Consider the following 72,089-nt stretch of genomic DNA (forward strand, 5'->3'; position numbering starts at 1 on the left):
CCTCTGGTCTTGGTACCCTCATCTGATGGCCCTTCCTTGTACCGTGGAGCTCCACACTTAGGGCACTTGTCCAAGTCTTTGTATTTTTCTCCACGGTACAATATGCAATCATTGGAACACGTGTGGATTTTATCAACCTCGAGGCCGATGGGGCAGATCATTTGCTTGGCCAAGTATGTCTTTTTCTGGCAACTCATTTTTTCTGGGAGCATTTTCCTTATTATACCTAACTATTGATCGAAGCCTTTATCGCTCAATCCATTTGTCGATTTGAAGTCTAACAGCATGATGTCAGCTTCCAATTTGCTCATTTGACAATCCCTATACAATGGTGTTTTGCCATCTTGTCTCATTTTCTCTAGCTTTCTCAGCTATCTTTCACTAAGACATCCGGTCTCTACATGACGTAGAAGCTAAGAAATGCCATCGTTATCCTCGGTATCGTCAGCTAGCGTGTTTCCTAAACACATTATTAACTGTGGGCATAGGTTCCGTGTTGACACTGGGTTCCTCATCACCATCGTGGATGGCTACGTCAGGCATGTCCACATCATCATTGTTTTCCTGCAGAACATTCACACCAACCTCGCCATGCATAGTCCATATCGTATAGTTTGGCATGAATCCCCTAGGTAATCAAGTGTGATCGTATAGACTCAATTTAACGAAAGTTCCTTTGATTCTTGCAATCTTTGCATGGGCAGAAGACAGGGTTCCTATTCCTAGCATGGGATTTGGCATCGGTGATAAACTGGCTGACGCCATGCATGTACCACTTATCTGTTCAGGACAGATGCATCCACTCTCGATCCATCTCTGCACAAAAAAATACTGAGACAGTAATTACAAAGAATTAATGAGAAATCGAGCTTCATGAACAACAATTGTAGCTCGAAAGTACCATTTTTGGAAAACATTATTGTACACTAATTATTGGAAAATTAAAATTGGTAGCCCCGGCCCTGTAAATTGAAAATCATAGTAAAAAACAATTATTGCACAATATTGAAGAACAACTATTCTACTCTACTTCTAAGAACTAATTATAGCATCACATACTAACAATGATGATCTTGACCACCATGGAATAATTAGCCATGAATTTAAATGTGTTCATAGACACCAATAGTTTGGATGATAGATTCACCACATTTTTTAGCCTTGCACAAATGTCCAATTGGAAAAGTGCTCTCTAGAATGGAGAAAGAACTAGAATGAGAATCAAGCAATGTAGTCATCAAAACGAAGCTAATTAAGCAACTAAATCAAAGGAGTGGATGTTTGTTACTAACCTTAAAGCAAAAAGATCAAGCCATTCTTCAAAGTCCAAGCGCTAGCTTCATGGTGAAGAGCAGCCGCAACAATGGAGGGAAGGCTCCAAATGCGCGCCTCTGTTCTCGGGATGGAAGAGAGGATGAAGAAGAGGACGGCTGCAGCCTTTTTGTGATGTAGGCTTATCACCGTCGGTTCTTGGCTAGAACCGACAGTGATAAAGCCCAATCACTGTCGGTTTGTGGCTTAAACCGGCAGTGATGAGTGGCCGCCAAAACACTGTCGGTTCAAGCCACAAACCGGCAGTGATGTGGTGCTTCACTGCCGGTTTTAACCCAGCCCCAATCATTTTCTCATTTTCGAGCTCATAACCGGCAGTGGAGGAACATCACCGTCGGTTCTCACAAATCCGGCAGTGATGAGGCCGGCAGTGATGTCCAAATCTAGCATAGTGTGTCATAATTCAAATTTCAAATTTATGAATTTTAAAATTTTTCAAAAAAATATTCACAATGGAGTTTGAATCATGCACAAGAATGTCAGGAGTTCAATGGTGAAAATTGTTTTTGAATTGGATGCTTCATTGAGGAATTATAATGAAAAAATGAAAGAGATTAGATTGGATGCGTGCATGCATGCATGCGTCAGCTTTGCCAGGTTGTGTCAGCTGGAAGTCCTGCTTGCACGAGAGGTTTCTATACGGTAACAAATTAATTTTAAATCATCCAACTACTGATTTCTATGCAACGTCGCGATAAAAACTTTCATGCGCAGCTTGACATGGGATTTTATGCATCAGAATCAGTTGGGTTCGCAGGGTCCCCCACCTGCACGTGCGCGTCAGCTCCGCGGACCTGAATAGTTAGGCTAGGTGGAGTGGCTGGCTAGGGCTCTCCATTAGCTATTGGAAGCCCGGGACTCCCAATATTCCAGCCCACACACACACACACACATTTTATGCATCAGAATATATATGGTGTATTCATGTGATGTCAACTTGAACTATGTTTGTGAGTGAAATGATCCACATTACAGTTTAGTCGTATTTAGTTTAGAGGTTCTTCATACACCAGTATAGAATGGGCTTTAGTCCCAGGTCCCGCAAATGGGACAAAAATAATTTGAATTCAAGGACCTCTAGCTCCGCACGTAGCTTCCTTACCAACTCAACTTGAACTATGTTTGCGATGCGTGGGATTCAAACCTAGGACCTCTAACCCCGCATGTAGCTTCCTTACCAACTCAACCACACAAGGCACGTGACCAAGTCCTAGGTGTTCTCCTTTAGAATTCATCCATGGGGGATCTTTAGTCGGTGAGATCAACCTAGTCCCGGTTGGTGTCACCACCAGGGACTAAAGGGTGACTTTTAGTCCTGGTTGGTGTTACCAACAGGGACAAAAGGGCCTCCGGTGCCCTTGAAATTTGGACTCGGGACTAATTCTCACATTAGTCTTGGACGCCAACACGACCAAGACTAATGGTGCGAGCCGGAGGTCATTATACTAGTGGAGACCTAAATCTTGTTTAGCATCTTGGTTACATTATACTAGTGGAGACTTTGTGATTTTATTCATGGACGATGCATAAAACTCAAAGAATTGTACACAATAATATTTGGCACTAGCGGTTGTTGGTGTTGTTTCTCAGAACTGGCATCCACTAGTAAGATATGTCCTTAGTAATGGCCAGGATAAAAATGAAAGAAAACATCTATTTGGAGATTTGGTTACTTTTAATTTGGAAGGCATATAATCACTAGGTCGTTGCCAGGTGTGAACCCAGCCATACACATATGCTTCAGGGCCTTTTGGCAGTTGTTTCCATTTTTTGTTTTTCCCGCCATGAGACAAAGTTGAAATTTTCACACACAAATTTTCCATGGTGCCCTTTCATACAAATCCGCCATTATTTATTATGTTACTAGTTAGTAATGCCAGGATAAAAATCAAAGAAAATTTAATGGACTAAAGTATCTATTTGGAAATCTAGTTACTTTTGGAAGGCATATAATAACCAGGTCATTGTCATGTGAACCCAGCCGTACTTGTGCTTCTGGCCTTTTGGCGGTTGTTTCCATTTTTTGTTTTTCCCGCCTTGAGACAATGTTCAAATTTCCACACATTTCGTATACAAATTTTCCATTGCACCCTCCACCATCATTTAATACACAAATCCACCATCATTTAATATGTTACTACTATATATGGCCCTGTTCGGTTGGCTGGAAAAACGGATACTGATGCTGATTTGTTGTGAGAGAAAAACACTGTTATTTCGCTGAAACGGTATGGCTGATAAGTTCAAGCGAACAGGGCCTATATCCCTAAGATCTCAGATCTAAATCCATTCCGTTTCTAGGAAAATAGAGAGAAAATTTCTTGAAAGGAGAAGGGCGGACTCTGAAATCTCAATCTGCCTCTCACTCCATCTCCGTCCATCCATCATCTGAGCAGCAGGTTGGTACCATGCAAATCCTATCTTACAGTTTGCTAGCTGGTGGATCCTATGTTTTTAATTTCTTCATTTCTTAGTAGCATGGATTGCACACTATTGCACTATATATTTTTGTAGGCGGTCAAAATTGGTTTCTGCAGTTGAACCCACCAACGAGCCCACTCCTAGCCCCGAGCCTGACCCGTCGCTCGGGGGATTGGGAAGTCGTGCCGCTACGCCGTATCCACCGCTCGGGGGTGGGCCAGGGGTGCTGCCACGCCAGATCCGTCGCTTGGGGGTGGGAAGAGGTTGATCCGCCGCTCACGGGGTGGAGAAGGGGTGTCGCCATTGCAGATCCGCCGCTCGAGGGTGGGGAAGGGGCATCGTCACCCCGGATTCGCTGCTCAGGGGTGGAGAAGGGGCGCCAGATCCGCCGGAGCCACTCGGCGGTGGGGAAGGGGCGCCAGATCCGCTCGGTGGTTGGGGTGCTCTAGCTCGGCAGTGAGGAAGGGGCGCCGAATCCACTCGGTGGTGGGTAAGGAGGAGAAGTAGCATTGGATCCGCTCGGTGGTCGGGGTGGGCAAGAGATGCTGAGGTCCGCCGACCCATTTCTGAGAGGGAGAGGGAGAGTAGTGGGTTAGGGTTTCTGTGTTTGTTTATATACTCGAGATGGTAGTGGGCTCCTGTGGTTTGTGGGCTAGGCCTGATTTTCAGAGACAGGCGCTTTATAAATGTCCGCCTGCATAAATAGATTTACAAAGGTGGGCCTCTTAATGCGTCCGCCTCCGAAATAGGCCCATTTTTAGAGGCGGGCACATTAAGAGGTCCACCTCTATAAATCTATGTTCGGAGGCGGACAGTTTTTACTGCCTCTATAAATAAAATGGCCGCCTCCATATACCAATTTTGTGAGACAGACATTTCTTGAACGCCTCCATAAATAAAATATCCGCCTCGGAAAATCCTCAGGTATTTTAGGAGACGGTTGAATTTTGTGACCGCCTGTTAATGGTTGGTAGTGCCTCGTGAAATCATTTATCTTGTAGTTACATTTTCAGTATGTGCGTAATCAATCTGCCTTTAGGTGTTGTTTGTTCACCATGGTTACTGTACTTTCGATACAGCCAGGTGGAGTAGCAATGGTCAGCCTGAAGGAGATGGCTCGGTCCGATGCGGAGCGCGCCCCACCAGCATGGCTCCGTACGCTGCTGGAGACCAGTTTCTTTGATGCATGCCCCGAGCACTCGGCAGGCAAGGGCCGTGCTAACAGGAGGACCATTGGCTGCAACTTCTTCTGCACTCATTGTGCCGGCCATGCCCTCTGCTCTGGCTGCCTTGGCACCCATGAAGGCCATGAACTCATCCAGGTACACAGGACCACTCTGTCGTGGCAAAGGTGGATTAGTTCTGGCTTTTGAAAGAGAAGTTGTCATGATGCTCGTTTTGTGTGAGGTGCAGATCCGGAGGTTATCTGGCCACAACATTGTGAAGGTAGACGATGTCCAGCATCTGCTGAGCGTGTCATTGGTGCAGACCTACCTCTACAACGGAGACCATGCCGTGTTCCTGAACAGACGGCCTATGTCGGGTCAGGGAAAGCATGGCGCGTCTCACTGTGAGGAATGCGAAAGGGGACTCCAGGATGAGGCCTGCCGCTTCTGCTCATTTGGGTGCAAGGTGAGACATCTATCTCGCTCAATTCATGCTGCAAGATTTTTTTGCATTGTAAAGTGTGGTGACTAGGACTTGCCAGATTTCAAGTTTTCAATTCAACTATCATGTTATAGAAATGAAATGGTGGTTGATGAGTTGAGGGGACTGAAACATAACCTATTGCACATTAGTCATAGGTAGGAAATATACTTAATTTGGTTACACGAAGACCCATGGGATTCTGTGACGACCTTCTACCAAATTTTCCCACTCCACTTATCGATTCCTAGTAAATATAGATGACTGCATGTGTAATAGTACAAGCTAGCCTTACAAACTTTTGGTTGAAGCTTATGACGGGGTATGCTAGCTAGCTATATATGTGCAACTTTCAGTGCCATACACATACATGCTGATGGTGCCTTGTTGCTTTCATTCTAATTTTCCACTGTTGTGTTATCAGGCTAAAGGAATAGAGGACCGACTTGATTTCAGCGTCTCATTCGCTGTTGATCCAAACAACGACAGAACTAGAGATGAGACTGAATCAGACGACAACGAAGACTCATCCAGCCCATCTTGAGTTTCAGAAGCTGGGTACCATATGAGCATCGTCTTGCACTCTAGGTGAAAGGGAATGTTTTCAATGCCAATTCAGCTCTATGATCACTCGTACGTCATCCGACAACTATTTAGATAATGCTTGCAAACTGTATGCATGGACCATGTGATTCGCACATGGATGAAATAATCTTGAAACTGAGAGTATGTAGACATGGTTTAAATTAATTATCATCCGAGGAATGTTTTAACTTTGTCAAGTTTGATGTTTTGATTGTTCTTGTGTTATACATCCAACTCATTTCTTGATATTTTGTTGTGAGTCTTTTTCTGGGAGCCAACATATGGTGATTATATCATATATAGAGAAAAGATCGAAAGCTGCATCAGTGTGGTGCAGCACATATTAAATGTTTTAACTTGTCTAGGAGCTAGAACAAAGTGAACAGACGGTAAGCAACTACATAAAATTATTTGCTTTCTCTCGTCTGGCGCATGGGCTAATAAGTCTGGTTGTTCTTCGTGCTACATCTATCCATGTTACTTTAATCATGTATATGTGGATGATCTTTAGTTTGTGCTATGTGGCAAACTATTTCTTTTTTAGCGTGGTTCACTATTATATTGTTGTATCTATATGTTTGCATGCCAACTTCAAGTAGTACACAATTCATCTCATTTGTTGCTCAAGGTTTGACTTGATCTCCAAGAGTAACAAATGCTTTTATGAGATCTTTGATTGCTACAAGTACTCAAGGTTTGGCTTGCTCTCTTTTGCTCACGATTTTGAATCTCACTCAACCCACCGGTTGGATGTTTCACTAAGCGCACAATCTTACAAAGAGAGGTGTAGGGAGGTTTCACACGGTTTAGACTAGCAACCACCAGAATTATCAGGCCCCAAAGAAGAGGGCCTGGGTTTATAAATACCCCCACTCAGAAACTAACTATTGGACTGTGTAAATTCATACCGGACTAGTCTGGTATGACCTGGCAGACAATATTATTTTAACCCACGAACAACATGGGAACTTCCAATGAACGTTGGAATTTTTTATAAAGATCCTAACTTCTTACGTGCACAAAACTTGAGAGACCAAGCAACTGTGCCCCTTATGACCCTTGCTCATACTGTACTGGTCTGATATGCATACTAGCTAGACCAGCCTTAGCTTCGCTCAGTTGCTACTGATGCATGTGTTCTTGGAAGTCGTTGAGATACGGTTGGTCTGCGCCGCTCTTGTTGAACAATCCATGCACACGCAGCGTCAAAACATCTGAGTGCTGATCCGGGGACACGGATTACTGCCAGTGACTGATTACTGAATATAAGTGACCCCTATCCTTGACCGTAGCAATTTCATCTCTGCTTCTCACGTTGACGTTTCCGCACTCAACCACCTGGTAGTCGTACGTACATCATTTCATGCTACGGACCTTCAGAGAAGTAAAAATTAAGTAAACCACACATTGCATGACACACAGGGCAGTGACTTGATGGTCAGTATGTACGCAGTACGTACGTATACTTGTCTTCCTTGGTCCGGCACAACGCTGATGGCGATTGAGGTTGTAGACCACCTGACTCATTGCTGGAGCACAGGAGCAGTGGAAGCTACTATGAAACTGTAATTTGTTGAACAGGTCCATCGACCTTTTTGTTGTTGGAAAGGACATGTTAACGCTGAATTGGATCTTGGATCACACACTTGTAAGGGCTAACATGCCCTAGGATGCAAACAATTTATCACAAGCAACAAACAACTTCAAGATCAGCAAAGCCAATTGAGAGATCGATTAGGCCGATTTAGAGCCCGTCCTTTGCTGCAAGAACTTGGGAACTCCTCCCGGGAAGATCTGTTGGGGGAGATGATGCATGCCTGAGGTTGTCTTGGGGTCAGCAAGGCTACCTAAAACGCCTCTGGATCTCGCGGAGAGATGCAATGAACAACAAGAGATTGAGAAAATAGGGTAAAAGTGTAGTAGATGTAAAAAGACTATTGGATGTTGGATCTCTCTCAATCGGTTGTGATGCTTTGATATATATAGAGGAGGTGGTCTTATCCCAGTAGGAAAAGTCCAAGTCGTAGCCTCCATGTTTTTTATGCCCCGAATAGATCAAAATCCGATTTGGAAACAAATCGGTTCGGACTAGGGCACAAACCCGGTTTAGCTGAGTCCCAAGCCGGCTTAGCCGGTTTTGTCGGGCTCAGCGCAGGCAGCCTAGCTGATTCACAGAGAAGCCAGCTTAGCCGGTTTAGGAAGCCGGCTAAGCCGGTTTTGGCAAGCTGGCGCCAAAAATGCAATGCTCAAAGATATTTTCCACGATCATCCAGTACCAGAAACATCGTCATCAAGCTATTCCAACCCTCGATCAATTTTAGTCGTCAACATGACCATTGACTTTTATTTATTTTTCTATTTCTCATGGAAACTACGTACAGACAAGACATGATGCATGTCGCATCTTTCATGGATCATGGTAAACAAATTGTACATAGAGCTCAAGCAGGAGTTACTTCGGCAATAACTTCCAAATTAGGGTTCTACTTTTGATTTGGGGCTCTCTCACTTTTGGGTGTCCTGTTTTCTTAGCTCAGTTCTAGCAATAACCCGAAAACCAACACACCTTACTTCTATAGGACTCATTTGTTGGTCACATATGTTCTTTTCTTTTTCTTTTTTTCTCCCATCTTCTACCCTACCCGTAGCCACTGGCACCAGTGTCGCCACCACATCCACCAACACCAGAGCTCAAGTAGTCCGGGGGGATGATGTGAGCTTGCAGTGAGGTCCACTTAAGAATGGTTAGCTCATGGGAATGAAGGTCGAATGCTTAGGCGGCCAGAGGGTGACCAAGCAGATTGGAGCTTGGGCAGCCAGGAGAACATGCTCATAGAAAGACAGCTGGCCTAGGATGGTGTGCATGCAGGGAGTGTGACTTCACAGTGAGGGGGGCGACAAGCTCCTCGGTGAATATGGCAAGCAAGGTTGGCGCACACATGGGGATAGACGTGAAAAGTTGCACACTGGGGGATGGCAGTTGGGGTGGGCATGCCCACGAGGAGGAAGGCTGAGGAGGGTGGAGCAGAGCTTGGTCGGCCAGTGGTTGGACCTAGGTTTTGGGTGCCCGAGCAGGGGGTTGTTAGAGTGTGTTTTTGTCCTCTGACATCTAATATTATGGTAGAGGCCAAGTAGAGGAATTGCTATAGATTTGCTTTTATTAATTTTGAATTTATACTAGGCCACATTTTTGGATTTGTTTCTTTCTTCATGTGCCCTTATTATACTGTCCTTGTGAGATAGTGCTAAATTATAACTAGGGATAGGGTTTTGGGATTCAATTCGAGTTGATAGAGAGTTTGGGGGGATTGCAGCGGTGAGGCCTGAGACAACATCATATGAGGACAAAAATTAATTCAGTCTAATTTTAAATAGTATAGTCTAGAGTTTAAATAAGCCCATAACCACAAGTACTTCTTCCATTAATATAGAAGTGCAAACCTATCAAGATTTGATCCATTCATTTCCTATTGTGCCTCTCAATCAAAATTTGGACAAAATTAAGTCAAACATCACCTAAACATGAAGATTTGACTAGCTAGTCAACACAACTGAGAGGGTAGGACATGGCTGCTACTAATGAGAGGCGTGTGAGAATGGGAGGCGGTGGTGGAAGGAGTAGGGGCACCACACTAGGGTGTCCTGGGCCAACAGGCGATTAAAATGGGCTAGTCATTTATTTTCACAGGCGATTTTCATATTGTACTGCCTCTGAAAATGCTTGTGGGCGAGTTGGTTGCTTTCATACACAGTGATGCCTATGGGCTGCCTCTGCAAAAAAGAGGAGTGTCTCTAAAAATCGATTTTGTATATGTGTCGGTGCGAAAAGTGACCAACTAGTAAATATTTATCGTTTTGCCGTATGTTGTGATCAGATGTGGCCTATCACTCAATGAAACAGGGTTTATACTAGTTTAGGCAACGTACCCTACGTCCAGTTTGGGTCGGTCGGTGACTTTATTCCTGAGTCCAGGTGCTCAAAGTTTGTTGTGGGGTTACAAACGAGTAGGAGCAAGATGGGGGGTATCAGAGGTCCGGTCGGACTCTGGACCAAAGGGCCGAGAGTAACGGGAGCTCCTACGTGCGCTAAGTATTGGAACGTATGCTCTATGTAGCTTTAGAATATTTAAAGCTAGCAGAGAGTGAGTCAGAATGATCCATGTGTTGTCTATTGTTCATCGAATCGATCCCCCTTTTAGGAGAGAGCGCTTCCCCTTTTATAGATGAAGGGGATGGCCTTACAAGTGAGAGAGAGAGAGTATGTGCTACCTAGTCTTGTTGCCCACGCTGTCGGGTACGAGGCGGTTTCTTGGTGCCTACAATACTGTTGATGCCTTGATGCATGTGGTTGGTTCCATTGTGTTCTTCTGGTATGGCAAATGTCGACGCCTACCATACTATAGGACAAATGTCAGCGCCCACAACGATGTTCGTGTCCGGCCATGTCTGGAAGGTTGCAAAGAACCCTTCTAACATGGCCTGACAGTACTGTCCTATAGGTGTGCAGGGTACAGTCCTTGGTATTGTGGTTGACTTGTGCGCCTTACCTTATCTGCTCCGCGTGATTTCTCAGGTCCTGACCGAGCGGGCGTCCTTGTTCGGTTGTTCCTAGTTGGCTCCGACCGCGCCGGTCGGAGAAGTGCCGTAGGCAGAGGTTTGGTGTGTTCTCAGTCAGAGACGTAGGTCGAAGTCAGAAGCGAGCGTCGTCCTTCCTTGGCCAGGCCTCTCGGTCGGAGACGCGGGTCGGAGTCGAAAGCGAGCGTCGTCCTTCCATGGTTAGGCCTCCCGGTCGGAGATGCGGGTCGGAGTCGGAAGCGAGCATCGTCCTTCCTTGGCCAGGCCTCCCAGTCAGAGAGGCAGGTCAGAGTCAGAAGCGAGTGTCGCCCCTCCTTGGCTAGGACTCCTGGTCAGAGAGAAGAGTCGGAGTCGGAAGCATTCCGGTTGGAGACTGGATCACTTACGGCCTATCGTTAGGTATCTGGGCCGAGCTTTTTGCTAGGAAGCAGGCACATTAGGGACCCTGGGTTTATGAACCCGACAATATGTTATTGATATGGGTATACCGCTAGTTCGTATATATGAAGAAGTTCATGTACTAACCATTCATAAAACCTGATTAATTTAATTAAGTTTTGGCTTTGTGGGACTTAAATAGTTGCCTCGATGGTTAACTTAAACATAAAGAAGTGATAGTGTAAATAAATGTACCAATATGAGTATTGCACTCATTAAAACTTTGTATGTTTCTCTATAAGAATGTTGATAATAATTTTATTAACAAAGGATGCATGTAATGTGGCTCAAGGTTGGCAGAAAGGGTTGATTGTTATCATGGAGTTCAATTTCATGCACAGCCTAGTTCAGCCTCCTAAAGCTAGGGCAAAATATGTTTCCTGAAAGACCTAGGCGATAGTGGACCAAACCGCCTTTGAGTGCTGGTTGCTAGACAGAACGCTTCTACTACAAAACTTGAGTATCCTGATATATCCATGATGCCGCACAAGTACATGGCATGCCCATAATGTGAACATCATGGAGGGGATTTCAAGTATAACTTTATCATGAACTATGTGAAGAGAAATATAAGATGCCACTCAAAATACAAGTATTAGACGATTTTGTCTACAAGATTTGTTTCCTGTTGACAAGAACTAGGAGGCCACACAATTTGTGAATTAGATATTTTATGATCAAGCTTACAATAATGTTTTATGTGTGAATTGGGATGAACTTTTGCTGCCTGTGATGCTTGTGAACTAAATCAATTTTTTATTGTTTGAATGAAGCTTGTTAAGAGTGAATTCGATTTGATTCAATTCATCATATGTATTACAGATAGCACAACCATAAAAGAAACTTGTTTGGATTTTAATTTAGATCAAATTTGATTCAAATAAATCAAATCTAACATGATGGGGTTTGCTTATACTAGTTACTATCATTTGGTGAATCCGACTGATGATACAAAAATGGAGTTTTATCCATCATTTGGTGCATAGAACCGATGACTCGAATAGCTTGTATACCATCAGATATTTGTAAGAACCGATGATTTATATGGCATTTTAATGATGATAAAAATATAGGGTATTTAAGGTAGGGCTTTAGATGTAACACCCAAAAAATTTGACCTAGTTTAAAAATCGCTAAAAATTTGAACTTTTTAAAACATGCATAGGAACTAGGATATATAATCAACATAGGTAACATTTAACATAGGAAAACAAAACTTGATGTGTGAAACTTTGTGTGTGAATGTTTGCTTGACTTGTTGAGCTTATGGTGGTACACTTTTGCATGCTCATGCATTCAAATTTGAATTCAAAATCATTTAAACATATGCATATATAATCTGGGAAATAGAAAAGAGAAAGGAAAATAGAAAAGCCACTTGGGCTCAATCTCTTCCCTCTCTCAAACTCGGCCCGCAGCAGCAACCCATCTCCCCTCCCCTCTCCCCTTTCCTTCTCCCACGTGGGACAGCCCAGCCAGCGCCGCAGCAGCCGCGGCCCAGCGCCCAGCCTAGCCTCGCCCACGCCCCTCTCTTCTCTCCCTCTCTCCAGCTGACGTTGGGTCCCGCTCGTCTGCTCCGTCGTCAACCTCACGACCAGCAGCCGTATGCGACACAGCTACGCGTCAACGCCCAACTAGCTCCACCTTGGTGCCAGCAGAGGTAAACGGTGACACGATGAGACCACGAGACCCCACGGCGCCCTCTTTTTTCCTCTTCTCCCCACTCCTCCCTCGCTGTGAACTCGTCAACGCCGATAACATGGTCGGCTCCGCGCCGAGCCACTTGAGTAGCCGTCAAGGCATTTCGCCGTGCAATGGGCAAGCACCAGCTGTGGCGAAGTGACTGTTGGTATATTTTAACGCACATAGATAAATCCGCAAGTACACGAATACCGCTGTAGCTTTCACCCAGAGGTATTCCAAGTATCGTATCCATAGGGAAACGTGTGAGGTTAACTATGGTCCAACTTAACCCAGAGTAGCAACAAGACTTAAGAAAGTCAGGAGTGTAGAGGAGATCGCTAAGGTCTTCCAGTTCAAATCTCGATAAGCTATGTCTTCTATTGTTCGACTGGGGATATTACTAAGAGAAACACAGACAGAGTATGTTTCCTATAATAACTAAATCTTGCTAGTCCTACAAATGGGAGGTGGACTATAGAGGATTCAACGAGGCTATAAGAGTCACCCTTGCGAGCTACCACCGATCCAGAATGTAGGGTACATCCACAAGTTACCTGAGTCTAAGCACCACGCTTACACTATGAATAATACTTTAACCTAAGGCCAATAGATTAAAGCACTCAAAAGAGACTCGCAACCAGAAGCACAATATAAACACGTTACTTACTTAAATCAGAAGTGGATTACCAAAGAAATCTTAGATGCAAGGTTGACTTCCACCAAGGTACAAGCCATAGAGAGAGCACCGACAGGCCGACATCTCTTCCAAACACTTCCCTCACTCTCCATCTCTCTATTTCTAAAGACTAGATCCTATGGAGATCTAATCTTCTCTTGATAGCTAGCTCTGATCCTCATCAGGAGAATATGAATTAGGGTTTCAGGATCTCTAAGGATCTCTACTGAGGGAGGCAGCAGGGGCTGGTATATATAGCCCTGAGGGTCCAACGTGAGCCCTTGGATCAAACTGACTTAAGTAGGATGACAGGTGGGGCCCACAGGGGACGAGCGGCCCCACCTATAGGCCGGTCGGCCCCACATGGCAGTGGGTTGAGCCCCGCTTTGGTGATTTGCCTTCTAGACCCTTCTAGAGTCTTCCCACATAGGTACCATGATGGAATTCTATAATTTCCTTCGACGATTAGCTCCTCCTTGACGGTTTTCTAGATAAAACCTGCCGAAAACACAGATTCATCAAACCTCATAGAATTTATTAATTTAAACCCCTAATAATTGATGGTTACATTTATGCCCTTATCCATGTTTAATTGATGGTTTATAATGGTTGTTAACTATCATCAACAGTGACCTGACGAGGTCAACCACGAGCGCGCGTGGTGGATAAGAGCGGCCGGGGAAAATATCTCGCCGCTAAGAACCAACCTAGCCGGCCTATAAATAGGCCTGGCCGGTGACACTCTTGCCTCACCCTCTCCACCATCCGCTCCGCTGAGGGTGGGAACACACCATCTGCCCTCCGTTCCACCTCTTCCCTCTTCCTCTCCACCCAATTCCGATTTCCCTAAATCAGGAGTTCACCGGCACCATTAGCGCCACCTCCCCTATTCTTCTTCTCTGTTGTGTCCTTGGCCGATTGGAGTGTCCGGTGAGTCCCAGAGCCCCTCCCCTATCTCTTTTGCAAGCTAGTTGGTCATCTCCCTATCTGTGTTGCGCAATCACCGCACGTCCTTCTCTACCGAGCCATCCCCGACAAGGTCGCCTAGGGAACCACACCACCTCCATCACACTCACCACTCACCTGCACTCACATACATGTTAACGGTTGCGACATTAGAGGCTCGTGTGGTTGGGTTCACTGCGCAACGCTGCCACGTCCCCTCCGGTGAGCCACCACCGCTGCCGCAGGCACCTGTTGCCGATGACAACCCCACCATCGGTCGTGGCATGACCCCGCGAGCACTGTGCACCCATCACCTATCACCACCGAGGGCCGCTGCCGCCAGCGTAACCAACTCCGGTGAGCCAGGCCTCCCTCTCCCCTGTTCCGGCATCACGACGATCACCCCATCCATCGTCGTCTCCCTCTCTCTCTATCTCTGACGTGTGGGCCAGGCACGTGATGACATTTCTGTTACCGTCGCCTCGTGTCCATCCCTTCCCCTCTCTTCCTCTTTCACTGATGTGTGGGCCCTTGGCCATAACGTTGTTGCTGCCGTCTTCACTGATGTGGCTGGATGGCCCACCTGTCATCCGCACACACACACACACACACCAAACACACAGCATGGGGTATGCTTTAGAAAATGCTAGGTACACCTGGCTAGTGTACACAGAGAGTTAAAAATACATCTTCCTAGCTTAGAAAAATTCCTAGGAAATTTGTAAATAAACTAGATGCATTAGGGAATTTATATATAACTTCCATACCCTAACTAGTTTTTACATGAAACCACCTCTAAAATTCATCTAAAATCTAACTCTATCATTTGCACCTAGTACTACCATATTGTTCTATGTTTGCTTTTGCCCTTTCTTCTGTGGTTAGCGGTAGTCTTATTTCGATCGATACGCCCGATAGACGATGATAATCGTCAGGAGGATGAGGATCCAAATTTCATAGACGTGCCGGAAGGTCACAACGATGAAGGCAAGTCCTAGCTCCCCTCCCTACCATTTTGCTTTAAACCACTGAAATGCTAAAACATGACTATAATATTATTATCCTAGAATATGAGCTTAGTTATTGTGATATGAATATTGTTGGATTAAGATAAATGGTTATGTTGTACTTTATGAGCTCCACGTTATGAATAGACTTAGGGATAATAATATAACTTAAAATTGTTAAACCTAAAACTAAACCCCGATAGGGGGCGAGTGGTGGTAAACTATGGAACTAGTTGACCATGGCAGGGATGCCTAGAGAGGATTCATGTGGGAGATCCTCGCCTCGGTCACATAAGGACCGGTTCGTAATCCCTCTCACCTAGTGAAATATTATATACATCCACATGTCTATATGGGTAGGCTTGATCTCACACTCTGTTAGATAGAAGTATAATTTCTACTAGGAGGCTGGTGTAGGCAACGGAAAATCAGGAGCTAACATGGGGGATAGGTTTTCTTCCATGGTCCGGTTGGCGTGGATGCTATGTGATCTTCCACATTAAGCTTTTGGTTTTTTGGCCACGTTCGAGCCCATGATTATTCTTGGCTGTGTTCGCGCCATGTTGTTTTTGTGATGATTAGGTATCATCACGTTGGGATGATTAGGTATCTTCTTGGTATTTGTGTTTCCAGCCCCTAAGAAGTCGTAGTTGAGTTATATGGACATCTAAGGTCTCCTACATTCGGGTACGAGGTCTCGTAAGGTCTATTTCATCCACTGATCATGGATGAGGTTGCACCTATTATGTGGGGAAAGTTGTTGTTGACACAAAAATGTGGCGATGTGATCAACACACAGCAAGCCGGATGATCTTGATAGAGTGAGCCCAAAGATCTGCTTAGCTTCAACACAAGAACGGTCGGTTTTGGGACCAAAGGCATGCTAGTTAATTTGACCCTACAATTGATAAAGAGAGAATAATCAGTAGTTTAAGGTGGAACGTGTCAGTGTTGCACCAGACAGTTCCAAATATGTGGCTCGATAGCCGATGTATAAGGCTATCGACTAAAGAGTCGATATCCATCATGTCCATGAATAAAAATATATTGAAATAGAAGCAATCAACTATTGTTGAATGATGATGGAATGAGGATAATGACCGATATTCATAGATCATGATGATTTAAAAAGGCTAATCAACCAAAACAAGTATAATTGTAAAAGCCTTTCGTAACCGATATTCATAGATCTAGCATGGAAGCATAATCTATCGGCTAAAATAGTCGATTCAGGTAGAAAAAGGATTATAGCATGTGAACAATCGACTGTTTAGTATAACTAGATTCACACAAAACCAGATCTAATATATTACCATTAACAATGAGGTTCCACCGGATCGATACAGCTATGATAATGATAATGAACTAAAGCCAAGAAGTATATAAATCTGTCTATATTTCAACAGAGTCATGAAAACAAACTATAGACGTGAAAGCATAGGCGATTGGCTAAAAATAGCCGATGCAGGCATAGTAAACAATTACAAGACGTGTCTTGATCATGAGTAAATATATCAACCAATAATCTCTGATTTAAAGCCCTACCATTGAGGTTCGACCAGATCGATGCAGCTATGGTAGTAACGATAGATCAGATCTTACTAACTAATAAATTTGCTCAAGATTAAAACATTCCTTTGAAAGCGTAGTATGTACAATTAAGACTGAGATGAAACAGCCGATCTAGCAAAAAGAGTCATCAAGACTAGGATCTAGGCATGACAGAGCTAGGAGACGACCAATTAAATATGATGTGATGCCGGTTCATCTCTATCCTAATCGGGTAAATTGTGATATTGTTATAATTAATAAACATTAATTATAACAAGATCGATAACTGGTGAATCAACCAAAAATAACAAGAAAGACTTGCTAATCCTGGCAGATTCGATAACTGGTGATATTGTATTAAATAACAAGTTATTTATTATAAGATCGATAACTTTGATTAATATCAGTATCTGCAAGAGATCAATCGGTTGATGCAGCCTTACAAATAATGATACAAATCGATAACCAACTTTTACTACAACTCATAAGAGATCAATTAGCTGATGTAGCCTTACAAGTAATAATAAATGTTGTGATGGTACTCACAGACAAGCCGGAGGTCGATCAGTCGATGCAACCCTGCTTGTTGAAGAACTCATCGAGTTTCTACACTACTCCTACTCCTAAGGGTTGGCGTGAAGCCAAAAAAGTAATTATATTGATTGATTGAGAGATGATCCCTTTACAATAGGCCATACCCCTTATATTTATTGGGACCTGCCTGGCTTTGCATACAAGAATAGTCTAACTGAAAAATCCTATGAAGTACAAGGATCCTTCGTTAATCCTAAACTGCCAAATAATATCCCCTTGACCGACGTGTGTGAGGACTCCCCCCAATGGTGGACTTTCTCATCGCCTGCATGCGTATCTTCCTTCTGGCCATATGCGGGTTTCCTTCCTTACTTTACATCTCAGCAAGCAAACGTGGTGTACTTAGAGTCGTATTATGTGATGCCTCACCATGCCTATGAATCTCCATCTATTTTGATCTCCTCGTTCGACGTGTCTTAAGTCTTTGTATGCAGACACGTTATTTTGCTGAGTATGTGTATGACACCTAGCCGACCTCATATACGCATATACAAGATACACATCCTTGCTTCTCATCGTTGATGTGCACCTGGACGTCCGTATATGTGTATGTTCCTTGATTTCTTTCTCTATTAGCTTGCAAGATCAAATTGATGATTTCTCTTGGACTGATCAATCCTGTATACATGTAACTTCTTTTGCTTGCAAGCAACCAGCGACCTATTTCCTTTCCTACTTTTTGCTCGCGTATAAATATCTAGGTCGGCAATAATACTTCTTTTGGACTTGTCCACGTAGGATCTCTGTAGTAGATTAATCAAACTGGACTTGTCTCCTTGCCGAGTATTTGGAATATCAAATAACCTTTGTCGATCTGGCAATACAGCATAAATGACTTAGCTTAACTAAACCTGTGTCTAGCTTGCAAATATGATTTTCATGTTTTTGATATCATCGATTGATACTTTCCTCTCCAGGGTAAGTTTACCAAATTTTGGTGTCAACAGTTGTACACCTCTGTAGAGTTACTTAAACCTTTTCAAATAGCCATGTCCTTGAAATGGGCAAATGCTAGGATGTGATACTATGATTAGATTTACTTTTATATGTAATGAAATTGGTATTGGAATTGATGCAAACTCAGGGACTAGTGGGAGTGGTAATACTCCGCTAGGACCCAACCATTAATTATAATCACCACTATACTTCTATTTTCACCCTATGGTTAGGGCTTGCTGAGTATGTATGTACTCACCCGTTGTTGACCTACAGACTTTAGCACGGAAGAAGACTATGACTTCAATGAGGAAACGTACCACGAGGATTAGGATTCCCGCAAGGAAATATGTTCGTAGGATTATGACATCGAGGCTAGGGTTTTGACCACGCTCAAGTTGCCTATGGAATAGGACACCGCTTCGCTGTATAATAATTCCGCTCTAGAGACCACCAATAATGCCATTTCATGGTCATAGTATTCCGCTAGATATGTAACCTATGACCATGCCCCTTTGGGCCACTGTTGTAAGACATTATTTCTAGATATCAATAAAGTTTGAAACCTTTTATTATATATCTATGTACCATTCTTGTGATTTTATGTGTATTTGTGTGTGATCCTGGTGCAAATACGAATGCACTTAGGACTCTCAAATTGAGGGGCCTATAGAGTGGTATTAGAGCCGAGCTTGACCGTAGGACGATGCACGAGGATTGGAACACGTTAGATAGTTTTATAGCGATATTAATAACCGCAAACCTAATAATAATATAATTGATGAACTTTTCTCATTGACATTTCTCATTGTGCCGCAAAAATATTTCCTACCCATGTGGTGAATTTTTGTAGCAATGGATGACATATGGGAGCGTTCGAACTGTTCGACCGTTGGAGGATTCCCACCGCTCCTTTGGGAGACACTTCAACGCTTGGGTTACACTGAGCCTCCCATGTACTACTATTGCGAGTGCGACGTGGAGGGTGTACTGAAGTGTGAGATGCACCTGCATATTACTGAGCATCCAATGAACACTGAGTTCAGGGTTAGATGCATCCCAACAATCAGAAGAGCATTAAGTGACACATGCCAGATTGTAGCACGTCGGGCTCTCATGGAGATTTGTTAGGATTATGAAGCGAAAGTCAACAACACCCATGCAAGATTCTTCCCAGTGATGGATCAGACTTCTCTTAGTTGGCATAAGAAGATTAAGGCAATGGAAAAGGTGAAGCCACAGGTGCCAGAATACACTCTAATGACTACAACCAAGTACCTACATGCCCTCAACACTCTACGAAAATTAGGAAATAGAGCTAAAGATAAGGAACACTAAACTCAAGGAAGCAGAAGCTGAAGTACAAGCACTAAGGATGGAGCTACTCATGCTAAACTCACAGCTATCAACCATGACAGAAGAAAAAGAGCAATGCAAGCAAGAGCTACAGAAGGCCCTTGAACGCCCAAAGGCGACAAAAAGGAGGAGAGCCTACTAAAGAATCAACCACCCACAACAGCAAGAAGACCGCTGGGGATGCAAATACCACCGTACCCTCTTGGGTTCTTTTTAGGACTTGGATGCTAAGGGATATGCATGTGGACCTCATGATGGGACCTTCGTGAGATAAAGTTCATGTAAAATAAATAATGGAATTGTAGTGACTAGTAGTAGTGTCTAGTATCCCAAGTAGTAGTAGTACGCCTAGTGTTGCTACGGTGTCATTAGAAGTATGAGTTGTTGCATAGTTGTATGATGCACCCTTGTATCGTATATGTAGGACTATTCATGTGATATATGTTGTGTGTTTGTTTATGCATGAGTGTCTTTGCTTGTTATTTTATTTTTCTTGCACCCAAATCCTAGAGGATGTCTTCTCATCCTTGCTGCTCCATGGCAATAGATGGAAAGGAGGTCTAATAGGATTCCAGATCGCCATGAAAGGGCCGCCGAAAGGCAGGTTCATGAGAAAGAAGAGCCAGTTGCACCACAACCTAGAGGTAGGCATAACAGAGGCAATCATGAACGTCATAATCATAGGCATGGGCATGAGCAACCACAAGAGGATAATAACCCAATTGTAGAAGAAGTACATGAAGAAGGTGAAGAAGTTGAACAAAATGTTAGAAATGGCCTAGTACAAGGGGAGGAACCCCCGCCACCCCCACCAACATTGGCAGAAGTGATGGATCGATAGACACGATTATTGGAAAATCTTGCAAGAAGATAGGATAATGGTAATGGACAAGGGAAAATGGCAGCATTCATGAGGCTTCACCCACCAACATTCGATAGTGCAGAAGATGACCCATTGTTAGCAGATGATTGGTTATGTACCATCACCAAGAAATTAAATGCATTACGAGCCACCGATGAAGAAAAGATTATCCTAGCCACCCACCAACTGGTAGGAGCCGCTGGTGAATGGTGGGAAAACTACCAAGATGCAGCTAATGAGCCAGAAGCTATCACATGGCAAGAATTTGTGAAGAATTTCCGTGAATATCACATCCTCGAAGGAATCATGGAGATAAAAGCAGAAGAATTTCGTTCCCTAAGACAAGGCCTAATGACAGTAAATCAGTACATCAGGAAGTTTATGAACCTAGCACGCTATGCACCAGAGGATGTTAACTCCGACAAGAAGAAACAGAAGTGTTTTAGGAGAGGACTCAATGCATCTCTAAGAGAACAAATGGTCACTCACATCTACCTTGATTTCAACACGCTGATGAACCACACTATCCTACTGGAAGAAGAACGTGTCAAACGTGAAGGCAAACGGAAGCACAAGTTCCTAATACATAGTGCTCACCAACAAGAAAGAACACAACAAGTCCGCACCAACAACACCGCAGCCACAAGGTCTTAGACGACCATGCAGTATAGGACATCGGGACCCAACACTTCGCAGACCATATCCAACAACAAGAACAACAACAACAACCAGCCCAAGAGTACCAATAATACAACAATGGAGACCTGTTTTGGATGTCGACAGCCAAGACACCGTGTGGCCCAATGCCCCCATAAAGCTACAAACTCTACCCCTGCTCAGTCTATAGCGAGCAATAAGATAGCTGCCTCAGGAGTCGAACGCACATTACCTCAGAACTCTGGACCACAAAGAAGGAATGCCCCGAATTTTGGGCAAGGCCATGTAAACCACGTAAATGTAGAGGAAGTAAAGGCAGCACCTAATGTCATGTACGGTGAGTTTCTAGTAAACTCCACTCTTGCAACCATGTTGTTTGATTCCGGTGCTTCGCATTCATTTGTTTCTTCTTGTTTTATGCTTAGAAATAGTTTAAGAACAATGTTACTCCCCACCCCTCTCTTGATTCAAACCCCTGGAGCTGTCCTCAAATGCACCCTCAAATGCCCTCGAGTGAAGATAATGATAGATGGAGTAGAATTTCAAGCAGATTTAGTACTACTGAAGAAAAAAGGTTTGGATATAATACTAGGAATGGATTGGTTAAAGAGACACCATGGCACTATATCCTGTAGCGACAGAGCAGTAACCCTGATAAATCACAATGGATTAAAGGTAGAATGTCACCCTCAAGCTCCTAAAGCAGAACCAATGGTTTGCAACATACAGGCAGCAAGCATTGAAGAAGTACCAGTCATATGTGAATACCCCAATGTGTTTCCTGAAGAGTTACCCAGAATGCCACCTGACAGAGACTTGGAGTTTATAATTGACCTAATCCCCAAAACCGCACCCATTGCAAAGAGACCCTACCAAATGGCAGCCAATGAGTTAGAACAATTGAAGAAGCAACTACGGGAGTTACAAGAGAAAGGATACATCAGACCAAGCTCATCACCTTAGGGATCACCAGTTTTGTTCGTAAAGAAGAAAGATGGTAGCCTCCAAATGTGTATTGATTATCGGTCCCTAAATGAAGTCACCATCAAGAACAAGTACCCTCTACCAAGAATTGATGACCTATTTGATCAACTAAAAGATGCCAATTATTTCTCCAAGATAGATCTGAGATTAGGATACTATCAACTGAAGATTGGACTCAGCAATATAGCAAAGACCGCGTTTGTGACCAACTATGGACAATATGAGTTCACCGTAATGCCATTTGAGTTAACCAATGCCTCGGCCTATTTCATGACTCCGATGAACAAAGTTTTTATGGAAGAATTGGATAAATTCATAGTAGTATTCATCGACGACATCCTCATCTATTCGAGAAGTGCTGAAGAACATGAACAACATCTGAGAATAATATTGAACAAGTTACGGACACATGAGTTATACGCCAAGTTCAGCAAATGTGGATTTTGGCTATAAGAAGTCACCTTCCTAGGACACATTATCACCATAGAAGGAGTAAAGGTAGACCCAGAGAAGGTCAAGGCCATATCGGAATGGAAGCAACCAATGAATGTGATAGAAATTCATAGTTTTCTGAGACTAGCAGGCAACTACCGAAGATTTATCGAAGATTGCAAGACCCATGACCGCTCTGACATAGAAAGGAAAGGAATTCAAGCGGATGGAAGCATGCGAGAAGAGTTTTCAAGAGTTGAAGACCCAGTTAACCATAGCCCCAATACTCACGCTACCAGACATACACATAAGTTTTATAGTATATTGTGATGCCTCACGACAAGGATTAGGATGTGTCCTAATGCAAGATGATAAAGTAGTTGCCTACGCCTCCAGACAACTGAAGAAACACGAGAAAAATTATCCAACACATGATTTGGAACTAGCAGCCATAGTACACGCACTGAAGATATGGAGACACTACCTCATTAGAAACAAATGTGAAATATTTATAGACCACAAGAGTTTGAAGTACATTTTCACTCATCCCGATTTGAACCTACGACAGAGAAGATGGTTGGAACTGATCAAGGACTACGATCTAAGCGTACAGTACCACCCAAGAAAAGCCATTGTAGTTGCAGACACATTAATTAGAAAAGGCATATTATCACTACATGACAACTCTAAAGCAAAGACTAGAGTTAGCACAAGAAGTTCGCCAACTGAATTTGCAAATTGTGCCACAAGGTTTCCTAAATGTCCTACACATACAACCAACCTTGGAAGATCGGATAAAACAAGCCCAGAACAAGGATGAAGAAATACAACATTTCAAGGAGCAAAGTAGTAAGAAGGAACTTCTAGGATTTAGGGTCGATGAGCAAGGGAAGTTATGGTATGAAGACTGGATATGCGTAACAAAGGATGAAGCACTCTGAAGGTTAATATTGGACGAAGCACACCATTCAGCCTACTCTATCCACCCAGGATCAACCAAGATGTACATGGACCTCAGACAAAGATACTGGTGGACTAGAATAATAAAAGGAGATATCATAGAATATATCGCCCGATGCGATACATGTAGACGAGTCAAGGCAGAACATCAACGACCGATAGGACTACTTCAGCCATTGCACATTCCAGTATGGAAATGGGATGAAATCAGCGTGGACTTTATAGTGGGATTGCCCAAGACACCAAATGGACATGACTCGATATGGGTTATCATAGATCGATTGACAAAAGTAGCACACTTTATTCCAGTAAGGACTGATTACAAGGGAAACAAGTTAGCACAACTATACATTGACAACATCCTTAGATTACACGGGGTACCAAGGTGAATAGTTTCAGACAGAGGAACTCAATTCACCGCCTGATTTTGGAAAAGCTTACATAAAGCTTTAGGAACACGCCTAGACTATAGCTTAGCCCATCATCCACAGACCAATGGACAGACAGAAAGAGTAAACCAGATATTAGAAGACATGTTATGAGCCTACATACTAACCTATGGAAAAGACTAGGAAAAGAGCCTATCATTCGTAGAATTCTCCTACAACAATAGTTACCAAGCAAGTTTGAAGATGGCACCATTCAAAGCCTTGTATAGAAGGAAATGCCAAACCCCATTAATGTCGTCCGAGGTCAGAGAAAGAAGCCTATTTGGCCTAGACATGATCAAGGAAGCCAAAGAACAAGTAGCCAAAGTCCAAGAGAATTTGAATGCAGCACAAAGTAGATAGAAGAGCTATGTGGATACCCGAAGAAGACTGTTAGAGTTACAACCCGAAGATTTCATCTATTTAAAGGTATCACCCATCAGGGGTACCCGAAGATTTCAAGTCAGAGGAAACTTAGCCCCATGGTATATTGGACCATATCAGATCATTGAAAAGATTGGAGCAGTGGCCTACCGCTTGGAGTTAGCTCCGGAAATGTCAGACATACATGATGTGTTTCACGTATCACAACTAAAGAAATGCCTGAGGGTACCAAAAGAACAAGCACCTATGAAAGCCATGGATTTACAACCAGATTTACAATATTAGGAAAGACCAATCAAGATATTGGATACTGTCACCCGACAAACTAGGAGTACAGCAGTAAGATTTTGTCGGGTACAATGGAGTAATCATACAGAGGCAGAAGCCAGATGGGAAAGAGAAGACAATCTTAAAAAGGAATTTCCCTATCTATTCGAGGATCAGCTCGAATCTCGAGGACGAGGTTCTTTTTAAGGGGGTAGGTTTGTACCACCCTAAAAATTTGACCTAGTTTAAAAATCACTAAAAATTTGAACTTTTTAAAACTTGCATAGGAACTAGGATATATAACCAACATAGGTAATATTTAACATAGGAAAACAAAACTTGATGTGTGAAACTTTGTGTGTGAATGTTTGCTTGACTCGTTGAACTTATGGTGGTACACTTTTGCATGCTCATGCATTCAAATTTGAATTCAAAATCATTTAAACATATGCATATATAATCTAGGAAATAGAAAAGAGAAAGGAAAATAGAAAAGCCACTTGGGCTCAATCTCTCCCCTCTCTCTCACTTGGCCTGTAGCAGTAGCCCATCTCCCCTCCCCTCTCCCCTTCCCTTCTCCCATGTGGGCCGGCCTAGCCAACGCTGCAGCAGCAATAGCCCAAACTTGCCTGCGCCCCTCTCTTCTCTCCCTCTCTCCCACTGATGTCAGGCCCCGCTTGTTAGCTCCATCGTCAACCTCACGGCCGGTAGTCGTACACGGCACAGCCGTGCGTCAACGCCCCGCCAGCTCCACCTAGCTGCTAGCAGAGGTAAATGGCGACATGATGAGACCACGGGACCCCACGACGTCCTCTTTTCTCCTCTTCTCCCCTCTCCCCCCTCACTGTGAACTCATCAATGTCGACGCCATGGTCGCCTCCGTGCCGAGCCACCGGAGTAGCCACCAAGGCCTTTCACCGTGCGCATGGGCAAGCACAAGCTATGGCGAAGTGACCTAACGAGGTCAACCACGAGCGCGCGTGGTGGATAAGAGCGGCCGAGGAAAATATCTCGCCGCCGAGAACCGACCTAGCTGGCCTATAAATAGGCCAGGCCAGCGACACTCTCGCCTCACCCTCTCCACCATCCGCTCCACCGTGTGTGGGAACACACCATCTCTCCCTCCGTTCCAGCTCTTCGATTTTGCTCTCCACCATCTGCCGATTTCCCCAAATGGAGAGTTCGCCAGTGCCATTAGCGCCACCTCCCCTCTTCTTCTTTTCTGCTGCGTCCTTGGCCTATTGGAGTGATCGGTGAGTCTCAAAGCCCCTCCCCTTTCTCTTTTGCTAGCTAGTTGGTCTTCTCCCTCTTTGTGTTGCGATGTCACCGTGTGCCCTACTCCGTCGAGCCGCCATGGCCGTTGGCGATCACTGGCAAGGTCGCCTAGGGCACCACACCACCTCCATCACACTCACCACTCACCCACACTCACGTACACATTAACGGTTGTGGCAGTAGATGCTTGGCTGGGTTCACTACGCAGCGCTGCCGTATCCCCTCTAGCGAGCCACCGTCGCCACCGCAAGAATCCATTACCAACAGGAACCCCGCCATCGGCCGCAGTGTGACCCCACATGCACCGTGCACCCATCATCTATCACCACCAAGGGCCACCACTGCCATCATAACCAACTCCGGCGAGCCGAGCCTCCCTCTCCCCTGTTCCAGTGTCATGGCAGTCACCCCATCCATCATCGTCTCCCTCTCCCCCTCTCTCTGTCTCTGACTTGTGGGCTAGGCACGTGACGGTGTTGCCATTACTATCGCCTCCCGTCCATCCCTTCCCCTCTCTTCCTCTTTCACTGATGCGTGGGCCCTTGGCCATAACGCCGCTGCTACTGTCTTCGCTAAATGGCTGGATGGCCCACCTATCATCCGCACACACACACCACACACACAGTGCGGGGTACGCTTTAGAAAACGCTTGGTACACCCGGCTAGTTACACACAAAGCTAAAAATACATCTTTCTAGCTTAGAAAAATTCCTAGAAAATTTGCAAATAAACTACATGCATTAGGGAATTTAATCATGTAGTTTGCACATATTTTCATGCACCAGAAAATACATATAAAATATTGCTTAGTTAAATAGCTATAGGATAAACTTCTAAAATATATAACTTTCATACCCTAACTCGTTTTTACATGAAACCACCTCTAAAATTCATCTAAAATCTAACTCTATCATTTGCACCTAGTACCACCATATTGTTCTATGTTTGCTTTTGCCCTTTCTTTAGTGGTTAGCGGTAGTCTTATTTTGATCGATATGCCCAACAGACGACGGTAATCTTCAGGAGGACGAGGACCCAAATTTCATAGATGTGCCAGAATGTGACAACGATGAAGGCAAGTCCTAGCTCCCCTCCCTACCATCTTGCTTTAAACCACTGAAATGCTAAAACATGACTATAAGATTATTATCCTAGAATATGAGCTCGGTTATTGTGATATGAATATTGTTGGATTAAGATAAATGGTTATGTTGTACTTTATGAGCTCCACGTTATGAATAGACTTAGGGATAATAATGGAACTTAAAATTGTAAAACCTGAAACTAAATCCCGATAGGGGGGTTGAAGGGTCGAGATGGCGACTAGAGGGGGGTGAATAGTCTTTTCTAAAACTTAATCGCGTCGGCTAACCGATACAAATGCGGAATTAAAACTATCGGTCTAGCCAAGACTACACCCCACTATATATGTTCACTAGCACCTTTCAAAGATAACAATTATGCAACAAAGGTGTCGGGCTAGCTAGAGCTCTCTTAACCAATGCTAGGAGCAAGGTCACACAAACCTATGCCTTTAGTACTTTTAAGCAACAAGGGAGCTCCTACACATGCTAGTAAGCAAAAGCACAAAGCCAACTAAGCTCACTAGCAATGCTCAATAACAAGGCAACCAATGCCAAATTAGAGAGCTCAATTACTTAGCTACACAAACTAAGCAATGTGACTAACAAGGTTATACAAACCAAATTAGCCACGCAAGGGAGCTACTTCTATGCTACACAAGCAAGAAGATAATTAGCAAGCTACACAAACTAACTAATTACTAAAGCAACAACACAAGCTCAATGTATATGAAAGTAATTGCAAGCTTGTGTAACGGGGATGCAAACCAACGGGAAGAACAAAGGTTGACACGATGATTTTTCTCTCGAGGTTCACGTGTTTGCCAACACGCTAGTCCCCGTTGTGTCGACCGCTCACTTGGTGGTTCGGCGGCTAATTAGCATCACCCGCTAAGCCCGCACGTCGAGCACCGCAAGAACCTACCCCTTGAGTGAGGGTAGCTCAATGACACGCTTTACTAAAGTTGCTCTTCGTGACTCCCGCGGGGTGAGCACAAGTGCCCCTCACAAGCACTTCTCCGGAGCACCGCACAAGCTTCTTGCGCGCTTCGACGGAGACCACCACCAAGCCGTCTAGGAGGTGGCAACCTCCAAGAGTAACAAGCATCACCGGCTTGCAACTCGATCACCTAGTGCCACTCGATGCAACCTCATGATGCAATCGCACTAGAATCGCTCACTCACATAATCGGATGATCGCTATCAAGTATGTGTGAGATGGAGGGCTCCTAAGCACTCTCAAGCATGGACACAAAGTCCCCCAAGGTGCTCCACACCAGCCATGGCTGAAGGCCACTTCTATTTATAGCCCCAAGGGCTAAACTAGCCGTTACCCCTTCACTGGGCAACGGTCGGGCCGACCGGACGCTCCGGTCGTGTTGACCGAATGCTGGACCTCAGCGTCCGGTCGCTCGCAGACGACCACGTGTCCCGATTCCAACGGTCACTTGACCTGACCGGATGCTCTAGCTTCAACTGACCGGACGCTGGACCCTCAGCGTCCGGTCGTTTCTAGTAAGCTCCCGAGCATGACCGGACGCGTCTGGTCGAACGCGATCGGACGCAGCACCAGTGTCCGGTCACTCTCCAGCTACTACTATACTCCATGTCAGCGCGACCGGACGCAGGCAGTCAGTGTCCGGTGCTTTTGGATCCAGCGTCCGGTCACTTGACCGACGCTGGCATCTCCTCCATTTTCTTCACCCTTGCTCAAGTGTGCTAACCACAAGAATTTGCATCCGGCGCAATAGAAAATAGACATTCCATTTTCCCAAAAGCGCCGAATCACCAAGTGTACACCACCGCCTTTGTAAATGTGCCAACACCACCAAGTGTACACCACCATGTGTATGTGTGTTAGCATTTTCACAATCATTTCCCAAAGGATGTTAGCCACTCAACTTGCCACGCCACTCGATCCTAGCGACAATGCAAAGTTAGATCACTCGAGTGGCACTAGATGACCAATATGCAAACAAGTTTGCCCCTCTTGATAGTACGGCCATCTATCCTAAACCCGGTCATAAACTTCTCTACACACCTATGACCGGTGAAATGAAATGCCCTAGGTTATACCTTTGCCTTGCGCATTCCATTCCATCTCCTTCAATGTTGATGCAACACATGCACCAACACGATCAACAATGATATGATCCACTTCATATCATCACATGATCATATTGGTTCATCGATCTTGACTTTACTTGCTCTTCACCGTTGCCATCGTCCATTGGCGCCAAGTCTTGCTCAAGCTTCACCGCCACGCGGTCCATCACTCCAAAGCCTTCGACTTGCCCTTCACGCTTGCAACCGGTCCATCAAGCCAAGTCTTGTCTTGATCTTCTCCACCTTGATCACATGACTCAATGTCATGTTTCATGTGCAATAAGCTCCTTCATCATCACATGTGTGAGCTTTGCAACATCTCCAAGCCATTTTCACCTTAATGGCATATGTTGCTCACACACATGTACCTGTGGACTAATCACCTGTGTATCTCACATAAACACAATTAGTCCACCTAGGTTGTCACTCAATTACCAAAACCAAACAAGGACCTTTCAGGGGCGAGTGGTGGTAAACTATGGAGGTAGTTTACCATGGCAGGGGTGCCTAAAGAGGATTCCTGTGGGAGATACTCGCCTCGGTCACATAAGGACCGGTTCGTAGTCCCTCTCGCCTAGTGAGATATTACGTACAGCCACATGTCTATATGGGTAGGCTTGATCTCACACCCCATTAGATAGAAGTATAATTTCTACTAGGAGGTCGGTGTATGCAGCGGAATATCAGGAGTCGATACGGGGGATAGGTTTTCTTCTATGGTCCGGTTGGCATGGATGTTATGTGATCTTCCACGTTAAGCTTTTGGTTTTTTGGCTGTGTTTGAGCCCATGATTATTCTTGGCCGTGTTCGAGCCATGTTGTTTTTGTGATGATTAGGTATCATCATGTTGGGACGATTAGGTATCTTCCCGGTATTTGTGTTTCCAACCCCTAAGAAGTTGTAGTAGAGTTATATGGACATCTAAGGTCACGTACATTCGGGTATGAGGTCTTGTTAGATCTATTTCGTCCACTGATCATGGATGTGGTTGCACCTATCATGTGGGGAAAGTTGTACACCTCTGCAGAGTTACTTAAACCTATTCGAATTGCCACATCCTTGGAATTGACAAATGCTAGGATGGGATACTATGATTAGATTTACTTTTATGTATAATGAAACTAGTATTGGAATTGATGCTAACTCAGGGACTAGTGGGAATGGTAATACTCCGCTAGGACCCATCCCTTAATTATAATAACCACTATACGTCTATTTCCACCCCATGGTTAGGGCTTGCTGAGTACGTATGTACTCACCCGTTGTTGACCTACAGACTTCGGCACGGAAGAAGACTATGACTTCGATGAGGAAACGTACCACGAGGATTAGGATTCCAACAAGGAAATACGTTCGTAGGAGTATGACATCGAGGCTAGGGTTTCGACCGCGCTCAAGTTGCCTGTGGAATAGGACACCGCTTCGCTGTATAATAATTCCGCTCTAGAGACAACCAATAATGTTGTTTCACGGTCGTAGTATTCCGCTAGATATGTAGCCTATGACCATGCCCCTTTGGGCCACTGTTGTAAAACCATATTTCTAGATATCAATAAAGCTCCGAACCTTTTATTATATATTTGTGTACCATTCTTGTGATTTTATGCGTATTTGTGCGTGATCCTGACGCAAATACGGATGCACTTAGGACTCTCTAATCGAGGGGCCGACATTAGACATATGTTAGAAGGAGTATCCAAATAGGTCACCTAATCAGATTACTACCGGTGCATCCTGATATGTTAGATGTGGTGGGATGGCACTATGATAGCAAAGGTTGCTTCTCGGTTAGATCGGCATATATAAAGTACATAAGGTAGCAGAGGATAGGAAGCAACAAAGGAATAGAACTAGGATGGCAAGATGTAGTAGGGGATGTGATGACTTTTGGCAGAAACTTTGGAAGATAGACTGTCCATCGAAAGTCAAGCTCTTCCTCTGGAGACTTAGCCACAACACTTTGGCATCGTACAAAGATGGGGAATGCAGCTAGACACAAGATGTTGCATATGCAGGAGGCATGACGAAGACAGGGGCGTCTCTTTCTGAAATGCATGGAAGTTAAAGGAGTTTCGAGGGAACTGAATCTGGAGGCCGTGAGGTGTGACCTGGAACAGGCCGACTCAGTTAGGTTCATGATGGAGAAAGTCCCGAAGCTGGAATCGAGAACACAACTGACGGTTTTGCTATTGTCGTGGCTCTGGTAGGGTGAGTGGAACAAATGGAGGGAAGAAGAAGGAAATCTGCTGTCAAAGTGGCGTATCTCACAGCTGCTTTGACGGATAGGTTTCAGAAGCAAGGAAATCCCCTATTGTCGGAAAGTTGTCAGACACGATGGTGGATCAAACCCTAGCAGGGATTTTTCAAAATTAATGCGGATGGTGCATACAAATGTAAAATAGGTGGAGGCAGATGGGGTTTCATTATCCGCAATGATGAGGGAATGGCAGTGAAGGCTGGAGCGGGTGATGAAAATTTCCTTCAGAGCGCCATTCATGCGGAACTGCTAGGGTTATTCTAGAGACGGATGCTTCGCTCATCAAGACGGCCTTGGAGGGCGACGAGTTTCGGCTTTCAGCCATGGGTGGGGGGTCATTACGGAGATTCCGCTTTTTATTGATGTCGGTTTGTTTCTTATAGTGTAAATGTGTGTCCTAGACTTTGTAATAAGGTTGTCGACGCTCTTGCGGCTTATGGGCATAGAGTTTCTTGTGGTACCCAATCACTTGGGATGATGTACCTCAAGTTGTTGAGGATTTTATGACCAACGATCTCGCTGAGTCTGATGAGTAATGAAGTTTGCTCTTAAAAAAAGAATTCTAGAATTGAAACATATGACTAGGTATACAGAGAAAGAGGGACAAAAAATCGGAGTTTTGTGGCATGAGTGTCACAATAAACGATTATGCAAAATAAACTACTATGTGAAAAAGCCCGTGGGAGTGAATTCAGGCTGGTTAAAAAAATCACCTCCGCTGCAAAGGCAGGATCAAGAGTTTCTCGGAATGCAAAACTGAGGCCTTCTACCTTAATATCAAAACCATATACCTCGGGCCGAAACGATTATATGCGGATAATGTCATTTGCAGTAACTGTTCTTTTCTGTTCTTTGTTTGTCAGAGAACTCTCTTTGTCATTGGTCAGTAGGTCAGTCCATCAGTCCTTGGCCCACATGCCCACACAAAGTTTGAATCATTCAAACTTCATTTTTGACCGTAAAAATTCTTCATTGTTGCACAGTGGTAGACAAAAGAGGAAAATTTACCAGCGGTCCACGAAGTTGGCACAAGGTGTCACTTAGGTCCCCGAACTTTCAAAGTGATATCTATAGGTCCCTAAAGTTGGCAGAGGGTGTCATCTAAGTCCCAAACTTTCAAAGTGATCATTGGAGGTCCCTAAACTTGGCAGAGGATGTCATCCAGGTCCCAAACTTTCAAAGTGATCACCGCAGGTCCCTAAACTTGACAGAGGGTGTCATCCAGGTCCCAAATACTGTAGCGATTCGGCACAGAATTTAAAAAAAAAATCTAAATTTCGGTAATGTTGCTACATTCTGCAGAAAATTCTAAAAATTGTATCTTTTTAATACGATCTCGCACGAAGATGATTTTTATATAAAAGTTGTAGCTCTCGACGGGATCTACAACTTTCTAGTTTTGAGTTTTTTAATTTGAGGTCACTAATACACTCAAAAAAATTAAATAAATTTTTAGCAGTATATTAATCGCGTACGAACGCTTGTCGCCTTGAAAAAAAAAACAAATCTTCTTTATATGTCATCTGATAGAGATAATTTCTATATAAAAATTGTAGCGCTCGATGAAACCTACAACTTTCTAATTATGAGTTTTTAATTTAAGGTCGGTAAGATGCTAAAAAAGTTAAAATGATGATTTCAGTTCATGTATAGTGGTTTTGCATTTTAAATTTTTTTGAACATCTTAAAGACTTCAAATTGAAAAACTCAAAATTAGAATGTTGTAGATCTCATCGAGCGCTACATCTTTCATATAAAAAGTATCTCCATTTGATAGCATATAAGAAAGATATGTTTTTTTTCAAGGCGACAAGCGTTCGTACACGATTAATATACTGCTGAAAATTTATTTAATTTTTTGAGTGTATTAGCGACCTCAAATTAAAAAACTCAAAACTAGAAAGTTGTAGATCCCGTCGAGAGCTACAACTTTTATATAAAAATCATCTTCGTGCGAGATCGTATTAAAAAGATACAATTTTTAGAATTTTCTGCAGAATGTAGCTACATTACCGAAATTTAGATTTCTTTTTTTAAAATTCTGTGCCGAATCGCTACAGTATTTGGGACCTGGATGACACCCTCTGCCAAGTTTAGGGACCTGCGGTGATCACTTTGAAAGTTCACCCTCTGCCAAGTTTAGGGACCTCCGGTGATCACTTTGAAAGTTTGGGACCTAGATGACACCCTCTGCCAACTTTAGGGACCTACAGATATCACTTTGAAAGTTCGGAGACCTAAGTGACACCTTGTGCCAACTTCGTGGACTGCTGGTGAATTTTCCTCTAGAAAAAACTACAAGACAGAAAATGGGGAATTGTACACCGAAACAAAAAAAAATAATCAACGAATCAGATTACTTACAAGGCTGGAATGTCATACATTTGTAGACATTTTCTACCCTATATTTTCTACATTTGTAGACATTTTCTATAACCAAATTAAGTTTCTGGAAAGAACAAAAGAATTTGAAATCGACCACAGCCTACTGTTGCTTCACTCGGCGTCTTCCTGAATGATGCTCAGCGCCCGCTTGAGCCTCGACGTCGCCGCGGCGGCTGCAAGCTTCTCGTCCTTCTTCGCTGGGCTCAGCAACATCCCGAACTCCCCAAGCGTCTGTTGGTTTAGCTTCTCGTTGAAGAAGACGTCCTCGCCGCCGTCGTCCATTTCCTCGCGCACGGGCATGACGCGAACTGCCTTCTTCTTGCCGCCACCATGGCCACGGCGCCGCCCGTGACGCCTCGGCTTGCTGTTGCTGCTGGATGCGAGCGCCGTGGTCGCCCGCACGGCCAGCGCGGCCATGTCGGCGGTCGACAGCGGCTTGTCGAGCATGGCCGCCGGGAGCACGAAGTACGTCTGCCCCGGCCGGAGCACCTCGCCGGGGCACAGCGCCGGCGGGCGCTCGTTGAAGTATAGCGCGTCGGAGTTGCACACGAAGAACGACGACGACGCTGCGCCGCCGCTCTGGCCGAGCACGTCCGAGACGATAGAGGGAGAGGAGGCCGGGAGTTCCTTCAGCGATCCGTCTGCTGCGATGACCCTGGCCGGTGCCGGCGAGGCCGGCAGGTCCACCTGCCGCGAGAGGCTGCCGTGGCGGATGCAAGAAAGCTTCAATCCCATGGAGTCTAAGAAGTCAGACAAATTTTGTTACTACACTGGGAATTTGGATGTGGAACTTACACGGGATGTGTGGCGCATATATAGACAGAGCTAAATGGCGAGGTGGGGAAAGTGCGAGACAAGCTTTTCCATTTGAACCCTTGGCTTCTTGTTCAATTGCGCAGATGAACATGCTCTGTTTGGTGAATAGCCCACGGACGCCCGTGTCCGCCCACGCTTTGCTCTGATCCGGTATAGCGCGCCCCGCCCGTTTGGATTCGCACGCTCCGTTTCCGCACGCATGCAGGGACCGCCCGCGCCGCTTAGACCACTCGCCCCACCCGCCCACATGCGGGGACCACCCACGCCCCTCCGTTTCATGAGCGCACGCGCGGGAATCCATGCACCGTGCCTGCCGATGCGCGCCGCATGACTCCAGCCGTCCCATTAAAGAGTATACGCTTGAAATATAAAACCCTTACAATATGAAATATTTGATACAATATGTGTATGAAAACAGTTAAAATATCAGGAACATACACTTACAATATATGTGTGCAACATATTTAATATTCAGATAAACACTTGCAACATATATCTAAAAACGTATGAAATATTTTGAACAGACGCTTGCAACATACGTATATAGCCATTGTAACATATGCAACATCCAAATCTACTTTTGCAACGTCCATATGAAATACTTGCAACATACCTCTGAAACAATTGAAACACTTGAAACTTGCGTTTACAACATGTGCTTTCAGTGCAACATCTCCTTGCTGAAGTCGCGCGTCACAACGGCCACAACTTCCTTGTGGGGAACTGCAATAGCAGCATCAAGCTCGGGTCGGTGGTGGTGCGGCTTCCTGCCGCGTGGTGTCTTTGGCCGACCGCGGGAGACGATGACCCGGCCAGCGACAACCCTTTCCTGGTGGCACCGGGTGGTGGTGACACGGTGCACGCTATGGCCGTGACGGGTGAAGCGCGGTGGAGTGCGGCGGTGGATGGGGGAGCGGCGACGGACGCGGCCCCGCGCGGCAGCGAACGCGGCATGATATAAGGGCGCGGTGGGGGATGGCAGCTAGGGATGGCAACGGGTGAGAAACCCGGTGGGGGGGGCAGAAGAACACACCCGCCCCCACCAGGGTTCAAACACCCCGTCACCTGTACCCGTCACCCGTGACGGGTCTCAAATTTACCCAGACCCATCACCCGCGTGGGTAACGGGTACCCATCGGGTGACCCATCCCCATTTAACAGTAACACAAGATCACAATTCACAAAGCTAGCATCATCAAAAATTCAGAATGATCATGCAAGTATGCGGCGCAGGAAGCGGATGCGAACAGACGCGGAGACGCCTGGGTTACGGTGCTGCTGAATGAGGAGGATTAATTGGAACGCTAGGGTTTTCTTCTCTATATACTATTTAATGACTGGATGGACCTATGTGTCATACTCAAACGGGGGACCCATCGGGTAACAAGTTTGGGATATACAAGAACGCACCCATACCCGCTTCACCCGATGGGTGAGGTAATCGCCCAGTAACGTACCCGTGGGGGGCAAAATCCCCCAAACCCGTACCCTAATAAGGTTTTTACCCGCGGGGTAAACGGGTCGCGGGTACCCGTTGCCATCCCTAATGGCAGCATCAGCGAGGCAGAGCAGGGGCAGGCGGACAGCGCGGTGAAGCTGCAACGAGCGAGGTGATGGGAAATTTGTGTCGTAGGGTGCTATCTTTTTTTTGGATACAGTTGTAGAGAGATGGGAGAGAGCGTAGAGGGGAGCAGACCGGTGCGCAGTCCAGGGAACACGATGTTCAGACAGACGGATGCCCTGAACATAGCATTATCGTTCTTTGTTTAGTAAGAGACCAATTAATATAACTTGTTTCTTTGCTATTAAAGGGTCCTATAGCTTAGATATATGTAAAAAAACATAAAAATTGTTGATGAAATGTACGCGGAGAAAGCATCCTAAACTGTCGTTGTTTCTAGTAGCTAGGAAACTTATACTACTACACATATGATTTTATTTTCCAGCTGCCTATAATTTTCCAGGAATGGTTTATATAGCAATCCATCTCTATAAATGCTGTGCCGCATTGTAGTAGCTTCTAAACCATCGATTTTTAGAAACTGACTTAGGCCCCGTTTAGTTCCCAAAAAATTTTGCATAGTAACCGTCACATCAAATCTTGCGACACATGCATGGAGTACTAAATGTAGACGAAAAAAAAACTAATTACACAGTTGGTCAAGAAATCGCGAGACGAAACTTTTGAACCTAATTAGTCCATAATTAGATACTAATTACCAAATACAAACGAAATGCTACAGTGAGCCAAAATCTAAAAAATTTTGGATCTAAACGCACCCTTAGTAAAACGGTATGCTTTGTGCAAAATAGCACACTCGTAGGGCTACGAGGGGGGTATTCAGCTTAAATCCAAAAGAGGAAGTAACGGTGTGAGCGCTGACGCAACACAGCACGTCGCTGTCCGCCTGTCCGGCGTCCCTATACTATAATTTTTGTTTGTGCACGAGAAGGACCTGCGGCTGTACTACGTTGCGGTCCCGGCACGAGCCTGCGAGTCGAGTCAACCGCGACTAAGAATCCTGTCGGGACCACCTGAAAGTCAGTGGCTTCCTTACCGCTTTCCGGGGAGGTGACCGCACTGCGTGCACACATCAGTGCATACGCATGCAGCAACAGGTATAGCCTTGCATCCCAAGGCGACCGGACCGCACTGCATGCAACGGACCGGGGGCACCGATCGACTTTTCAGCGCTTCCACGACCCAGCCCCAGCGCCGGCGCCGGCGACGTCGAGCGCCACCATCTCCGTATGGAACAAACAAGCCTTGACAGAACAGCCAAAGCTCCAGCCATTGTGCCATGTCTGTCTCTATCGGAGAGACATGGATCAAGCCAAAGATGCAAGGAACAAATGTACGGAGTAGAGTAGTACATTATTGCATTTCTGCCAGGCAGGCAAGCTTTTCCATCATGGCTGCATGAACTGATATTGTTATTCAGGCGAACACGTTACACGTGCATGTATGGATCCCTACACAAGATCGAGCACTGGCCTTCACCAAACCACCAATAATACAAGGAGATAAAGTCTGACTATTTTGGTTTTTCGGTTCGGTTTCGGTTTTTTTTCTGGAAACTACGGTTATCGGCTCGGTGTTCAGTTTGTACGTAACCGGAACCGAAGAACCAAGCAAACCGAACACTCCACGTATCAGCGACGGTGCCGCAACACACCTCTCGCCAAAGCATCTCGGCCCATCAGTTAACAGGCCACTCGGCCACTCCTCACGTTTCCACCCCCTCCTGACCCAATCCGCTCCGTCCCCCTTCCTACCCCACGCGAGGCACCTAGGGACGAGAGACAATCAGACAAGCCACTCGGCCTCGTCCCTCGCCTGGAGGTTTTCTCCAATATTCTCACTTGTCTCGCATGGATGTGACACAACTGTCATATCTCTCAGTCATGTATCATTAGATCTAGATATAGGTTGTAGATCTAGCTTGCCCTCTAGGGTGTGAGTGTGTTGTGTGTGCGTGTGTGTGGTGTGTGTTAGAGCGTGAGTTCAGATACTACAGCTTGTAGTCAAAGGTTGAGGCAATCCAAAAAAAAAACCCTATCCTCTACCCTAGCGGTGCAGGGCTTACTGTTTAGTCTGGGCGGAGGCGCGGAGCAGCGAGCGTCGGAGAGGGTGAGCCGGCGAGCTGCGCGGTGGCGCTACGAGCGTCGTGGCGCGTGAGCGGCGCGGCGGCGGCTGCCAGTCGCATCGGCTCATCGCGGAGGGCCGATGGTGGCGGGGCGGCGGCATGTCCAACCAATGAGCCGGCGATTCAACGGGACGAGGCATGCAGTCATGCATCGTGTGGCATCTAAGCATCTGTCAGATCGATTCATTTCCTCCTTCGTTTCTAATCTGAGATTCTGGGCACTTGAATCTGAAGCACAATCTCCTTGTTTCTCTGTGCTAACGTAGGCTTCGGTTTGTTCGGTGGAAACCGAAAACCCGAATTGGTCGGTTTCGGTTTTTTCAAGGAACCGATCGGTTGTTGATATTTAGAAACCGAAGTTTATGGAAACCGAAGAAACCGAACCGATTTGTCGGTTTAAACCGATTGCCTAGGCTAAATGGGCACCAAGCGGATCTTTCTTTCACACTCTCATCTCATCTAACAAGACTTTTAGTGCTCACAAACCCATTATATTGAACTTCACAAATATTTGTTTACGATGACATGCTATTTGAATAGGGAGACGCTAGGGCTCGGATGTCCGACCCCAAGAGATGTCCGGACGCAGCACCCACTCAGCCCTATAAAATTATCTGGTTCCACCCGTAACTCCCACCCAGCATGTAAAGTTATCTGGTTCCACCCGTAACAGGCAGGGACCGCACCCTGTTGCATGTACAGACGGGAACCGCCCGTGCCCCTGCCGCCATCCCCCTCCCCTTCCTACGCTCGCCGCTACGCTGGGTTCCATCCCTCCACTTCCCACGCGCATGCATGACGGCTGGTGTCGCAGAACCGACCAATTTATAAGAGTACAAGTACAATGGTAGCCCGTAAGCGGTCGCACTATCATACTTGAACCCATATAAACCCGGTAGTCCGTCGAGTACCACGACGAGTCTCGATAAACGATTTACAACAACCAAGATCGTACATGATTCAACATATATGTCACATATTACATAAAGTTCACAGATACATTTCCATCATCAGAGTATGAAACAAAGTTATTACAAACCGAGTTTGATAGATAAAAGCGGAAGCAAATTAAGTTTGAAAGTAAAGTTTCCAACATAGTTTAATACAGTGCCGAATTAGGATCACGATCCACAAAAGCATGTAGAGGGATTAATAAAGAAGCCTGCCCAAGGCTTACTCCTCATCCACAGCGGGATAGAAGCAACTCTTGCAATAACCATGATACACAGTGCCATCTGCAACAATGGGAAATAAAACCCTGAGTACGAGAAGGTACTCAGCTAGACTTACCCATCATAAACCAGAAATAAAATGACTCCAAGGATCATGCAAGGCTGTATGAGTGGAGATATCTTGACAACATTTTGCAGAAAAGCGATTAACTCAGTTATACAATTATGATTCAGTTATCAAGTTAATTATAACTATCCATCTCTAGATTAGCAACTAACCTGTGCCAAATATGTGGTATATCATTTTAAAAGCATACAATAGTAACCATAGCCGGTATTATAATTTTATATTCATTCGAACCATCATGTTCCATAACACAGTTACTACGATGTTGGGGCTAGCCAAGTTTCTCACTATCTGGGAGAGACGGCGATTCGAATCGATTTCAACCAGCTAGGAATTTATTCCTAACACAAACTCCGGCAGACTAGATCATTAGTCGCCTTAGGTCACCTTTGGTACAACTCAGGTACACATTTCGCGGGTTCGTACCACGCCGCACAATCGGGGACACCAAATGCCAGGACGTTCAGGACTACCCTGCCCTTGGGCTCAGTTTGACTCCCTACAAGGAGCGCACAACAGAACGGGGCCGGCCTGAGTTGAGCTACTCGACTTTGCGGTCGGAACGAGTTATCCGGCTATCTAAGTGATAGGCACGCGTTCAATCTTGTCAGAAGTGCCAACAACGGTACGGTCCTTAACCGGCACAGGCGGAATCACATGAGTCAACCTACACATAGACTCCGTCCGGCCTCGATTTACATCACCCCATGGTTCTGTTCCATGATAGCAAATATAGCCAACCGTGCTCCGGTATCCACCTATATCTCGCAGGTGACAGGAAATCACCCGACTTCTACCGGTCTAAGCAGGGCTAAGCATATATTCGATCCTGGACCTACACAGGGTTAACGGTGTATATATCTGGACAAGGAATTTATATGCATCAAATGGTTCCAATCAACTCTTGTAACCTAATGCAGCAATCATAAGAACTTAAGTAATCATTTGTAAAATACTAGGAGACTTAGAATGCTCCGGGGCTTGCCTTTCAGAAAGGACGTGGGGCGGTGATCAGGGCACTCCGGAAGCTCTTCTGGGTTCTGCTCCTTGCCTTCAGGAGCCATGGCTTGAGGATTCTCCTGCTGGTCCCCTTCCTCTGCTTCGTCGAACTCCAGCAACGTTATTTCTTCCCTCGGTCCTAGATGCATGAATACGGCATAAGGTATTGCGAATGCGTATATGTTGACAAGTATAGTTGAATGGTCAGTGAGGAATGCATTCTTGTAAGTATTCTTAACAACATGTTGTTTAAGGAATAACAAGTATATCATGTGTTACTGAGTATGTGCATATCTCTTCTTGATTATTCAATTAACTACTTCATCAATGCATCTACTATATTACCACACAGTAGCTACTCATTTTACTCATAACTGAAGTTCTACTTATCCAAATGCTGTGATCTTGGACTTTCTAGAAAGCTTATAAAATTGTCTACAACTCTTATTTAATCACCAAAAGCTAATTCATAATTTATCTTAACCAAAACAGACAAGCAATCCAGTGCTGTCCAGAAATTCTAGAGAGTAAGCAATTCGGAAATACTAACTTGAATAGCCATAACTCCTAAACCCTTTGGCCTATTGCTCTAAAATTTTAACACAAGATACATGAAGAAGTTTTCTACAACTTTGTTATTAACTATTTTTACAGCAAACACCATTTTTACCATGCAACATACCAAACTACCAAATCTGTCCGAAAACTCTTCCAATTCGCATTATAAAGCAACAATACTTTTACTTCATGTAAGCATTCAAAGTTTGACAACACAAAGCCTACCAACAGTTTACACATACCAAATACACCCAAGAAAACCTAATGGTGAAGCCCAAACTATTTATTTAAATGCCCTTATTATTTTATTTTGATACTTAGGTTAAATACTAAACATATACTAAATATGCATCATAAATTCTCAAAACTTTACAGTGCCTTACTAATGCTAGAAAAGACTACTGTAAAAGTTTCATACCATTTTACCATGTAGAACATTCTATACAAAAATAACAAGGCAGAAAGGCTTACAATAGCAAAAATAGAAAACCCTAGTGAAAAGTGTCAAACAACAGATTTTATATTTTTCCTAACATCCATATGGTACTAGGATAACCTCCAACAAATTTCATGAATGTTGGATTCATAAATAATATATAAAAATTCATACAAGGATTATCTAATTATAAAATAAAAATTTATAACTACAAATCTATACATGCACTAACCCTCAAACTTTTACCAGAGCTCATACATGACAAGAATAGCTTACCACAAAAATTTCATAATTTTTGGAGCACAGGAACTCTAGATATAAAATAAACAAGTTTACATACATTCAAAAACACATTCTAAGTTTTAATTTAAATCCTCCAAAAATTCTACTGCAAGTGTCAAGATTATATTTTTCCTAAATACTACACTTCCTAAGGAACACTACCAAATTTATTTCACAATTTTTGAAGCTACATAGCCCAACTTATCAAATTTCAAAGATTGTACAAAATCTGTAAACAAATGACCTATCTTTTGAAACTGTGCCGCTGACAGCAGGGTCCCACACGCCAGTTGGACCCACATGTCAGCGACGCGAGAACAGAGGAGGCGTCTGAGACGTCGCTATCTCATCGGCGGTGACCTCGTCGGCGACGAAACCTGGACTACCGTGACCTCCTTGACCTAGCGCACGTGTGGAGCTATCTAGGTGGGCGGATGACCAACGCGAAGGATGGCGGCGACGACCATGGCTGCTCGGCAGAGCTGGACGGCGGCGTTACGCCAGCGGTGACCACGGCGGCTCCAACTAAGGCTCGGACGAGCATCAACGAACTACGGTGCACCTATTGCGCGCTCTATCGTGGCACGCGGTGGTCGGAGTTGGTCGGACCACGATGACGGAGGGTAGCGGCGGAGCAATGGCGACGGCCGTGCGTGGCAAGGAAGCTTACCGTGCGGTTACGGCATGCAAAGCAGGGGCGGTGGGACGGTGCGAGCACGACGGGGCAGCTATGGTGATGGAGGAGCGGCGAGGGCGAGCTGGCGCCGGCAAGGGCGACGGCGGCGAGCGCTCGGTGCTGTGGCTGCTGCTGCGGGCGAGCGCAATGGCAACGACGGGGCAGAGAAACGAAATGGCAGCGCGGAATAGCTCAGGAGGACGCTGAGGGTGATAAAGGCCGGCTCTGGCCTGGCTTGGCCGCGCGGGACAGGGTGCCGGCGACGCGCAGCGTTCGCCACCTCCACGCGGCACACGGTCTCTGAAGCTGGTCGGCCATCAAGAACGGCGATTCAGTTAGTCAGTCGGGCGATGGTAATGCCTGACATCGTGTTTTCGTGAAGCCCAATCTCTCAAACCGTGTAGCCAAATAAAAAACAGTCAATAACAAACTTGTAGCTCTATGTACCAGTTCCATTTGTTCTTAAAGGATCATGCGCTAATTCACAACAGTTAGTGAGTAAAATCATCTCAAAAGTGAGCTTGTCAGCACTGTCAGCTCTTAGGACTTAGAAAAATTGCTAAGTGTTGAAAAGGTTGATTTGCTGATTTTTGTGAGCCTAAATCAAGCATGTTAGGAGCTAAACCAGTCAATGACCCAAAAACAAAAGTTGTTCCTCTTGCCAAACACTACAACTTTGCTTTAGTGACCACCTCCATGCAAGGTCTCTAGCATATAGTTCAAACTTGGTCAAACATGCTACATTCAAAAGATGGTATACATTCAAACTAGGACTTAGTGACCAAATTGCCCTTAATCATGAATACCAAAGTTGTTCATAATGATACTCTAAACATGTTTAAGCTATTGGCAAGGTCACACAATCATTTCATGTATTAGTCACACATAGGGCTATCCAGGTCAACACATGTAACATTACTTAAGTGCTTGATCATGAAAGGTGACATTCATGAACAATGTTCCATTTGCTAACCTAAGTGTTGCTAACATGTTTTTGTGACTCATATCAACCATCTACATGTATTCACTCATGATCATATGCATATACACATGGAACATGAAATAATAAGAAATGTTGCATAGGTTTCAATCAAATGTTTCAAGTGTAAATGCTTATATATGAATGCTTGATGCTCATGCTCATGCTATGCAAGTCAATTTATGCAAGGCTAACACAGTAACACCTAGGGTGTTACAGCTGGTGGGTCCCATTGCAACATGTGCAACACCATATCTACTTTTGCAACATCCAGATAAAACACTTGCAACATACGTCTGAAACAACTAAAACACTTGCAATATATATCTGAAATACCAGAAAAACATGTGTGTACCATTGCAAAATATATGCAACATCCAGATGAAACACTTGAAATATACGTTTGAAGCAACTTGAAACACTTAAAAACATACGCTTGCGACCATGCATATATATGCAACATCCAGATCTACTTTTACAACATCCGGATGAAACACTTACATCATATACATCCGAGATAGATGAAACAGTCGAAACATACACTTGAAACATATGTGTATAGCCATTGCGACATGTGCAACATCTTGATCTATTTTTGCAACACCAATATAAAACACCTGCAACATATCTCTGGAACATCTGAAACACTTGAAACATATGTTTGCAACACGCGCTTTCAGCGTAATATCTCCTTGTTGTTTGGGAATGGAGTCTCGTCGACGCGTGGAGTTCACCGGTGTAGAGCTCGTCGGTGGCGCGGAGCTCGCTGCTTTGATGGAGAAGGACGCGGCAAGTCCGATGGAGAAGGCCATGGCGGATCCACGCACTCTAGAAGGCTGCAATGGGCGAGAGGAGTGGTGGAGAGGGAGGAAGACAGGCTGCTGCGCTCTGGCGGGGTGGAGATGCCGGCTGGCAGAGTGAAGGGGCGATGGAGAGGGAGGCGTGGTGGAGAGTGCGGTTGCCAAGGCGGCGCGGGCGTGTGGCGGCGTTGCGTGAGGTGAGTCTTTTTCCTTTTTAACGCTGGGGGGCGAGTGCGACTGAATGAGCAGATTAGATTACCGTCAGGGGCGATCCTCGGGCTAGCATGGGCGGCCCACCAGAGAGCGTCCTACACCCAGAATTACCGTTTTGAATATAGTCTTCATCGCGATCGACCATGTATGCAAATTTCAAAGATTGATCACTAATATTTTACATATATATTATCTCCCAACTATAGAAGAAGTCGGTATCACAACTAGGTCCAAATTAAACCCGTTCACTTCTGAATGAAGGAGTAATTAAGCAAAAGATTGTAATGACATCCAACGTATCCTACCACTATCAGGTACAGGTAGCGATGATATTGTTTCTAGGAGTAAAAAAATGCTCTGAATTCCACCTAAAATCCAGATCGGAACCCACACTCACATTCCAGAAGCTGGCTCTTAAATTTAGACAACCAATGACAAACAAATTAAATTGCATAGCAGATTCAACAAACTACACAAAGAACTGCCCGCGGATTGGGTGAGAGAGATTGCTTAACGCGCGTGCGGAGACGAAGAGGTAGACAAGGTGCCTTGGCTGGCTGTGCCTGGTTGACTATACGACGGGTAGCCGCGCCCTTGCATGGTGTCTGCGGTCTGCCCAGATGAAGCCTTACCTTGCTTCTCTCAGTTGCTACTGATGTGTTCTAGCTTGGAAGTCGGGCAGATACGGTCAGCCTGCGCCGCTCTAGTTGAAGAATCCATGCACACGCAGCGTCAAAACAAGCATACATCTGAGTGCTAATCCGGGGACACGGATTACTGCCAGGGACTGATTACTGAATATAACTATATAAGTGACCTCCATGCTTGACCGTAGCAATTTCATCCCTGCTTCTCACGTTGACGTTTCCGCGCTCAAACCACCTGACAGTCGTACGTACATTTCCTGATATAAGTAAACCACATGCGTGTAAGGTATGACACACAGGACAGTGACTTGATGGCGATTGAGGCTGTGGTTAGACTACCTGACTCATTGCTGGAGCACAGGAGCAGGGGAAGCTACTATGAAACTCTGCAATTTGCTGAACAGGTCCATCGACCTTTCTTTTGTTGGGAAGGATCATCCATCGACTTTTATTTATTGTTCCTATGTTTCTCGTGCAAGCTACAGAGATCAGAGATGATGTATATATATACAGGAGCTCAAGCGGGAGTTACTACATTATCGACTATGGATTTCGATTATGGATTTATACTAGGCCACATTTTCGTTGCTTTCTTCATGTGCCATTTTTGCTATCCTTGTGAGGTAGCTAAGTAGAGATAGGGTTCTACGATTCGGTCGAAATTGACTAAATTTCAGCAAATTTAGGCCTGAATGTATAGTTGTACATGCAGCCTGGTGGCCTAGTCCAGCCCAATAACCAATGGGCCCGGCCAGCATGACCCAGGGGAGCAGGCCATGTCTGGCCCCTCCCTTGGACCGTCGGGTGGCCAGGCCCGCAATTTAGTGGGAAGGCCCGGTGCATTGCATGGCTTGCTAAAGGCCCACGCTCCCTATTCCGCAAAACCCTACCCCAGATCTCTCTCCTCGCGCCACGCGAGAGGAAAGAAACCCGTACCGCACTAGCTCCTCTACAGAGTCATGGGCTCGCGGCTGCATATGCCCTCGCCTCGCCTCCTTCCCTTCTCCTCTCGCACCTCGTGGTCGAGGTGTGCCCCAAACTCCACCCCCACTTCGTCGCTCCGCCCCACTGGCCTCTACATTCTTCGCTCACTAGCGGATGACACCGGGGCCCCCTTTCCTCCACATGGCCGTGCCTCGGGAGTGAGCGTGTGGGCCCCAGAGAGGCGGGGATGCCGGCCTTGGGAGCGAGATCGCCGGTGGTCGGATCCGCTCCACCCCGTTGCCTTCTCCGCTCCGCCTACAGATGCACCGGATCTAACTCACGCAGCTGCCTCCTGCCTCGCCTTCCTTGCCTTTCTTTGGTTGCCGGCATTTGGTGGGCCACAGGCTGGCCTGGCATGATGGATGTGGCAGGCTTATCGAGGCAGCCTAGCCCAAAAATCAACCTGTAGGACCATGCTTAGGCCGAAGGCCAGGCACGAAGCCCTCTTTGGCACGGCCCGGGCAGAACGACATGTCGTGACTGGCCCAGTCACTGCGGGTCATGCCTAGCCCCAGCCTGTGCTGGGCTAGGTGGCCTGTTTGGCCATCTATATCCGAATGTAACACCACAGAGGGACAAAATATTATGTCTAATAGATACTCCCTCCGTACCGGTAAAGTCATTTTGGATAGCGGCACGGTCTCCAAAGCATAACTTTGATTTCTTATTTTTATAAAAAAATTATTAAAAAGTGAATATATGTATGTATTTATGAAAGTACTTTTCAAAACAAACATATTCATATGGTTTTTACATTCCCAAACTCAATAACATAAAAAGTTATTCATAATTTATATTTCCAATGTTTGATTCAAGGCTTGTCCAAAATGACTTGAATTACCGATATAGAGGGAGTACTAGACTTCAGTCTAGTCTAGAGTTCAAACAAGCCCAATTTTTTTTTCTTCGATATAAAATACAAACCTACCAAGATCAAATCCACTTGTCTGACAAAGCCGAGGGCCATGTCTGACACACTCACCCAACCATAATTCTTCAGTAATCATTTCCACCATAAGAGGGAGTAGCCAACGATGGGCACGGAACTAAAAGGCAAATTAACCGCACACCATGAGTACAAATAGTACTCATAGGACTTGTTGATATGCTAATTTTTAGGTGTACGCATAGGGCTTCACCAATTTTAAAGTTAAGCTCATGACTAGCGAAAGAATTTGGCTGGGCAGGATGAATGATCATTATTGTCTGCTTCTGACTCCTTTCTTAGGCTAATGCAGTTTTCATCAATAGTGAACGACATGCTGAATTCAAGTTGGTCCTCTATTTCTTTAGCCTAATTAATGATAACAATATAAAATTAGACTAAAAGAAACAAGGCACCATTATTAGCAAGTATGTGTATGCCATTTGAAGTCACACAAATACAGCTTGCCAGCAAACTTAAGTACGTACTGATGAGAAGCTTTTTAAAAAATAATGTGTGAGGCCAACTATATTCAGTGATGTGGTAAATTTTGTTTGAAGAGCGGTCAATGGTGGCACACACTACTAGCTACGATCTTCACCGAATGTTGCAGTTCAATGAATTACAATGAAATGTGTCAGCTTAGCAAGAATCCCATGCTGACTTGTGCTCATTTGTGTGACTAAATTAAATTATATGAATGTTGCTACAATGCTACAGGCAGCGGAATTTCCGCCCGCACGCCTCTTGCCCCGTACGCCTTTTTCTTCCTCACCTTATCTTCTTCCTCACGCCCGCCGCCCCTCACCCCGCCTAGCTCCGGCGATGCCGTCCTCGGCTCCCTCTAGATCCGGCGATGCCGTGCTCGATTCCCTCTAGATCCGGCGACGATGCCCTAGCCTCCACTACCTAGCTCCCACCGCCCCGCCGCCCACCACCTTGCAACCATACCGCCAGCGGCGACCTCCTTCTTCCCCTCCCTCCCCTCCCCTCCCACGTGCAGCCACGGCGACCTTAGGTGAGCTCCGGCAATGGTGACCCCGCCCCGACCTGGCCTGGCTGCCTCCACCGCCGTCAGAGCCCCTAAACCGCCCACCGGCCATTTGTAAAGAAAATGGACCCTCGGCCCATTTAGTTTGGATTTTGGTGTTTGATGATCAATATGACCAAATTGTATTAATGAATTTGTAAGTGTTTATTTTATAGTGCAATAAGATGCAAATACGGATTGGACCAAGATTGGAACGTGAAGAATATGATCAACACTCAAAGGAAGACGCTAGAGGATGTGTGATCAACCTAAAAGTGAAGCTAGGAGTCCAAGATGCGAAGATGAAGAAGCCTAGAAGAAGGATCGGGAAGTAACGAACGAAGGGCAAACCTGCAGATCACACCGGACAGGACTGTGTGCACTGGACAAGGTGGCACCGGATGGCACTATGCACCGGACAGGGCACCGCTCTATTTTTTAGCGCGACACACTTTCGTATTCTGGGCATAACTTTTAGCCCCGAACTCCGATTTTGATGATCTTGGACTTTTTGGAAAGCCAATGAAAAGTTCTACAGCCTTGAACTAGTGGAAATCGAATTGGAGCAGCCCAGAGGGCACCGGACAGGGTGGCACTAGACAGCACTGTGCACTGAACAGGGCAGCCCTATTTTTCCAGAGAGCAGCGAATTCGGGACTGGTCACCGAATAGGTGGTCACCGGACCGTCCGGTGGCACACCACCATGTGAACAGTGCCCCCAACGGTCGGTGTGTCAGAGACACAACAGCTAGTCCACACGGCGGCCCCGGACTGTCTGGTGACCTTGCAGAAAAGTGCAGCTCGTCCACAATGGCTAGTTTTGGATTGGTGGCGATAAATACCACACCCAACCGACCATTTGAAGTGTGAGGGAGCAAGGAAAGGATAGCGGGGTGTTGCTACACCATATTTGTTCTCTCCACATGCATAGGGCTCAGGGATCACTTGGTGATTAGCGTAGGTGCTTTGGGAAGTGCTTAGGTTAGTGAGACCACACTCATATGCGCTTGCTCTAGGTTTAGGCCTAGTTTTTTATGAGGTTTGCACACCTCTTCTCGGTGCTTGCGTTCACCATTGTTGTATTCGGTGGGGCCTATGGTCTTGCGAGACCACACCAACTGCATTTGTGGTGTGGCTGCCACGTGTATGGAGGGAACAAGGCCCACGGCGTTTCGGCCGCAAGTTTGATAGTGAAGACGGCGGAGAGCGGTCCAGGAGAGGCACACCGGAGACCCACTTGCGCGTGGAAAGGCCTGAAATTATCCGACCGAGAGCTTGGCCTTTACAAGGGGATCCAATGAGAACTAGGGGGAAGCTTGAGCGCTTCTCGATACCTCGGTTAAAATACCAGAGTCGTCGACGAGAGTTTATGTCGGGTTCATAAACCCGGGGTCCCTCATGGACCTGCTTCCCAGCAAAAGCTCGGCCCAGCAGTTGACATTGCGAACGATGCACAACTCCTGGGCTGGCCTAAATACCTAACAAAAGGCCAGAAGGGCAATCCAATCTCCGACCAGAAGGCCTGGCCAAGAGGAACGACACCCGCTTTTGGCTCCGGCCTGCCTCTTTGACCAGAAGGCCTGGCCGAGAAGGAACAACGCTCGCTTCCGACTCCGGCCTGCCTCTCCGATCGGAAGGCATGGCCGAGGAGGAACGTCGCTCGCTTCCGACTCTGGCCCGTCTCTCCAACCGAAAGGCCTGGCCAAATGCCGCTTCCAACTCTGACCCGCCTCTCCGACCGGGGATGCACCGAACCTCTGCTTACAACTCTTCTCCAACTGGCATAGTCGATGCCGACTGGAACCAACCGACCGGGGACGCCTGCTCGGTGAGGACCCAGGAAGCGGACGGAGCAAGTAAGACAGGGCGCTCAAGTCAACCGCAATACCAAGGACCGTACCCTGTACACCTGCAGTACTGATAGGACATGTCAGAAGGATGCCCTGCAACCTTCCAGGCATATCAGAACCCAAGTAGTGTTGTGGGCACCGACGTTTTGCCCTACAATGTTATGGGCGCCATCAATCCCCATACCAGGCAAACACGGTAAGACCCCCCACATGCCTCTAGGCATCAACAGTGTTATGGGCGCCATCATTTGTCATACATGGTGAATGCGGTAAAAACCTCCCACATGCGTCTGACATAAACAGTATTATGGGCGCCTACCATCATCTCGTACTCGACAACGTGGGCAACAAGACTTAGTATCATATGTACTCTCTCTCTCACTTGTAAGGTCATCCCCTTCATCTATAAAAGGGGATGCGCTCTCTCCCAACAAAAGGATCAATCACATAGATACACAGACGACTCTCCAACGAACAACAGACATTCGAACACTTAGCGCAAGTAGGAGCTCCTATCTCTCTCGACCCTTCGATCCAAAGTCCAACCGGACCTCTTGGAACCCACATCTTTCTCCCTCTCATTTGTAACCCCACAGCAAACTTCGAGCACCTAGGCTCAGGAATAAAGTTATCGACCGACTCAAACTGGACGTAGGGCACATTGCCTGAACCAGTATAAACTCTGTGTCATTGAGTGCTGGGCCACATCTGATCACAACGTACGGTAAAACTACAAATATTTATGTGTTGGTCACTTTCTGCACCGACAGTTGGCGTCGTCCGTGGAGAAGACACCGTACGTTCACGCTTTTGGTCATCGGATGGCCCACCTTTCTACCATCTTTGCTATGGCAGGCTCAAGCGATACAACTCGCTTTGGCTCACTGGAGTTTCCCGCACTCCCACCTATTGGGATGTGGGTTCCACCCATCTTCGAGCCATCCCAGGCCTTCCTCTTTGGAAGCCTAGACTTCATGGTCGACTGGCTCGGCATACTACACCTCCGCGAGGAGACGCTCGTTTCGACGCCCGTCGGAGGAGGCGCGTCCTCCGTTGGCTCTAGGACTCTCGGCGACTTCAATGATGAGGCGCCTACACTTTGCTCTGAGCCAACGTAGGGCTCAAACCCAACTGTGAGCAACGTACACTTTGTTATTTACTTGCTCTTTACTGTCTTTCGCCGATTGTCCAGAGGGACCCTGTTGTCCCTGCCGCGACCACCATGCGACCGGTTCCCCTACGGCCTCGTGTCCCCCACGGACGTGTATGCCTAGGGGCTTCGAAGGATGCTGGCGCTGCCCCCTCTCACATCTGAATTTGTGGGGATGGCGAGCTACGCTCTTGCCTCTTTTCATGACCTCATAGATGACAATGTTGAGAGTGACGGCTCCAGCATCGACGATGTCGTGGCACCTAGCCACCCTCTATCCCGTGAGTGCGCTATGGCGGACGCTCGAAGACAGCCGCCGGTGGTGGCTGAGTCTCTACAAACCCACACCCCCACGGACCCTCACATAGATGCCCTCGCGTGTGCCTAGGCGCACGATGAGGAGCTATGACAAAAATGGTAGAACCAGCCATCACCTGCGTTGGCGCACTCGGCGCACCACGATGCGCCCTGTGCGCGTAACTCGATGAGCGGCGCCCGAGGTCACGCCCGCCAGGTTCAGCACAACATCATCGATGGGGGAAACGATCCCCCACAGTTTGCTCGGGCTGGCTAGAACATCGCTACGATGGCGATGCTCCTGCGCGGCCTTCCCGAGCCGGACAGCCCCCAGGAACAGGAGATCCACCGGAACCTCTAGGCACTAGTGAAAACTGTCATCGTTCAACAGGTGAAAGCTCTACGTCGTGCCACCAACTCGTGGCCTCTCTCCCCACCAGGGGAGCAGGGACGCACCAGACACATCGCTTTGTCCGCTCGCCTCTACAGCCTCTGGGCGCGGAGCATGAGGGAGCAGTTGCACCACAGCCTGACCCGGCACCCACTCCACACCGACTGCCTGTGCGCGAATGCCTCAGGCCGAACCAAGACGCTCATAGCATGATCAGCAACCGGCATCAGGCCTGGCATGATGATGACGTCCATCGGGCGGCGGTGAGAGTAGATGACATGGACTCCAGCTGGACCATCGAGGGGATTGGTGAAACGCACCTCAGGCGTGGTCACCGACCCAACAACCGGAGTCCCAGCCCGAATGGCCCGGGACCACGGTCCTTTGGCCGGTGCATCCAGAGTGCGTTGTTCCCACAGCGCTTCCGACCACCCACCAACATCACCAAATATACCGGGGAGACGAATCCCGGTATATGGCTTGAAGACTTCCGGCTCGCCAAACGAGCCGAGGGAGTGGATGATGATCACTTCATCATTTAGTACCTCCCCATCAGCGTGGGGGAACATGTTCGAGCATGGCTCGAATTTCTCCCGTATGACAGCATCTACGACTGGGCGGACCTCAAGAGGATCTTCGTCGAAAACTTCCAGGGGACATATGCCCGCCCTAGAAACTCCTGGGACCTCAAGAGCTGCTAGCAGGAGCCCAGCGAGTCCCTGTGGGATTGCATCCACAGGTTCTCAAATCGGTGCAACTCCCTACCTAATGTCGTTGATGCAGACATCATCAGCGCATTCCTCTTCGGGACAATCTGCGAGTCCCTAATCCACAAGCTTGGCTGCCTAAAGCCCCGTACCACCCACGACCTACTCAATATCGCCACAAACCACGCCTCCGGCGAGGAGACGATCAGAGCGGTCTTCAATGGAGGCCGGGAAGTGGTATGAAGCCATCTTTGGTGATATTTGTAGAGCGATCAGCTTGGGAAGTGGTACAATATCTTGACTCAGACCGATAGCCCAATGTACCCTCTTGTGCATCAAATAGTTGGTTCGGCTTTTGGAGCATCATGTACAAATTTTCTAGCTGCTTTAAAAAGCGTGCAGGGCATAGGACTTAGGTCTGGGTGCAGTCACCGCTAGGCCTGGCACGCTGCTGGCTTGCCAGCACACACCGCCGCGTTGGCCGCTCACACTACCATGCCGGCTGTGCTCCATCGCTGCTCCTGAGCTCGCGTACAGCCCTTGCGCTGCGCGCCAAGGCCGCCTGCCTCCACTGCTAGCCACGACCACCGCTGCTGCTCGCCTGCTGTCGCGGCTGGCTCGCTCAGCGCACCGAGGTGCAGGCCACGCCTTTATGTCGCTGGGGATGCAACGCAAGTAGGCCCTGTGCTGCTGCCTTGGCTGCTTGCTGCCCTCGCTGGCGTGTGGGTCACCTCGCCGGCTGATGCACTGTGCCTAGGACGTCGATCGTGCTCTGCCACGCCATGTCTGCCCTATTTTGGCCGAAGGCGCACCGGGCCACGTGCTTCACGACGCCAACGGCCAAGCTCAACACTGCTCCGTTGACTCTCCTTGGCTGCTCGTGTGGAGGACGATAGCCTGCTCTGCCATCCCTTCCACGTTGCATCACACTACCCCTTTGTCTGGCGCTGCCCACTGCGACGTCGTGCCAAGTCTCGTCGGCTTGTAGCCATGGCCGCGTGGATAGTGGCCTGGGGCACGTCCCGTTGTCCCCCATCATGGTACGCGTTGGCTTGTTGCGTTGATAGCTGTAGCCGCTCTGAGCCAAGCCATGCTAGGGCTCCCCTGCCTCCGCTGTCTCCATGGCCGTCGGGGCAGCTTCTTCAAATTCGCCATGGTGACATTACCGTACTTTGATTGGTCTCGCCCGCAGCTCCACTAGGCATCCAATCATCCAGCCTACCCCACCGCACTGCAGTTCTCACCGTCTTGTGCTCCAATTTCTACATGCCATGCCATCGGGTCCTTAAGACCAGACGGACGCCCCCCGACGGCAAGCCAGCCACTCTAAGCACCTTGTATCAATTTAGTGCACCCTCAGCTTAGCCGTACCCTCCTGAGCACCCCGCGCACCTTAGCCATAGCGTTACAGTAGGCCAGCCACCATGGATTTCATTGTGGGTTTACCCCGCACATCCATAGGCTATGATTCTATCTGGGTCATTATGGACCGTCTCATCAAGTCTGCTCACTTTACCCTAGTGGACACTAGATATACTGCTAAGATATATTTCAATCAGATTGTGATCCTACATAGAGTTCCTCTTACTATCATTTCTGATAGAGGATCCGTTTTTGTCTCTCGTTTCTAGGAGCAACTCCAGGGATGTTTGGGTACTCATCTTCTTAGAAGCTCAGCATACCACCCACAAACTGATGGTCAAACTGAAAGGGTGAACCAGGTACTCGAGGATATGTTGAGGGCTTGTACCATTTCTTTTCCTGAGAAGTGGGATAAGTGTTTAAAGTTAGCTAAATTTTTGTATAATAACAGCTACCAAGAGAGCATCCGCATGGCACCATTTGAAGCTTTATATGGGTAGAAGTGTAGAACGCCACTGAACTGGGTTGAAGTAGGAGACCGTGGGTACTTCCGGCCTAATTTCATAAAAGAGGCTCGAGAGAAAGTAAATATTATTCGTGACCACTTGAAGGCAGCTTAGAGCCGACAAAAGGCTTACGCAGACAAGCGAATGAGGCCTTTGGAGTTTGCTGCTGAGGATTATGTGTATCTCAAAGTATCTCCTATGAGAGGGGTGCACCAGTTTAGTGTCCATGGCAAGCTAGCTCCTCGGTATGTGGGTCCATACAAGGTGTTGCAGCCATGTGGCCTCGTTGCTTATCGTCTCTAGCTTCCTGAAATCCTATCAGCGGTTCATAATGTGTTTCACGTCTCGTAATTGAAGAAATGTCTGTGGGTTCCTGAAGAAGTAATGGAAATTGAAGGACTTCCGCTCCGACCTGATCTGTCTTATGTTGAGCATCCTGTGAAAGTCTTAGATGAGAAAGAAAGAGTAACCAGGAACAGTGTGATAAAATTTTACAAGGTGCAATGGCAAAATCATTCGAAAGATGAGGCCACGTGGGAATAGGAGAGCTACATAGTAAAGCATTACCCCCACCTTCTCTCTGGTTCTGAGAGTTAGTTGCGGCATCAAAATGTATTTCCCATCTCTTTCTCACACTAGGCACATGAAATCTCAGGTCGAGATTTTGTTTTAGGGGGTAGATTTGTAACACCCTCGGTGTTACATTGCACTGTTTTGCTAAAACATCGCATGAGCATTATGGTTATGTGCATATGTGTATAACATGAGTTGTAAAGCAATGTTCGGTCCTTGAAACATTTATATGAAACATGAAACAACGGTTACGTTTCACGTCACATAATGTTGCTGAGTATTCTAATCGAATTGTCGTCAAACAAAAATGTTAAAAAATGTTTTGTGAACGGCGATAAACATGTGCGGCCGAGGACATGGATAACTAACTAGTACATCCCATAGGTCAAAATGGGGATTCGACGTGAAATCGTTCGGAGTGACATCATTTCACGTAGGTTTACAAAGGGGTCGACGAAGCCATCTTTGGCGATATTTGTAGAGCGATCGGCTTGGGAAGTGGTATGATATCTTGACTCAGATCGACAGCCTAACGTACCCTCTTGTGCATCGAATAGTTGGTTCAGCTTTTGGAGAATCGTGTACAAATTTTCTAGCTGCTTTAAAAAGCGTGCAGGGCATGGGACTTAGGTCTAGGCACGATCACCGCTTGGCCTGGCACGCTGCTGGCTTGCCAGCGCGCACCGCCACATTGGCCGCTCATGCTTCCACGCCGGCTGCGCTCCACCGCCGCGCCTGAGCTCACGCACGGCCCTAGCGCTGCGTGCCAAGGCTGCCTGCCTCCACTACTAGCCGTGACCACCGCTGTCGCTCGCCTGGCACCGCAGCTGGCTCGCCCAGCGCGCTGAGGCACAGGCCACGCCTTCATGTCACCGGGGATGCGACGCGAGCAAGCCCTGTGCTACTGCCTTGGCTACTTGTTACCCTCGCTGGTGCACGGGTCACCTCACTGGCTGACGCGCTACGCCCAGGATGCCGGCCGTGCTCTGCCGCGCCATGTCTGCCCTGTTTTGGCCGAAGGCGCACCGGGCCACGCACTTCACGACGCCAACGGCCAAGCCCAGCACTGCTCCGTTGACTCTCCTTGGCTGCTCACGTGGAGGACGACAGCCTGCTCCGCCATCCCTTCCATGTCACATCGCACTGCCCCTTTGTCTGGCACTGCCCGCTGCGATGCCATGCCAAGTCTCATCGGCTTGCAGCTGTGGCCGCGTGGATAGTGGCCTAGGGCACGTCCCGCTGTCCCCCATCGTGGTACGCGTTGGCTTGTTGCGTTGACAGCCGCAACTGCTCCGAGCCAAGCCACGCCAGGGCTCCCCTGCCTCTGCTATCTCCATGGCCGCCGGGCTGGCTTCTTCAAATTCGCTGTGGTGACAGTACCGTACTTTGATTGGTCTCGCTCGTAGCTCCGCTAGGCATTCGGTCATCTAGCCTACCCCACCGCGCTGCAGTTCTCACCGTCTTGTGCTCCAATTTCTACATGCCATGCCATCGGGTCCTTAAGACTGGACGGACGCCCCCCGACGATAAGCCAGCCACTCTGAGCACCTTGTAGCAATTTAGTGCACCCTTAGCTTAGCCGTACCCTCCTGAGCACCCCACGCACCTTAGCAGTAGCGTTAGAGCAGGTCAGCCACCACCGTCGTGGCTATGCCATCACCGGGCGCTGTTGCCTCGTCGGTGCACACGTGTCCAGCTCAACTTGGGCCTTCTCTGGCCAGACCGTCACCTCTAGGGGCTCCATGGGTAGTACCTCAAGCTCGCTGGCTATTGGGTTTGCTTCGTTTGTGCTGTAGCTCATGGGAATGTATCCGCCATTGCAGGTCCGAGCTCACTGCCAGGGAGGGAACTTGGGACTTGCCCCGGCTCGCCGTATCACCCCCAATCGATGCGCGTTGTCTTCAAGGTAACCATCGGCCCCTTAGTTAGGCCTGGGAGACTCGGGTGGCACCGGCGTGGTCGCTCGGTGCCCGCGGCGTCGCGCCAGCGTGCGCACGGCTGTCGGGGACTTCACTGCGGTGAAGAATGTGAAAGGGGAGGGTGCAGTTGTAAAACCATAGACTGGTGAAATAGTGTCCTAGAGGTCGCTGTGAATTCATAGTAGTTCGGGGGTGTCCGTGCAATTCTGCCATCGCGCGCGGGCCTTCCCCCGTCGCAGGTTGTTGGTCGACTAGGCCATGCCCCCACGTGGGCTGCGTTGAGGCCTGTTGGCAAGCGCGGGTGGGAAGGCGGAGTGGGTCGAGCTAGAGCGAGTTGGGCCCGTGAGTAGAATTCAGCTTTCTTAATTCCGGTAAATAAGAAATGTTTATTTATTTTAGTTATGAATTGAACTTCAATAAATCATAGTAAATTGATTAGTTGTCCAAAAATAGTGAGACTAGTTTTGTTAGGTTCGCAAAAATACCATCTACTTGTTAGTACAATTAGAATGCAATTAGCTGTGGCGAGTATTGGATCATAAATTCAAAACTAGGGTACTAATATTAGGTAGATTAATACTTCTAAGAATATTTGTGGGTAATTGGTGATAGCTATGGACATGAAAATTTTCCAGTCGACTTGTTAGGTTATTAGGTACGTGCTATAAATTTTGTAGCCATAGAATGGGATGTTAAATAAAATAGCTATTACTCTTGTTTTATCGTATCTCGCTTAAATCGGTATCAGGAGTAGCAATACCTGTAGTTGCTATGAGACTGTAGGTTATGTTTCATACTTGTTAGTAGTGATGGTACGTAGCTTAGCCTTTAGTAGGTAGACCCCACTTAGTAGTTTAATAGATATACTTTTGGGTTAAGAATTGCTGTTGTCATATTGTTAAACATTGCATCATTATTTTATGTAGATCACGAACTGGTAGACTTCGTGCCCGTCGACGAGCCAGACTATGATGAGGTGATTGAGGAGTATGAGGAGGAGATCTTCACATAGGAGGAAGCCCAGGAGCCTATTGGTGCTGACCCTGCTGACCCGGCGCCTGCCCAAGGCAAGCCCCGGCGCATAACCCCTATTTTTAATAATCACTGAATATATATATATGATGTGCATTTATGTTACATGCATTTTATGGAAACTACATGCATAAATATATTTACCTATGAGTCCTACTAGTACAAGTCGAGTAGCTGCTATGCTCAGGATATCGGTAGCGTGAGTAACCTGCCGTTACTCGCACATAGGTGATAAAATATGATCTCATAATAAAATGATGGAAAGGTAAATGGTGACCAGGCAGGGAAATGGTTTGGGTATTGGTGGGTGTAAAGGGTTGTGTCCTGCGGCCAATAGGGCATAGCTCAGTTACACTTTGTCCCTGTCTGTGTCGATTAAGGACCGGTCGTTGCATATGACTCTAGGCAAGTCACAGATTTATTGTCCTGAGCGCATACTTGGGTATGGGCACATGGAAGACTTGTTGCTCTCTTGTCGCGGATCCGGCTCTTTCTGGACTGACTGATTGGAGGCAGGGATGGTGGAGGTCCTCACACCACACGGAGTCTGAGACTCAGGATGTGGGGGCTTGGAGTCCAAGTTTGGATGGGGACCTAGACACCCGGGACAGGAAAGTGACGAGTCAGTCCTGCTTGTGCCTGGGGTACAAGCGGGGCATGTGTTTTAGGTCACCCAGCTGGGCACATTGATTCGCGAATCACCAGGAAATCCGGTACGGCTTGTTTGTGGTTTAGCACCGTAGTAAGAACTAAAAGTGGAAAAGGAGAAGAAATAGAACTGATTGCTCAACCATTGCTTGAAAGTAGAACAAGTGCTTATATAGGTTAGCTAGATGAAACTTAATACGGCTAATGATAATAATACATAAATAAGGACTCACTATTAGTATTGCTTTCTGCTAAAGAAAACCAGCAAACCATAAAGCCTATCATATCCCTTGGAGTCAGGGAAAGTATCCCCACTAGTCGGGTAAGTCTTGTGAGTACATTGTGTACTCAGGGTTTATTTATCCCTATTGCAGGTAATGCTTGAAGAGTACCATTGTGTGGAGGATCCTTCTGGTGGGCTCAGACGGAATCCTCACCCCTATCGCTAGATGTTATTTTTAATTTTCATTGTTTATCATTCTGCACTCTGGTATTTGGTATTGTAATAATGTACTTTTTAAGAAACTTAGATGTATGAAATGGACTTATATTGTAACTCGTTCTCATTATTGGATCCTTGGGAAAAATGTGGATCTTTCGGGTTCTCCCTCGGGGTGTGCCCGACAGACATCGCTCGTTGTAGCTCGCTTTCGGGGTGCTTAGTGTCTGGTGGAAGACAAGTGCCTCCGTAAGTATGCTATTTTGGGCGGTTCTGCCACACGTCGGCGCACTCGGTGCACCACGATGCGCCCTGTGCATGTAACCCGGCGAGCGGTGCTTGGGGTCACGCCCGCCATGTTCAGCGCAACATCATCGACGAGGGGAACGATCCCCCACAGTTCGCTCGGGCTAGCCAGAACATCGCTGCGGCGGCGATGCTCCTGTGTGGCCTTCCCGAGCCATACAACCCCCAGGAACAGGAGATCCACCGGAACCTCTAGGCACTGGTGGAAACCGCCATCGTTCAATAGGCGGAAAGATCTATGTCGTGCCACCAACTCATGGCCTCTCTCCCCACCAGGGGAGTGGGGACGCACCAGACGCATCGCTCTGTCCGCTCACCTCTACAGCCGCCGGGCACAGAGCATGAGGGAGTAGTTGCACCACAGCTTGACCCGGCACCCACTCCACACCGACTGCCTGTGCGCAAATGCCTTGGGCCAAACCAAGATGCTCATAGCATGATCAGCAACCGGCATCGGGCTCGGCATGATGATGACGTCCATCGGGTGGCGGTGAGAGCAGATGACATGGACTCCGGCTAGACCATCGAGGGGATTGGTGAAACGCACCTCAGGTGTGGTCATTGACCCAACAACCAAAGTCCCAGCCCAAATGGCTTGGGACCACAGTCCTTTGGCGGGCGCATCTAGAGAGCGTCGTTCCCACAGGGCTTTCGACCGCCCACCAATATCGCCAAATATACCGGGGAGACGAATCCCGATATATGGCTCGAAGACTTCTGGCTCGCCTACTGAGCCGAGGGAGTGGATGATGATCACTTCATCATTTAGTACCTCCCCATCTGTGTGGGGGAACATGTTCGAGCATGGTTCGAATTTCTCCCATACGACAGCATCCGCGACTGGGCGGACCTCAAGAGGATCTTCGTCGAAAACTACCAGGGGACATATGTCTGCCCTAGAAACTCTTAGGACCTCAAGAGCTGCCAGTAGGAGCCCAGTGAGTCCCTATGGGATTACATCCATAGGTTCTCAAATCGGTGCAACTCCCTACCTAATGTCATTGATGCGGACGTCATCAGCGCATTCCTCTTCGGGATAATCTACGAGTCCCTAATCCACAAGCTTGGCTGCCTGAAGCCCCGTACCACCCATGACCTACTTGATGTCACCATGAACCACGCCTTTGGCGAGGAGATGGTCGGAGCGGTCTTCAATGGAGGCCGGGGCAAAGGCAAGGCCAAGCGTGAGGACCAAGACGAGGGCCCTTCCACGCATAGGGGCAAAATGAACAAGAAGGATCGACACCAACTGGCCAACTCCGCTTTGGTCACTGTAGCTGATCGCACGGGCAAGCAACCCTAGTAGGTCCTACCTAACCACTTCAACAAGCTCATGGATAGCCCCTACACCAACCACGCTTACCCTGTCAAGCACCTCTACAAGGACTATGAGCTCCTCAAGTGTTTCCTACGATAGGCCGGTGGGCCAAAAGAAGGAAAAGGCAAGGAGGCAGCAGCCAAGAGTGGAGGCATAGTGGGCAAGGATGGGGAAGGCTTCCCTGGCCCTGAGGAATGCATCATGATCTTTGGGGGTCCTATGCCGTCTACTCCAAGCGCCAGCACAAAGTGCGCTACCAAGAGGCGTGCGTCGCCGAAATGACCGTCCCCTCCTTCCTTTGCTGGTCGGAATCTCTGATCACTTTTGATCAGAGGGACCATCCATCCCACATCGCTAAACCGGGATGCTACCCGCTCGTCGTCAACCCCATTGTCTGCAAGAAGCGCCTCACCATGGTGCTGATGGATGGAGGCAGCGGCCTCAACATCCTCTACGTCAACACCCTCAATGTCATGCGCATCCCCGATCGAAGCTCCGCCCGGCGAGCTCTCCCTTCCATGGTGTGATCCCGGGAGCATAGGCATACCCGCTCAGGTAGATCGACCTGCCCATCACATTCGGAGACCGAGCCAACTTCCGCTCGAAGGTGCTCACCTTCGAGGTGGTAGACTTCCTGGGGTCTTACCACGCCATCTTAGGGCGGCCATGCTACGCCAAGTTCATGGCGGTCCCCAAGTACACCTACCTAAAGCTGAAGATGTCGGGACCAAACGACGTCATCACTGTGGGTAGCACCTTCTCACACGCCTTCATGTGCGACTGCGAGCATTTTGAGCTCGCCACTGTCGTCATCAACTCATCCGAGCTCCCACGACTCGAGGAGTTGTCGACCCTAGCAGTCCCAGACTACAACAAACCAACCCCCTTGATGGCCTTCTGCCCACTCAAGGAGACTAAGGCGATGGGGATCGACCCCACTGATCCAACCAAGACGGTACGGATCGGGACCCAGCTCCTGGCCAAATAGGAATGCGAGCTCATCGACTTCATACGCGCCAATTGCGATGTCTTCACATGGAAACCATCTAACATGCCAGGCATACCATGGGACGTCGCCGAACACACGCTACGCCTCATCCTAGGCTCAAAGCCCGCCAAGCAGCGTCTGCGTCGCTTCAACGACAAGAGACGCAGGGCCATAGACCAAGGAGAAGCACATACTCTCTCCGCCATGGGAAGGACCCTATATGGTGACCGAAGTGATCTGACCGGACGCCTACCGACTGAAGGATAACAACAGCGATGTTCTCACCAATACTTGGAACATCGAATAATTATGTCGTTTCTTCCCTTAAAAATTCGGTCTTACCGTTTTTTCATTCAACGTTCGCTCCTACATAGCACCTCGGCACGAACACTTTCAGCCCGGGTAGCTTGGGGGCTCCATGGAGGTGCGGTACCACCTCTCTTTTTTGTTTACTATCACATGGTAAATACCTTTCTACCCAAACGAAAGGGTAGTTCATTTAATTACCTTACATAACTTTGCTTTAAATATTCCGATCGATCGCACCCCGTCTCTACCTCCAGTTACGAGCAGCTGAGCCTCACGGGCCACGCCCAGGCTCTTAAGGTTGCAGCCTATGGGACGAATAGGCAGGTGCAAAAAAGACAGAATAATAAACAAAATTATGCTAAGGTAAAAATAAGGAATGAACGGGACAAGCTTCCCCGAACAAAGTGATTCATCACAAAACAAAATGGATGTATTCATGAATACAAACTATTCACATGGGGGCTCCCCCATGAACTTATCCCTTACACAAATTACTTGTTTCTACTTTTACATGATAATTATGGCTGCCCGGTGGCATCGGCTGTCGGCGCGACCGACAAAAGTAGGGGCTGCTTGTCCTCCGGTGGGACAATGTTCGGTTCCGAGCCAGGCTCCACGCCATCCGAAAGCTCAATGACGTCCTCCTGGTGTGCACCTTCGGCCGTGTTCGCACGGCAAGCATCCATCACCCACTACACGGAGACTTGCTCGGCCACCATTGTGCATGTGGTAGCAAGCTTTCCCCAACTGCATGGATGGCCGTTGGGCTCCAGCCGTCGGCGTACCCGTTGCAGATGGCATCGAAGTCTAGCTCTAGGTGGTGCGCCACCACCAATGTCAGCACTCCCGACATTCCGTAGAACATCCCGTTGGTGATGAGCGCCCGCACTTCATCCGGGACCTCCGCCAGTCAGATGGCGGGCGTGCTGGTGCTTGGCACCGACCCGAAAACCTCCGAGACGATGACCTGGGCGACGTTGCAAAGCTGCTCGAGCTCCCCCTTGAGAGCACATCGCTTTTCAAGGGACTTGGCCAGTGCCTCCGCATTCCGGCCAATTATCGCCCTGGCTATCTCTAGGTCCTGCTCCAGTGACCCAACCTTTCCGCCTAGGTCTACAAGAAGGATGACAAGCTCAGAAGTAGGCTAAAGGAAAAAACCAAGACATCAAAAGTAGAACGGATACATACCAAGGTGGGTGTTCTCAAGGATGGAGAGTCCCTCCTCCTGCCAAGTCACCTACTCGTGCAACCGGGCGTTCAACTCCTTAGTCCCAAGCACTCAGCCCCAGAGCGCGAGCACTTCCTGGTCGACCTCCGACCAGGCCTTCTGCTCCGTCTCTAGGGTCTCCAGGGTACTTTGGAGCACCACCTTGATCTCTGCCAGGGACTTCTGCAGCGCTGCCTTGGTCTCCGCCTGGTGGACCTTCGTCGCCTCAAGCCCCTGTAACAAAACCGACCAATTATATGAAATTAAGTAAGAAAATCACCCGCCAGAGCAGACGATTTAGCAAACTTAAGCCCGTATAACCTGGTAGTCCGTGAAATCATGAAGGATTTCAAACCAACTCACATATCAGCCAAGATCATAATAAGTTTAGCGGTCACCATCACATATTACATAAAAGTTCGCATCACAGGTACATCGGAGTTTAAACATAGTTATTACAAACCGAGTTCAAATAGAAGTAGCGGAAGCCATTTGTTCAAAACCACACACACTCACACGGAGTTCAAGTACAGTGCCAGCTGATGATCATCTCCAACAAAAGCATTAGATGAGACGTAAGGAATGACCATGCCCATGGTCCTAAGTATCACCCATCGCAGGATAAATGCAGTTGATACAGTAGCCGTAATACATCTGCCCATCTGCAACAAGTGGGAACAAAACCCTGAGTACGAGAAGGTACTCAGCTAGACTTACCCGACATAACTGAAAATAAAGTGACACCAAGGATTATGAAGGGCTTTATAGTAGGGTAGCTGACTCATTTGCAAAAAGGCATTTTTAGCATTTTAAGAACCTTTTCAAAAGCATTATTGTCAAGTTAATTATTATTAACCTGTCGACTACATTTGCACCTATACTAGAGCAAGCATGTGATTAAGTAAGTAATGATAACCAATGATCATTAACAACTTCCATAATGTCATATCCATTATAACTGTCCAAGTGTTCCATCAACATTACTACGATGAAGTAACTCAAGTCAAGTGTTCACTATCCAGTGAACGATGGCGATTCGAATCGATTATTAACCAGCTGGTAATTTATTCCTTACACAAACCTCACTCACCTGCTAAAGTGAGGTATCGGTCACCGAGTCAACTATCCAGGAAAAATAACCTCGAGTTTGCCAGGAACCACATGTACCCGGGGGCGACCGACTGCCTTTCGGTCTTATCATCGCGCCCCTGTGTCCTACCACACCTGCTCCGGTATAGTGCGCTATGGGTAATCCACTTGGCCCGAATAATCTCCCAGCTTCACGGTCGAAAGGTACGTTATTCGGCCAGCTAAATGTAAGGCATGCGTTCAACATGACCCGAGGCTCAATAACGGTCGGTCCTTAATCGACATAGACGGAAAGCACTACAGTCCAAAACCCTGTAAGTCTCCGTCCGATCTCAACTTCAGATTAACACTTAGTTATACCATGACTACATAGTTATCCGAGCATATCCAGGTAACCACCTATAGCTCGCAGGTGACAGGAAATCACCCGACTTCTACCGATCTAAGCCAGCTAAGCATTGACTCGACTGAGGATACCAGGGTAATAAGGATATAGTATAACAAAGGTAGACAAGGTATAATGCAGCAACAGTTGCAAACAACTCCTGAATGTAATGCATCAATTAAAGTAAAGCATTAATTAAAAATCGCAAATCGGGCGGTGATCGGGGCACTCCGGAAGTTCCTCAACGTCCTCCTCGTCTGCTTCGGTCACTTCTTGCGGCTACACCTTGAGATGCTCCTCGGGCTCCTTGGGTATGACGACCGGGCTCTCGGTTTGCGATCTTGTATGATGCAGGTGTGTAAGTGCTTATGCAAAAGGTGCATCGGATGAAATGAACACAATGAATATGCTTGCTTGCAAGGTAGTCAACATCATCCAAGAACATGTACTACTCATCTACTGCATTCTCTTCTACTACTAATATGCTAAGTCAACACATCTCATGAAATGCTTCAAAGATACACCAAAGCAAACATTATTAACTAATCATGCATTAAAGAAGATTAGTTTATTTCATTTTAAACTAGGGATACAACAACAACATATATTTCTAGTGCTCATAAAAATCTGAGAAAATTACAGTAGCATAGTACTACTCCAAGTAGTCTACCATAAAATTTTTAGGGCATTTGGATAAGTAAAATAGCCTACACAAAAATGACAAGCTATGGCATAATTATGATCATGAAAATACTTTGTACTGTGAAAAGTGTCAAACAGCAGATGTAATATTTTTCCTATGTTCTACACAGTAAATAATCACTGCACAAAAATTTTCACATGCATGTTTTATACAAATTTTGCTCTCTAGCAAAAATAACAAAAATCAGCCATTAAAGGCACTTGAACTACACCTCATAATTTTTCTACAGGACATGCATGGCATATATTTTTCCTAGAAAGTACATTACACAAGAAGAGTAACAAACTTGAAATCATATTTTTCTGATACATATAAGATTTACTAAACATTTTACAAGATATTAGCAATATCAAGAATTAAATAAAGCTCTACATTAAAGTATCTCAAAAATGACATGCAATATTTTTATCATGTAGATCTAGTGACAAGGAACCTAGAAAAATTTGTTTCAACAAATTTGGAGCTATTTTGAGCAAGTTATGACTTTTTGGAAACATTTAACATTTTCTAGAAAATCATTTCCTAAATCCTTTTTAAAATCAGCCGATGAAAACGCTGGGTGCACCCGGTGCTGTGCACCCAGACCCGAGTCAGGGCGTTGACGAGTGGGCCCCCACGGGTCAATGGCCCCCACCTGTCGGTCAGACTGAAACAGGGGCGGAGCTGACCGGCCGGCTCTCGCCGACGGTGAGCTAGCCGGCGGTGTGGTCACCACCAGCAGCTCACCCGCGATGAGGTGGACGCGGTGCACCAAGAGAAGGCACTAAAGGAGCTCAGAAGTGAGCTCAACGGCGCGCATGGTGGAGCGGTGGTGCGGCTCATCGGTGGTATGCCGACTCCGGCCACGGCAAGGCACAGGGAGGCGCGCCCGAGTTTCGCGAGGGCAAGGCGGTGCTCATGCGCGTGAAAGGAAGGTGGGAGAGGAAGTGGAGCGGGGCTGTCTGCACGGAGCCAAGCTCTGGCGAGGAAGAGCTTACTCCGGCGAGGAATTTCCAGCCAAAGAAGACTTACCACTATGAACTGACGCGAGCACTGGTTGCGAGAGGTGGAGGCGGTGCTGCTGGCGAGATGGAGCGGCCTACGGTGAGCAGTGGTGGCCGGGCGAGCCGATTCCGGTGAGGCAGCGTGGCGGTGGCAGAGGCGAGCGTGTGCTGCTGCCATTGCTGCTGCTGACCGAGCGAGGAAGCAACTGAGATGGATGAGGGGGAGGCAGACGTAGCTCGGCGGATGTAGGCACGACAGGAGGGGCGCGGGGTAGGCCGGCGGTGCCGCGCGGTGAACTCACCGGCGCATGGCCGCCACGCGGCGTGCGCGCTCTGTCGTGGTCGGGCGAGTGCGAGGCGAACGGGCACGGCGCGCGGGAGCAGGAGCGCAGCACGGAGGTAGGCCGGGCCGGCCTGTGCGGCTGGGCCGAAAGCGAGGCGCGAGGCCCATTCAAGGAAAAATGATCTTTTTCAAATTCTTTTCTCTCCCAAATTCATTCAAATGAATTTTTGAACTTTTTCAATGCAGTTTCAAACTTTGGCCCAAAAATAAAAGTTGCTCAAAAATTTATTCTCTACAACTTTGCTTTTATGACCAAAGTCAAATTCCAAATAGATTTTGAATTACCAAATTAAAATCAATATTAATTCAAAACCCTAATTTTGAATAATTATTTTTAAAAGCAAAATTTTGCAAAAATTTAAATATAAACTTTGCTCCAAATTGTATCGTAAATATTTCTAGATGATTTACAATTATAGCCAAACATGTTTTATTAGCCTAGCAAGCATAATTAGGGCAAAAATAACTCTAAACAAGTGTATGCAACATTCATGTTTCACGAGCATGTTTCATATGTTTCAAAGCATTGTTTCAGATATTATTTACATGATTAGGCATGTATGATTAGGATGCTTGATGATGCATAATATGCATGATTTGCAGTGCCTAAATGCTTGCATAACACCAGGGTGTTACACCCCCGCTCAGTGGCGGTCGCCCGCTCCGCCGCGAGCAGCTCCGCCGCCCGCGCCTCAGTCACCTCTACCAACTAGTCTTGGGACTCACGGCGGGTGAACTCTAGCTTGTTCTCAAGCTCGGTGACCCACTGCAACATCTCAGCCTCCTGAGTGTGCTCCATCTAGAGGAAACAAGACTTGTGGCTCGACATCTCCTCCAGACCCTGCAAAACGAGAAGCAAGCATGCTAAGGCCACCGACAAAAGACCAAGGAGTCAAGGACGAACGCAGAAAACTCACCTCTATGACATGGGGTAGGTCGACCGTGACCGCCTCCTGGACGGACTTGACCCTCTCTAGGGCCTCCTCCAGCTTCACCCTAGTTTGGGCAAGATCAGACTCCATTGCAAGTCCTCTCCCCCCCAAGCACATCCTAGAGCTGATCCTCTTGCTCATCCCGAAGGATGAACCGAGCCTTCCTCGAGTCCTTGGGGTAGGGCCACACCAGGTCGGTCACCCCCAGCCCACTGGAAGGCCCAGTCGATGATTGGACCACCACCAGCTCCTACGATGGCGCCGACAGCTCCACCCTGTCACCTGCTTCACCATCGGAGGAGACCTCCACTACCTCGATTTCATGGCCCGCCGACAGACGTTCTGCCTTCGGTCTGGCCATGTCCCCCGCCCCAACACCTCTGGCTCTGACCGGGCGGGTGAGCCGTGCGGACCTCCACTAGGTGAGGCAGGAAGCCCGGTCGCCCTCCCCTCTTGTGTCGCAGCCGGTGTAGGAGGGGTCGCAAGGGTCACCTCCGACACGGCCTCCGCTGTCAACACCGGGATCGCCACCAACACCATCGCTGTCGCTGTACTAGCGACTGACCCAGGGGGTGCCACCCCTGGAAGGGAAGGTCACACCATCGCCACCCTAGTCTCCCCGCCGCTCGCTATGACATGATGCAAGGTGGGCCTCCACTCATCCCGCACAGGAGGCGGGGCAATGCTCAACCCCGACAGCATCTGGCCACTATCGAAAAAGAACAGGTCAGTCACACTCCAAAAAACTCAAACTATGAAATAAAATAGTGCATACCAGGACGTAACCGATAGGACTCTGAAGCCCTGACCCGCTGGCAGCCCACCGGGCGAGGACCGCTCACGGGCCATGACCCACGCCCCCTCACCTCAACCGGGGGGGACTCGACCCGGTCGACACCCGCTCAACTCACGCGTCGCCACGATCGATGACCCAAGGCGCGCTGACTGGAGCAACTAGCGGGGCATCTCCCCCTTGTGGGTCGCACGCCGACGCTGGCCCCGATGATGCGCTGGCACCTGGAGCAGGCGGGGACATGGCCGGCGACACCTCCGGAGAGCACGGCGACCGCGTCCGCTTTGCCTCCCGCTCGCCGATGGCATCCGTGATGGCGGCACACTTCCTTGGCATGGGAACATCGCTGCACCTCTCCACATCTTGCCCGCCGCTGGTAGACATGGCCGCAAGCTCACGGCGCTCCACCGAGGTCACGATGACCTCTTGGTCCCCCTCACCCTCGGAAGAGATCATGTTGTCACCCATCTCTATGGGATCCTCCGACTCGAGCTTTGCCTCAACATCACTCATGTTCTCTCTAGCCCACACATGCTGAGCGATATCCTGCTCCTTCTGGTACCACCTCTGAGCCTTCTCAACTCTCTTCTTCTTCTTCTCGACTACTGCCTCCTTTAGGGTGGCTTGCCGGGCCACGCCCTCCGGCCCCTTCAGAAGATGCGGCCGGGACTTGTAAACTCTGAGTCCCTACGAAACGGATGACTCGAAGTCAAGATACAGGAGAGCAAAAGGGGAAAAGAGCACGGAGGAGAGGGGAGCATACTAGTTTGGACAGCTTCACGGTGTGAAGCGATCTGGGCTTTCCATCAAGGGTCTCTTTGGCCCTCAGCTGTAGCACCTGGTCGAGACAACTCTAGACCTCGTTATTCGGTAGCTCCTCCGGCGACGCACGATCAGGGTCCATCGGGCCAGTGTACATCCACATCGGTTGCGTCCTCTCAGCCAGCAGGGCGACCCAACGATAGAAGAAGGTATGGAACACCTGCACCCTATCGAGTCCCTACCGCACCAGCTTCTGAAGCTCCACCCCGATAATATCTAGCTTCTTGTTCTATCGGCTGGCGGGGCCCCACGACTAGCTCTCCTGTCTCTCTGGCCTCCTGGTGGTAAAAGGTAGGAATGGCGCCTCCATTGGGTTCCTGATGTAGAACCATTCCCTGTGCCACCCCTGATTGGAATCGTAGGGGGTGTACGCGGGGTACGAACCTGACGCGCTCAAATTCTTCTACAGTGCGAAGCCCCCCACCGGCGCGATCCTGAGTGGCTTTCCCTCCGATAAAGCTCTCCTAGAGAAGATCCGCCAAAAGAAGTCCACGTGTGGCTCCATCCCGAGGAAGGCCTCGCACACGGTGACGAAGCCAGCGATGTGCAGCACCCCAGTCGGATTGAGGTGTTGTAGCTCTAGGCCCCACTCATTGAGGAGCCCATGCTAGAACCAGTGCACGGGGTATCCTAACCCACGCTCATGGAAGGCAAGGAAGGAGACAACCTCACCGTCCCGAGGTCACGGGAAATCCTCCCCCGTAGGAGCCCTCTAGTGCGCCACCTCCTTCGGCGGTAGCACCCCCTTCTCGGTGAAGGCGGCCAGCACCGACTTGCTCACAACGGATGACCTCTAGCTCGACATTGCGCTCTAGATTCGCGAATGGATCTAGAGTTTTCTCCTCTCCCTCGCTCTCCCTTTTTTCTCCTAGGAACCGCCGCGGCACTCAAACGCTCTTGGCGAAAAGGAAGAAGGAGAAGAGGCGGTAGATGAGGAATAGGCGAAGGAACAGGACGAAAGCCCTCTCCCTTCCCCTATTTAAGGAGAAGGCGTAGCAATTAGGGAAAGGTGAGGGATTGGGGAGAAAAAACCTCTCCCTTCCCCCATTCAATACGGATGGGATACAACGAACGTGCCCTGACCGATGGGATGCACCCTGCCCGACGAGACGACGCCTAGTCAGACGAGACGTGGCCTAGGTATGGCCCACCACTACCGCACGCCGGGCGCGAGAAACAAGGCGCAACTATGCGCAGGCGGCTCTCCACCTTCCCAGGCAAGACTTGGAAGGGCCCAACGACGGGATCTCCGTCCAGGAGAGACCAACGGGCTTCCTGAGTCGATCGGACGGCTTAGGCGAACACCGAGAGACAAGTAAGGAGTAGAGGGACGCCCCATGTGGGCCATGCTGACTCCATCACGAACGACGAGTGTGGATCCCGGTTGGACATATCTGATAGGAGCTCCTCAAACCCCGTCACTCGAGTCATCAAGGTAACATTACCAAACCCCCACTATTTCTTTATATGATCATTCATTCATCTGTTGTCATTCATACATTCATGCACGCATTCACATTCATTCATCCCATACATCTAAAGCATCGCATATGCAGTTAAATGCATCACAACGCTCCGTGTTGCGTCATGAAGCGGCAGTTGCCTCATTCAACATGAGCAACGACCGACCGGGGTTCGAAGGCTGGCCCACAAAGGGCTCGAGGCCGACTCGCGTCAAACAGAGCCAGGGGAGAAAACGCAGATGTGCCCCGAGCGGCCCCCGCCCAGTCTGCTCCAAAGCAGCAGACTGGGTCATCTCAACCTTCTCGTTCGATCCTAACCTCGAACAATGCCCACAGAATCTCCATCGAGGGGAAGCCAGCGGGCCACCCGGGTCGATCTCCGGAACGACCCAGGCATCTGCCGGGACGCGGGTTAAGGAGCAGTGGAATGCCACATGAGGGCTATGCCGACCGCGTCACGAATGACCCAAGGTACATAATATAAATGCTTTTCCGAGATTATATTCCTACTTTGTACAGAGGATGCAAAAGTTATGTTTATGTCCACTCAAATCATCAACAACCATTATTTGTTACAACATCTTAGCCAAATGGAGAACTTGAAATCTTGCAAGTCCCAACACAATTTACACTCACGAAAAAACTTGCTACATAAAGATAGTGAGATGTGGTCTCACCTTGCATCTGAGCAAGTAGAAGCGGCAAGCCTCATACTAGAATCCTGGTTTGCATTCCTCGCATCAGGACGTGCCAAGCTTCCCATACCACTACATTGGCGGCCTGTTACAGAACGTTGTCTCTGTTGATGAGTTAAGATGAGTTAGGTTTGCACCATTGACATGCTCAACAGGTGCTTCATATATCATCTACCTCCTTCACCACATTGGACTTGTGTGCTCTGTGTCGAGACGAGCCATCTCCTTTGGGTTGACCGTTGTTGTTCACCACCTTGTAAGATAGAGCATATAGTTACCATAACGGACAAACACATAGATCCCGTTTATGTACTAAATATACAGTCTATGCTGGCTAGAAGTGAAGAAAAATGTATGATCCACAAGGTAGAATTGGGACCTTCTTTCTAATGTGTAGTTATATCCAAATCAAGGTGTGGAGCACATAGATATCTTGTGCCTCTCTATTTTTGGACACTATCCAACTAAGTCAACGTACAATGGCTTTTGTGGAGAATACCATATTAATTCTACTAAATTACTCTATCAACCAATTTATCAACTCGGTTTAATCAAATCAAACCTAGTAGTTCTTGGGATGCACCAGGTATACAGCCTCTTAGCATAATTTATCAGGATATATTTGTTATGAAAGATCAACAACCTTGAGTTTGAAAATACTTTGCAGAATACATGTCATCTGAGCACTGTCATCATTTGAAGGTTGTTCATGTTACCATGAGGCCATGTCTGACATACTCATCCAACGCTTGGCATGCTTT

The 72,089-nt window shown here is 47.4% G+C and overlaps 3 protein-coding genes across 3 annotated transcripts; 2 read left to right on the forward strand and 1 right to left on the reverse strand.

Moving 5' to 3' along the window:
- Positions 1–4,847: 4,847 nt before the first annotated feature.
- On the forward strand, positions 4,848–5,944 carry LOC136468689 (protein RGF1 INDUCIBLE TRANSCRIPTION FACTOR 1-like). The gene is made up of 3 exons (XM_066467171.1): positions 4,848–5,075; positions 5,167–5,385; positions 5,825–5,944. The coding sequence occupies exons 1-3, from the start codon at positions 4,848–4,850 to the stop codon at positions 5,942–5,944; spliced, it is 567 nt and encodes a 188-aa protein (XP_066323268.1).
- Positions 5,945–20,644: 14,700 nt separating this feature from the next.
- LOC136468690 (uncharacterized) lies at positions 20,645–21,262 on the forward strand. The gene has a single exon (XM_066467172.1). The coding sequence runs from the start codon at positions 20,645–20,647 to the stop codon at positions 21,260–21,262; it is 618 nt and encodes a 205-aa protein (XP_066323269.1).
- Positions 21,263–33,579: 12,317 nt separating this feature from the next.
- Positions 33,580–34,685, reverse strand: LOC136471331 (uncharacterized). Its single transcript, XM_066469058.1, has one exon. It carries the CDS (start codon positions 34,559–34,561, stop codon positions 33,938–33,940), a length of 624 nt encoding a protein of 207 aa, XP_066325155.1. The 5' UTR covers positions 34,562–34,685; the 3' UTR covers positions 33,580–33,937.
- Positions 34,686–72,089: the final 37,404 nt, after the last annotated feature.

Source organism: Miscanthus floridulus, chromosome 8, assembly GCF_019320115.1.
Source record: "Miscanthus floridulus cultivar M001 chromosome 8, ASM1932011v1, whole genome shotgun sequence".
NCBI lineage: Eukaryota > Viridiplantae > Streptophyta > Magnoliopsida > Poales > Poaceae > Miscanthus > Miscanthus floridulus.

What these genes read in the sequence shown, in the direction of transcription:
- LOC136468689 (XM_066467171.1), top strand. Translation starts at nt 4,848, where the DNA reads ATGGTCAGCCTGAAGGAGATGGCTCGGTCCGATGCGGAGCGCGCCCCA. An exon ending in AAGGCCATGAACTCATCCAG is followed by an intron (nt 5,076 to 5,166) that starts GTACACAGGACC and finishes TGTGAGGTGCAG; the next exon opens with ATCCGGAGGTTATCTGGCCA. An exon ending in TCTGCTCATTTGGGTGCAAG is followed by an intron (nt 5,386 to 5,824) that starts GTGAGACATCTA and finishes TTGTGTTATCAG; the next exon opens with GCTAAAGGAATAGAGGACCG.
- LOC136468690 (XM_066467172.1), top strand. Translation starts at nt 20,645, where the DNA reads ATGGCAGCATTCATGAGGCTTCACCCACCAACATTCGATAGTGCAGAA.
- LOC136471331 (XM_066469058.1), bottom strand. Translation starts at nt 34,561, where the DNA reads ATGGGATTGAAGCTTTCTTGCATCCGCCACGGCAGCCTCTCGCGGCAG.